The following is a 72,089-nucleotide window of genomic DNA, read 5'->3' on the forward strand; positions in this document are numbered from 1 at the left end:
TGAGAGGTAATGTCCTGTTACAGAAAAAATTCCAGCTCTGGAGTCTGGGACTTTGTTTCAAATGGCAACTCCATCATTTTAAATTATTAACCAAATTGGCTTCTGAGCCCCTTGGTCCTCATTTACACTACTTCTTTGAGAACTTTCGTGAGGATTAAATATTTACATATGTTAAACTTTTAGAATAAACTAGATGCTCAATTTAAAAATATACGTATTTGAATCTGCTGAATGCCTGCACTGGCTACTATGCTGTATGCATAAAAGGGATGAAACCTAGGGTTTGCTCTCAATCAGATTATAACTTAATCTTCTAGTCATTAGGAATAGCAGTGTTTTATGAGCTTTCTGCCTGATGGAATTTTGAACCTACGGTGAATGGGCTGACATCATAATCCATTTCTGTTCTCATAACACACGTTCAATAATTGACTTAATCTAAATCCTCTGGTATTTCTCCTCCTATAAAAGTTTCATGTTGTCAGATGTAGTTCCCGCAGCAGTCACTACCGTATAAAACTAGACCGCTTTTATAAATTACTTTTGTTATGCAGAAAAACAGATAGTAATATAAATATTTTATGGTAAGTATTTTACTTATTTCAAAAATCAGGAAACTGAAACAAATCATCAAAAAAAAAGTCCCATGATCAGCTTCATGTTTTCAGGCTTCAAGAGAAACACTTTTTTAAAGGGGACTCTGCAAAAACGCATTCATGGAGCAAAATGAGACAGACATCGCATTTTGCAAACAGGGCCAAAGAAAATTCCAAATTCATTCTGGAGACATATGTAAGATCACGCAGCACCCAGAGACTTCCATCTTTCTACCCACTGCTAACACCCACCTCTTCCACGAATTTGATTGCTAACTGCTCAAGAGCAGCAGGTGAAAGAGACGGCAGGCTTCAGCCTCAAGCGTTGCCAGTCTCCCTCAGCTTCCGCTCCAAGTCCAGCAGGCGTTTAACTTCACGGAAACGCCCCCCGACCCCCACGCACACCCACGCAACACTCCGCCCCCACAGGAAAGCGCCCCTACACTAGATTCCCACGATCCCCGGATCAGAGGCTTTGAGGATGCGACCGCGCAGGCGTCCCAGTTCTGCGCAGGCGCCGTAGTTCCGCGCATGCTCAGAGGCGGAGGTTGGAGGGGTCCTGGGAGGGTAGCGGAGGCCGGCCTGCCCCGCCCCCGCCGAGCTTCCCTTCCGCGCCCAGGCCGGCCGGCTTCCCTTTCCGGGAGCGCAGGCGGCGGCCGCCGGTGTCTCTTTCTCTCAGCTCCGCGGAGTCGGCTCTTGCAGTTCCCCTGCGGCGAGCATGGCAGCTCGGAGACGCGGGGCCGCCCTGCGGCTCTGTGCCACAGGTAAAGGCCGCGCGGGGCGATGCGGGGGGGCGTGGGGACCCTCCCCCGATGGGATCGGCTGCGGGGGCCTGGTAGGGCCTTGGCCCGGGGTGGGGAGAGGCCTGCGGGGCCACCGAGATGCCCTCCGGGTCCTGGGTCCCGAGACTGAGCGGACGCCTTAGGGTCCTTCCCCGGCGCAGCTTCGCTGGGCATCTGCGCCTTCCGTTTGCTTCCGTTCTCGGTGCGGCAGGAAGTTTCAGGAGCGCTGATTTCCGTCGATGGGTGTCAAGGATGCTGCCTTACCAGCTGGTGGCCAAACCTGCTTTGCCTTTAGGTTCTGAGTCTTGTCACATCTGAAGAATCTTTACCCACGCGGGGGCCAAGAGAGGGAGGTTCAAGGACGGGTCCTGGTCGGGCCTCTGGGGGCTGTGCGATGTGAGAAGTGACCTGCGGGCGTGTTGGCCTTTCTCATTCTCCGGCCGGCATCGGGTACCCTGGTTCTCACCTCAGTGTGTCCACTTACAGAGCAGCCGTTTAGTTCCCTCTACGTGCCAGGCACTGTTCTGTAATTAGTATTAGGAGCGTAGCTCAATTTTGTTTCTATCAATTTGGGGGCGGGGGGAACGGTATTTTGAATGGCGTTTGAACTTTATACTGAGAAGATAATTGCTACTAGAGAAAAAGAAATATAGAAGAACAATTTTCATCTCTACTCCAAAAAGATGGAATGGTAAAAAGGAAAAATAGGATGCAAATAAACATATATTTAAAGAGAAATTCAGTGTCTCAGATTTACTAGCCTACATAGAACTTGCTGTCACCATACGGTCGTAAATATTTATTAAACAGGTGAAATACAGTACTTATGCTTTTGCATCATTTGTGCCCTGGGATGGATGAATGATGAGTTTTTTGGTAGGCTGTAAAAAACCAAAAACATTTTATAGGTGCATAAGCATATAAGCCAAAAGATAAATCAGCATTTATTATACTGTATACATTTTGTCTTTCTTTTTTTTCAGTTTTTTTACTTGATATGGCTTTCTCTAAAGGATATGTAGAAGATTTAGATGAATCGTGAGTATATATTTTTTAAAATAGTATCTTCACTTCTTCCAACTGTTACGTTATCTGAATATTTGTATGAATCTAATATTTTTTTAAATAACACTTGTTTTATTGAGCACTTAATCTACACTACATAATCCGCTAATTCTGTATGGAGGTAGATTTTTTTTTTAAGTATAGTTGATTTACAATATTATATTAGTTTCGAATGTACTGTGAAGTGTGAATGTAATCTTTTAATAACAGAGACAGTAATGACCAATGCTGATGGAGCACCAGTTTTGTTCCAGGAGTTGCCCTAAGTGCTATATATGTATGAAATGGGATTGTGCTCAAGAGTTTTATGAACAGTTATAAGAATAAAAAATTGGCAAACTCTTTTATCTTACCATTTTACCTGTACATTTGTTAAGTCTTTTGGCCTTAGTCCCTACTGAGTGGGGGCTGGAATTTGGTAACCACACAGCATTGATCACAAGGCCTTGCTTATGGTAGGTGAGGAGTGCTGCTTCAGACCAAAATCCTGTGCGTGATTGATCTTTCAGGCCTGACCATAGGCGATTACAAGGCTTTTCCTGGCAGGCCTCCAGCGGGAAGCTGCCCTCCCCACACCAGATTTGGGGCACAGCCAATGCACTGCAGTCTCTGGTGGGAGTTGTAGTCATAGACTCAGGCCCCCAGGGCAGCCGTGCTCATGTGCGTGTCTTCATTCTTAGCCCAGTTGCCTCTTGTGAAGGCCTCCTTGTTGGGGGCCTCACCTAAGGCATTTCTTAGGAAAACCTCCTCTGGGAAACTCCTTATTGAGGGGTGTGGCTGAGGCACTTTCCTCCACTTGGACTCAGTACCCTTCCACTCCTGTCCTTTCCCTTCTCCCTCCCTCTGCCCATGGGTCCTGAGAGAGGCAGGAACCTTTGGTTCAGGGCTGCTCAGCAGTGAGGTGAATGTCTCCGACTGTGCTGCATTCGCCTGCCGCCTCGCCTCTTCCAGTTCCACTCAGAAAAATGGAACACTGAGGAGCTGGCACCTGTGTTCTCTGCCTCTTGGCTTGCACTGTCATAGTAAGTGAATAAAGTCTTGATTGTGACTTTCAGTTTGGCTTGTTGTCCTAATTAACCACCTGTACACGACAGAATTGGTACAGCAGCAGGGTGGTCAGTTGAGCACAGTCCTGCTCTGGAAGAGCGGAAAGCCCAGAGATCCCATGGGGCACTCAGCAGCCTTGCTAATGGGTATTGGGGCACCCTAGTGGATTGCTTATGGGCACTTTGATTCTCAGGGAAACCGTTGTTAACACAGAGGTGATTTTGTTAAACTTCATGGTGCCTGGAAGGGTGTGTCTCTAGACCTGATCCTTAAGAACGCCCCAGCAGCGTGACTTTGCTTAAGGAGGAGGAAGAAGCAGGGATAGGCAGGTGCGGATGCCCAAGACCCTAACCTTCCTCGGCTGGGTGCTACGTGGACTAACGGTTTTGGCCCATCTGTAGCGAATTTCCAGTGACTGAAGAACACATGTGACCCACCTTCACAGAGGCTCAAGTGGCCCTGGAGGCCTCCTGATGGTCTCCTGGGCCTGTGGGGAGGGATTAGGAACAGTGAGTAATGAGACTGTTAACCAGACTCAGAGTTCTAGGTTTGTCCTTTCTGTTCCTGTTTGTTACTGGACCCAGTTAAGCCTCCTCATGAAGTCAGGTCAGTCAGGCTGTGACACAATCCAAGCCTTAACTGACAAATTTCTGGACATGGAAAAAGCCACCATGAAGAGCACAAAGGTTGACCAGCACAGAGTAACAGTAAATGGGAACTGGGTGCCCTCTCTGGGATGACCCATGCAAGAGCCTTTCCAGAAGCTCTGAGTGAGGTTGCTCAGTGATGGGGTCTCAAAGGAGAAGACTGATAGGCTCCTTACCAAGGACCTCATGGCCAGGTACCAACCTGTGAGGGGTCTGATGGGCTTTTTCAAAGGTCAGCATGATGACAGCCCTGTGGCTATTAGAATTACACCCACCATCCTGCCTAGTAGGTCTGGAGACAAGTCAGAGAGTCCCAAAACCTTTACCCAGACCTTGACAGGGTGTTCGGTTGAGGCCTCTCTCTCCCCGGGGGCAGGGGCTGCCAAGGTCAGAGTTCATTGGGGAGGTGGAGGAGAACTGCACGTCTTGGGCCTTTTGGATATCGGTATACAGGTGAGTGTGATGCCTACAACCCCTGCTACCAGGAGGAGGAGGGTACGCATAATGCCCTCAGGTTTTGGGTCTGTGATGACCAGTGCCAGCACACTTGCCCAGGCCCGGTCCTGGCTGAGTGCTTTTGGGCCCCTACTCGTCAGCCTGCTACCTGGCACAGATGTGTTAGCTGTGTGCACTCCTGCTGGCCTTGGTCCCCAAGCCCCAGTGGGGATTGCTGCACTTCAGGCCATCTTCCTGCAGCACTGGAAGACTGAACCTACCCGACCTTCAGCTCTCAGTGCCATTGTCTCCCCAGAACGGTGTTGGCTGCCTGGTGAGTAAAAGAAATAACTGAGCTGAAGGAAGCCAGAGTGCTCTGTGAGCCTTTTTCTATTCAGGAGCCCCCCATCCCCACCCCCCGACCCCCTTCTGGCCTGTGCACAAGGCCTTGGGTACCTGGAGACTCCACATTGATGACAGGTGGCTCAGTACCATGGTGGTACCTGACATCAGGAAGATGCTACTAGAGGGAGCTTGGTCTGTGGCATTAATGATGTCACGTGCCAGCATGTGTCTTCACTGGGCTGACAAGGATCAATTTCCTTCATTTGGAATGGATTCAACACACCTTTAATATCCTATGCTTATCTAAATTCCCTGCCTGTCTGCTCTCAGTAGGTAGGCCATGACCTGGAAAAACTCCTAGAGGGAGCACAGACCTTCCACTATATTGATACCAGCTCCTAGATTGCCCAGACATGGTCACTGTCCAACAAGGACCTGACACCATGATGACTTACAGGTGGCAACATGGCTGGGCTGTTAATACCGACAAAGTGTAACAACTGAGATTCCTGGGGGGTGATCTGGGAAGCAGTACAACATCTCATTCTAGGAGATCATTACCAAACTCTTGGCCCTTTCTGACCCCCAAAATAAAAAAGGCTCAGGGATTGATGGGCTTATTGGGCTACTGATGTTGTCACATAACTCGTGCAGGGATCTGGCACCCATCTATCAGGTACTAGAAAGGCCACTGCCTTTTAGCTGGGCACCAACCAACAGGATACTCTAGAGGCCCTTAGGCTGGCCACCAGGCTTCCCTTCTCCTGGGTCTCACTGGTCCGCATCTGCCATTTGAGTTACACATCTCAGCAACCTCTCAGTTCACTGATGGGAGCCTGTGGCAGAAGGACGACATCACAAACCAGCACAGACCTGGTAAGCCCCCCAAGTTGGCTGAAAGATACATAGCTTTTGAGAGGCAGTTGCTGGCCTGTTGGCCCTTGGTGGACGAGTGTGGTAGTAGACACACGAGCAGATATTCTAAGCATGTTGCTGAAGAACGATAGCTTTGGAATCTCATGAACTAGGAACGGCACCTCCAGGAGCTCAGCTGGAGTCTCACAATTCAGTGAAAAGGTCTCCCGAGTGTCCCTCCACCTCCCAGGAGTAACACCCAAGGAGCCACTGCCTCCTCTGGCCCGGGGGGACCCAGACATAGAGACCTCCCGTGCCACCTGTGGGCCTGGTTCACTGATGGCTCCTCCTGGGACAGAACTGGGTGCAGCCCACTTCCAACCTGAAAGAGACCTGTCCTTCCCAAGCGTGGTAAAGGACCTCTGCACAAAGGGCAGCTTCATGCAGTGTGGAAGACAGATCTGTCCTGCTGTCCCCCCGCTCCTTGCTCCAGCCCTCGCACATAGGCCCTGCCGTGTGCTCACCCACTCGCTGGGCTCTGGCAAATGGCTCGGCCATTGGTTGTGTGGCATATAAAGCAGACCCCCTGTGAGGATGGGACACTGGGATGACGATTGGTTCTGCCCCTACTAAGTGTTTTGTTCCCTCCGTGGTTGCTCACCAGGAAGGGCCCTGTGCTGACAAAGGGAAACGACCAATGAGCATCCCGTGCTTGTCAGCCGAACACAGGAACTGAATTGCTCTCCACCCCAGAGCAAGCAGATGTGCAGCTAATTGCCTCCTCCTGGACCCACAAGAGGATGGCCCTTGGAAATTCAGACACCGTTGTAGGTTGAGCTGGCATGCACAGACTGCCACTGCTGTGGGAAGACTGAACCAGCATGAAAAAGCCGTCCCGCTTGTCAGACCCTGGTCAAGGCTAAACATAACTACCCAGGAACACATTACTTCACGTTGGGCCAGGGCGTTCTCAGCAGATAGAACACATTAGGCACCTCATCCCACCCATAGTATCCCCCGGATCCTGACTGCAGCTGACACGTCGTCTAGCCATCCCCACGCATTCCACTGACTCGGGCCACACTCTCAGGCCCTATAGGACGACATTTGTTTCCTATTCAGGTTCCCTGAGAGCACTGTATCTGGTAACAGCCCTGGATTTGCAGTCCAAGCTACACATCAGTGAGCTCAGTCATGGGGCATACAGTGGACTTTCCGTATCACCCCTAATCCATAGGGGTGTTGAGCATTTTAATGAACAGTTAAAGAACAGGTTTAATCAGCGGATGGGAGGGGACAAGATTACCACGGCCTGGATTACACAGCTCAGGCAAGCGGCCTGGGGGCTAAAGGCAGCAGTTCCCCAGTCCGGTACTTCTCATTAACCCTGCATGTGCGAACACGCTGTCTGCCCCTTCCTTTAATCGTATGCCCTTCTACAATTATGACACTTTCCACTCCATGTGGGGCCCTGTAAGGGACTTCTGTATCCTTCGACTCCTTCCCAAAGACTCAAATTGGTGGGAGAGGAGGATGGCTGTTAAACATCAAGGAGGGGGGGACGGCAGACTCCAACATTGGCCGCTGCGTGCAGAGCATGGGGTTTTGTCTACAAAGACCTCAAGAATAATGACCATCAATTAGAGGGCTCTGGTTCAACAGCTTGCTTAAGGTGGCCGTGACACTTTCCTGGGTAGCCCCACGAGATGAATATAAAATAGAATTTTTTACTATAAACCACAAGGGGAGCCAAGCCAAAATATTTGGGGGATTGATTAAGGGCGCTGTCCTTGTCCATGGTACACAGCAGACTGTGTTGCAGTTGTGTAGATGTGAACACCTTTGGACCTAACAGCTATGATATGGGGATATGTTCTCTTTGTCTTACCTATAGGGTTAAGAATCTTATTAAAATATCCCCACAGAGAACAACTGTCACTCATCTAGTACAAATTGAATATAGATCACTGTGCAAGGCACTAGGAGATGAAACAAATACACTCCTTCTCGCGTAGTGTATCTATGGTTGGATAATATGTAAGTAACTACAACGTGTGGAAATTGATGAAAATCATAAAGAGGGTAAAGATGATATGGAGAGATCGTTTCTAGCTCTGAGGAATTTAGGAAGGCATTACAGAGTTAGCAGTGCTTTTGGCTGGATAGGATTTGAATATGAAAGAATGTAGAAAGTCAAACATTGTGAATTTAGCTGTGGTAAGTACCATAGTCTGATTGGAAATCATACTCATATTTGAGTATGATTATATACTCAAATATATAATCATATATATTTGATTGGGTGCTTAAATATTTGAGTGGGAAGGTAAGTTGGAGCCAGAGTAGTGTAGCAATTTGTACTTTTTTTGTAGGTGGTGGGAAGGGACCTAGAAAATGTCAAATAAGAGTAACACGATCAGGACTGTGTTTTAGGACAATTCTTTGTAGAGTATTGTGTCAGGGCTCCCCAAAGGACCCCCAGCTTCACTGATTGACCAGGAACACTCAGAGGACTGAGCCTGTCGTGGAAGTCAGAGCCGTGATTTGTTACAGTGAGAGAACACAAAGCAAAATCAGCAAAGGGAAAGTGCGCGTGGGGCGAATTCCAGGGAAAACCAGGAACAAGTTCCCAAGAGTCCTCTCAGTAGAGTCACACAGCACATGCTTAATTTCTTCATCAGGAGTTGCAACCACAAGTGGGAAATGCTACCTACCAAGGAACCTCATTAGAGACTCTGCCCAGGAATTCTTATTGGGGATTGGCCATGCAAGCACCCCTCTGCCTAGCCATTACCAAAATTCCAGACTTCCTGAAGGAAAGTAGCTGTTCATCACAAAACCACATTGTACAGCGGGAGACCAGTGAACCACCCTTCCCAGATGCCACCCAGGGACCAGTCCTGCAAGCAGACCTTTCTAAGGCTAACCCCTCAGGCCTGCTCTGTAATGCACAGGTATAAGTGGAGTAGAGGGGCTACAAGCTAAAGCATTTTTCTGTCTGTGTTTCTACAAAGTCCCACTTTAATTTTTTTTTGACTCTTTACTCCTTATTATCATTTCTCTGCTTTTATTAAGATGTTTAATGGATAAGATCTAGAGGTCTCTCAGTAAAAATAAAAATTTTTTGAAAGAATTTGTTCTATGCTCCTATATTTATCAATTTATTATCTTTACCTGTACTATTCAGTTGTAAAGTGGAAACCTACAATCAAAGATTTGTTTTCTTGTTTTTGTTTTTTAGATTTAAAGAAAATCGAAAAGATGACATTTGGCTTGTAGATGTGAGTATGTAAACTTTTTGTACTAAGTAACCGCCCCTACCATTTTAAGTGTTATTTTGCATTCTCTTCACCCCAATATGTAATAGACAGTACTAATGTATATTACCCACTTTGTTTGCTCAGGTAGTACCATTTGGGTTTTTATATTTAAGTGAACCTCAAAGCCTTAGGATTCCTTGGCAGGGGAATGATGAAATTCAATGAGGTCCACTTGTGGATTATGTCTGAGGGAGATTATGGTATGATTTTATTACAGAATTCACTCTTTATTTTTTCATATTAACCAAGAGATTGAGTATATTAATATCACTTGGCAGTCAAAATCATATTTTCATCTTAGTAGTGAACAAAATCAGATTTTCATCTTCCTTTCCTCACTTGGATGCTTTGAATGTATTTAAACCTTATGATGTTTGGGATTCAATTTGACATGCCTCAGTGAAAAAGTAGAGTGGCAGCAAAAGAGATGGAATGAGAATGGCAGAGCTGACAGTTATTGAAGCCAGGCAATGAGGCGTGAAGGTCCCTTGTTTAATTCTGTCTGTTTTCCTTTTGTATATGTTTGAACATTTCCATAGTGTAATATTAAAAGAGAGAGAAATCTTGTTTCATAAAAGTACAACAAGCAGTTTGTTACACTATTTCACTGGAGGCCCAGCCATCTGGTGATTCTGAAGAAGAAAGAACTAGGGTTTTAGTTTCATCAGCCTGACTTGTGACTGTACCAAACCAGTCATCCTGATGATTCCCCACGTCTTACCAGTGGTTACGCTTAGAACAGCAGAGGCGCCTACTGTGTTGGAATTTTTGTAATAGAAATAAATTTTATCATTAACACTTAAGGGGTGTGCATATGATATATGAAGTGTATTTGGTGGTTTAATTTTATATATAACATGGACATACTTGGGAGCAAAGATGCTTTACTGTAAATCATCTACTTTAAATACGTATCAGTAGTCATTTAAACTTAAAGTAGGATCAGTGTTGAGGTATATCCTAGGAGATGACCTGTCTAGTTTGTGTATATGTGTGTTCTTTTATTTTGAAACCACTTTAAAAATTATATTTAGACTTTTTGTCTAAAATAGATTATTATCCAATCATTTAGTCAAAAAGATTCTTTTAAAATTAAGATTGATACCCAAAGTAGCACAGTATCTTAGTGGTTTTCTCTCTCTCTTTTTTTTTCAAACAAGTTTTATGCACCATGGTGTGGCCATTGTAAAAAACTGGAACCAATTTGGAATGAAGTTGGTCTAGAGATGAAAAGCATTGGTTCTCCAGTTAAAGTTGGAAAGATGGACGCTACTTCCTATTCCAGTAAGCATCTACTCAGTTTATCATTCTACTGTTCTCATAATGAAAGTGTTTTAATTACATGAAGCAGTATTCAAGGTAAGAGGAAGAAATATATATATATATTTTTGCTCATGTAAAATTAAAATTATCTTAGAGATTTCAGACTATATTTTATGAGTTAGATGAATTAACCATTGAATATGTAATATGCAGTCTCTGTTGATCTTATACCCAATATAGATGTATGAGCCATTTTCCTATTTTGAGCCCACTTGAGATAATCAGTTGCCTGAGACAGCCACAGAAATTTCAGTGTTGAACTCTTGATATTGCTGCATGGCTTAAGAGTGAGAGTTTGCTGTCTGAGTAGCCTGAATGGCATCGTAGAGGAGTAACGGGAACTCGAAGGACAAGCTGAGTTAGGATAAATACAAGTGAGGATTGGGAAAGTGTTCACATTAGAGAGAATATCAAACCAAAATCATAGAGGTGAAAAAGAGTTTAGTGAGTCTGTACCAGAGACTAGAATGTCTTCGAGCAGAAACTGGCAAACCACATCGCTGGACAGTCTGGCCTCCGCCTGCTTTGTACATACAGCTCGACTGGAACAAGTCACTCTCCTTTGTTTACCCTTATTCATGGCTGTTTTCATGTCCCAGAGGCAGATTCAAGTAGTTACAGCAGAGACTGTAGGCCCCACGAAGCCTAAAATATTTATTATCAGACCCTGTACAGATAAAGTTTACCAACACCTGTCTTAAAGGATTTGGGAAAAGGCAAAATTAAGTTTAGAGAAATATGAGGTATCACACAGATTTGGAAAGAGCATGGCTTCAGAAAGTAGATCAAATACAGCTCTGCCTACTACTTTTGCCCTGTAGCATGGGGAAAGTTTCTTAACGTCTCTAAACTTTGATTTCTACACAGGTAAATATTTAATTATAATGAATTTTTTATTGGTTGTTTTGAGATTAGAGTGAGGTAGCACATGTACAGTCCCTTGTAGTATGCAATAAATGTAGGTTCCCTTTTCCTTTAATTAATGAAGAAAGTGGAAGTATGAAATGCAAAATGCATATTTCATTTTAGGAAATCAGCATTGTACTCTGGATATAAGTTTGGAACAAGACAGACGTATGTTTTAAGCCCAAGTCTATCATCTCTTACTTTTGTGGCTTTGGGGAAGTGCTTAACCTCTCTTAATTTTAGTTTCCCTGTCTAAATGAGAGAGTGATAATTCTCAAGGTTGTGAGGGCTGTATTAATATTTCTTATTCAAAACCCCTAGCACAATGGCTAGTACTTACAAGGTGCTAAGGGATAATACCAGATTTTAAGAGCCTCTCAGGTGGGATAAAGTGTTTTGGATTTTATCAGTTGTCAATTGAGAGGTAATACACATTTTTGAGAAGGCATATGATTTGATAAAAATGTTTTTGAAAGAAGAACAGATGAAAAGAAGAACATTTAGAGACAAACAGATCATCTAAGTGGACTTTTGTATGCATCTTGGTATAGGGTGCTGGGAGGGCAGACTTGGGTGGTTGGCAGGGCAATAAAGAGGAAACAGTAATTCTTATAGACATTTGCAAGGGTTAAATCACGGATGTGCTAGATTGGCTCTGGTATAAAGAGAAACAATTGAAAATAGTGTAAGATTCCTAGCACAATTCACATTGAACTACATTACCACTGGTTAAATGGAAAAGAATAATACATTTAATTTTGTGTGTGTTTTCATGTTAGCAGCTGTTTTGAATTTGTGGTATTTTGCTTTATTGATGTTTGGGAATATGGGGAACTAGAGTGCAGGTGAGATGTTAGAACTGGAATTACTGAGTCACACAAGTGAACTGCTGCGACTTTGAGAGGGGATGAGATCTATGGCAGGAAGTTATCTTAGAAAGAGAAAGATAAGATAATATTCTTGAGTTGGTATTTCTTGAAATAAAGCTTTTACAGTGTTTAAGAAATTATTCCTTTTAACTGTTGTGAAAGTAAATTTTTGTGTCTAGGCATATATGTTGATTAGACATACATACACATACATTCGTCTATACAGTCATTCATTTATTTCAGTCAGTCAAAGGATAACTAATAAACATAAATAAATTGTCTGGTGTTTAGTGTTTGATGTCAGTGATGGATGAATTTTTTTTTTTTTTTTTTTGCGGTATGCGGGCCTCTCACTGTTGTGGCCTCTCCCGTTGCGGAGCACAGGCTCCGGACGCGCAGGCTCAGCGGCCATGGCTCACGGTCCCAGCCGCTCCACGGCATGTGGGATCTTCTGGGACTGGGGCACGAACCCGTGTCCCCTGCATCGGCAGGCGGACGATGGATGAATTTTTCATTCTGTTATAGAATCAAGAAGATGTTTTATGTGCTATGGAGAAAAGAAATATCATCTTCCTAAAAAATGTAGTTAAGTATTCAAAAACTACCGTCTAGAGATTACAAATAGATTTTTGGCATATAATTCTTAAAGTTTTCTTAAATATTTCAAGGCAGCTCAAATACAGGCATTTCAGTAGAACTTGGAATCAAATAGGTGAAGAAATTGAATTTCTTTTTTCAGGCTAGCTGTTGGCAGTATTCTGCATCTAACTATAGAGCACTAAAGGATTGGTTGTTTTGTACATGTTTCTTCCATCCCCGTAGGTTGCTTTTCAGACGGTATAGCATCGGTGTTTCCCAGGGTTTATTCTGCAGGCTGCCTGCATTAGGATTACCTGGGGTGCTCAGTATAAATTCAGATTTCAAAGGCCCACACCAACCCTACCAAATGAAAATCAGATTGAGTCATAAGAATCTGTATTTTTAACATGGACTTCAGGTGATTCTGTTGCACACTCAAGTTAGAGAATCACAGAGTAAAGTATTATTTTGATGGATAGTTATTTATAGGATCTCAGTTTAGGGTGGGATAGGATTATTCCGTGATTAAGTGTAGAAAATCTCTCAGACTGTTTGGTGGTAGCTTATTTCTCAATCATGTAATTGCAGTGATTGAAATAAATGCCATCACACTCAGTGCAACAAATCTCTGTGTATAGAAGTTTTGAACAGGAGGGATTTGAACTTTCATGATTTACCCTGCCCTGTGTGTATCAAAAATTTCTTGATACATGGTTTTAATTAATAATATATCAAATAACATTAAAAAGTTGTGTAATGTCCAGTGTAAATTCACATATTATTTTAGCCTTTCTTTTTTCTACATATTCCTTCAAAAATGAGCACAAAAATTGTTTCTCATTCACCAGTTAAAATGTTATGATGTTACCTGTAGTCATGTACTGATTTCTATTATGAAACCACTGAAATTCCATTTATTCCTCAACCTAAGTGTGACATCATTTTATAGTAAAGATCATATTTTACCCCCCTTTCATGTATATACTTTCAAGGGTATCTGGCCAATAACATTCTGATTCTGATTCTTAGATCTCAGATATATTTGTAGATCAGTCTTACCTTTCTAGATTATAAGCCCTTTTAGTCAGTGACTATATTTCAGGGTTGCTCAAACTTGGTACTGTTGACATTTTGGGCCAGATAATTCTTTGTTCTGGGGGGGAGAAGAGTTTTCCTATGCGTTGTAGGATATTTAGCAGCATTCTTGGCCTCTACCAACTAGATGCCAGTAGCTCCCTTCTCTCCCCACCCCCCTAAGTTGTGGCAACCAGAAATGTCTCCAGACATTGAGGGCAAAATCACCCCCAGTTGAGAACCTCTGCATTATTTTATTCCTTTCCCATTTTAGACACATAGTGACACTCAGTAAACACTAAGAAAAATAGTATTTTTGAGCTGAAAAGGATTTCAGGTTGAGTTCAACTCCTCACTTTTTCCCTCCTTTCATTGTGTAGATGAAGTAACAGAAGGTAATTAGCAGTGAACTGACTTTACTAATTTCGGACATCAAAGTTAGCAACAGAATTAGGCCCAGAATCCAAGATCACCATGATTCAAAATCAGGCCTATCTTAACCATCAAGTTGTTATCATTTCAAGGAGAAAACAAATGAAATAGGGAGCTTTATGCTTAACCTTATTTTCTGAACATTTAAAATTACAAAATTTCAGGGGAAGTTATTCACGTTGCAGATGGATTCTTCAGTTTGTAATGGAATTGATCTCAGGTTTCTATATAAACCATTGTTCTTTGACAGGAAAAAATAAAGAACAAAAGATTTAAACTCAGACTTGAGTTTCAGCATCGGCCCTGCTGCCTAATCAATGCTTGCTTTCTAACAGGTTAACAAGTCTTCCGAAGTATTAGCTTATCTGAAAGATAACATTAGCATCTGTCACCCCACCTCACAAAATTGTTTTGAGGGGTAGTTGAAGGCATATTAATGCCAATTATAAGATATCTACACATGCTAATTCTTATTAATATTTTTTGCACATTAGTGTGTCAACAGGTAATTACTTAACAGTGAGGTCAGGACCAAGAATAGAAGAAAATGGACTCAGCATTTGAGCATCTGTATGTGCTGAACTCTCTGTTAGATTCTTTTCCACACTTCCTTATTTTAAATACCACACATAGCCCTACAAGATGAGTGGTATCCCCAGAAGCGGAAACAGAATCCAAAGTGAAGGAGCTTACGCTGAGCTGCATGGACAATAAATGGAGACGTTGGAACCCTAACCTGGGTCATTATGTGCCTGTAACTCATGCCTTGCTGTGTGCCTCTTTAATTATACAATCATTTACATTTAGGAAAACCTACCTTTGAAGTTTTAGCAGTCATTGTCAGTTGAAATTCCATCAGAGATGAAAGTAATGTTCAAAGAACCAAAGGGCTAAAGGGTGGGTGGTATCATCTCCATCTTATAGGTAAGAAAACTGAGGTCAAGGAAATTAAGTGATGGGGTTACGTGTGGAGCTGGGATTTTCTCTCTGAAGCTTATCATGAGAACCATAACGTCAGCTATAAAATACCACCACTGTATTTTCTCATTGATTGCATATTTCATTTTTTAAATTTGATTTGTATACAAATAAATTTTACACTAAATTATGTAAGCAATTGCTACTGGGCTGCACCGCCCCCTCCAGTCAATTTTATTAGTCTGTATATTTTGGCAGTTTTTAATGAGGTTTAGTTGAAAGTAATAATGGCTTATATTTACCTGCCTTCTTAATTTGGGATGGGGAGCATTAAGAACATACATTACTGGGCTTCCCTGGTGGCACAGTGGTTGAGCGTCCTCCTGCCGATGCAGGGGACACGGGTTCGTGCCCCGGTCCGGGAAGAATCCCGCATGCCGTGGAGCGGCTGGGCCCATGAGCCATGGCCACTGAGCCTGCGCGTCTGGAGCCTGTGCTCCGCAACAGGAGAAGCCACAACAGTGAGAGGCCCGCGTACCGCAAAAAAAAAAAAGAACATACATTACACACATAATCTGTGTTTTTTCTTGGAAGAGGGCAATCTCAATAACAGCATTATTCAATTAGAATATGCTTGACCTGAAAATACTTGCAAATGATGTAACCAATAAGGGTTTAATACCAAAATATATAAACAGCTTATACAACTCAATATAAAAAAAAAAACTGGTTAAAAAATGGGCAGAAGACCTAAATAGACATTTCTCCAAAGGAGACATACAGATGGCTAACAGGCACATGAAAAGATGCTTAACGTCACTAATTATTAGAGAAATGCAAATCAAAACTACAGTGGGATATCACCTCTTACTTCTCAGAATGGCCATCATCAAAAAGTCTACAAATAACAAATGTTGGCGAGGATGTGGAGAAAACAGTTGTATACAGTTGGTGGGAATTAAATTGATGCAGCCACTACGGAAAACAATATGGAGGTTCCTTAAAAAACTAAAAGTAGAGCTACCATATGATCCAGCAATCCCACTCCTGGGTATATATCTGGAAAAAATGAAAACTCTAATTTGAAAAAATACATGCACTCCAGTGTTCACAGGAGCACTATTTATAATACCCAAGACATGGAAACAACCCAAGGGCCAACAGACGATTGGCTTAAGAATATGTGGTATATATATACAATGGAATATTACTCAGCCATAAAAAGAATGAAACTCTGACATCTGTAACGATGTGGATGGACCTAAAAAGTATGCTTAGTGAAATAAGTCAGACGGAGAAAGATAAATACTTTATGTTATCACTTATTTGTGGAATCTGAAAAATAAAACGAATGTGTATAACAGTACTGAAACGGACTCACAGATAATAGAAAACAAACTAGTGGATACCTGTAGGGAGAGGGAAGCAAGGAGGGGCAAGATAAGAATGTGGGATTAAGAGCTACCAACTAGTATATATAAAATAAATAAGCACCAAGGATATATTGTACAGCACAGGGAAATACAGCTATAATAACTGTAGATGAAGTATAATCTATAAAAATATTGTCACTATGCTGTATACCTGAAACTAATATAATATTGTAAATCAACTATACTTCAATAAAATATGTGTGTGTGTATGTATGTATGTGTGTGTGTGTGTGTATATGTGTGTGTATATATATATACTTGACAGAGTAAGTCCTAAATTAGAGATAGGCACAAATAAATTATGTAATTGGTCTAAGTTCACATGACTATTCAGAGGCAGAACCTGTATCTTCATATATATATATATATATATATATACACCAAGTTCCTGTTTTTGTTACCTCTGTTGTTTGTGTTGCCTCTAATAAAAACCATTGTTGATCACTGTCTGAAACCTTTTGGTCACCTCTCTCCATGCATTTAAGGGAGAAGCTCTAGAGTTGACAAGGGAAGGAGGAGAGATTTTCGATATTATTTGCCACTAATTCACTTTGTCTTTATTCTTGTGTATTGATGGGGAGTGATGAGAAACCAAAATTAATGATTACTAAAGTGATGAGTAAATCAGAACTCACATTATAGAGGTAGTTTCAGCTATCATAAGAATATATTCTGGAAATAAAAGGAGAGATCATGTGAGTAAATACAGTATACTTTGCATATACTAGTATAAGTATATTGTATTTTGTCTACTAACAATATTTTATTTCTTCTTTCCTGTCCTAATTGCCTTGAATCTGTAAAGTAGTATAGTATTAATTTCCCATATTGATTATTATACTTCCTAAAGTCCAAATTCTCTGTTGTTTGCTTGTTTTCATTACTATTCTCCTTTCCCTCAAAAAGATTCCACTGTAGTGTGTGTCTCATTTTAATTAACATGCGATTTCAGAATAATCTTTGAAATAACTGGAATTACTCTAGGTTATTACAGAAGCAGAAACTTTTAAAACAAGTAGATAAAATTGCTTTTAGATCATATATTAAATTAGTTTTGCAACTATGATTTATGTTTTTAACATTAAAATACAAAGCATTTCTTTTAAGACTCAGAAAACACTAAAGGAAGAGATGGGCCTTTTTTGAAGAAATATTTGTCCTGGAAATGAACTCAAATGAGGAGTGAGACTTTATTTATATATGTGTGTGTGTGTATATATATTATTTTTTAAAAACAAGAATATCTTTTAAAGTAAATACTTTAGAGATAAAAATTTACTCTTTTGGCATTTTTCTTTGTTATAGTATTTTTGTGCAGGTCATAAGTTGGATTATTAAGTAATTATTTTGTATGAGAATGTCATGTTTTTTCTTTTTTGTATGTGTTTATATTCTTTTATAAGAATTGAAAACAGCATATCTATATGGGTTTGTATAAATATATATTTTTTTAAGTAAAAGGCTCATTTATTACCTAGTTTCTCATTTAAAAAAAATTTAGAATTATTTATTCTTTTTCTTGTCAAGGCATTGCTTCAGAGTTTGGAGTTCGAGGTTATCCAACAATTAAGCTGTAAGTTGAGTGTTGTATGTTTATATGTGTATTTTTATTAGTTCACTCTACTTACATTTTATTACATTAATTTCTAGTAGCTTCCTTGGAGGACTGAAGATTTGGGTTCCGCAGTTCTTTCTAGGTGCAGTGTGTGATCCAGGGAGAGGGACTTCATCCGTGCTTTTCTTTGCACTTAAGTTAATGTGTGGTTTATGGCTAATTCACCAAATGTGTTTTGAGTTTACTGTGACAGGTGCTGAGCAGGACAAGGTATACAGTTGTAAATTAGGAAAGCTCTACCCCTGAGGAGCTCAAGGGTATATTCTGTTTAACTTGTGAATCCTGTCTCCTAACAAATTTTACTTTTCTATGATTGAAATAGACTTATTTCATTAGAGATGAAAGAAAAGAGAATCAAATTGATGGATGTTAATTCTCATCTGTAGATGTTGATCACGTCTAAGACAGAGCATATATGGTAGAAGAAATATTGTGATAATTCTAAAGGACTTGTGTTGTATAATCATAATGTTATTGAATTTTCTCATGAGTTTAATCCTGATCTCATCCTTATTTCAATAATGTGGAGAGTTGAGGAATTATTTTGAAACTTATTTTTATTTTAAAGTAAGTTATTTTAGTATTTTAAAATCTCAGATTTTAAAATTTGACTAATTTTAATTTTTTTATTTCTTGGATTTTGTGTTGGCCTCCCTTTCTTCCCCCACTGTTTAAAAATGTTTGCTAAGGGAATTCCCTGGCAGTCCAGTGGTTGGGACTCTTTGCTTTCACTGCTGAGGGCACAGGTTCAGTCCCTGGTCAGGGAACTAAGATCCCACAGGCCACACGGCATGGCCAAAAAAATAAATAATATAAAATAAAATAAAAAAAACACACGCACACATACAGAATACTTCCAGGGCAGAACCTTTAAAAAAAAAAAGTTTGTAAGCCTCTTTGACTTCCTTGTGTTCAGTAAATTATCTTTTCTATCCTTTCTGTTTAATTATAGATGTTCTACTGTGCTTCCACAATTTTTTTTTTTTTAAATTTCAGTTAGTTGGACACAATTCATTGGCAGGCTTTTGGAAAATTATCTAATTTTCTAGAAGAGGTATTTTTATGCATTGTTTTACTCTTTAATCTTGGAGCATCTGTCATGTTACTCTGATGTTGTATTGCTTAAAATGGGTTTTACCTTTACCAAAATACTTTTAATTCCCTGTCCTTTCACATACTTTTTAATAGAGAAGATAGTGAGAATTAAGCTTTGATGAGTTCTTGACTGTGAATGTATATATTTTTCATTTAACAGAAGGCATAGACACAAGGCAGTTATCAAATACAGAGTAAAATATTTTCATGTAATTTTAATAAAATACAGCCTTTTTCTTTGCATTTTGGTTGTTGGTTCCCTGAAGCCAGTTATTGGCTGTTTTTTACATGATTATGCTACTTCTAAAACACCACTGCATTTACTATTTTATATGCTGTAATTTGTGTTACAATAGAGAGTGATTATCATTAAATGTGAAAACAGTTGAAATAATCTAAACTTTTACCCTATTTTCTTTTTTTAAGATTAAAAGGGGACCTGGCGTATAATTACAGAGGACCACGAACTAAAGATGATATAATTGAGTTTGCTCACAGAGTGTCTGGGTAAGTTCATATTATGAAGGGCCTTTACTATATAATATTAGTATTTGCAAGTTAAATGTATTTGAGTAGACCATAGTGAACATACATATTTTTAGGTGTTTAGCCTAAATAAAATTTGTCTGTTTATTTATAAAGGAAAGCTAGGGTTGCGTAGCATATGCAAAGAGCTCCTCGAGAGGAATAAAAGGGTCCATGATGTTATGTACTTGTTAGCCTCACATTTAAATTCACTTTGTGTATAGAAGAATATTTTCCCCAATGGATTTTTAATACATTTTCAAAACTTGATTACTTCTAACAACTTTGTGAATCTTAATTTTTTAATTATAATTTTGCCTTTGTACTGCCTGGTTTACATTCATTTATTTTTCTTGTTATCGAATTTCAGTTTTAAGAGAAACCCCACAGCATTACATTCTAAATAAACTTGGGCTTTAATCCCTAGCCTTTAATACCAGAAAATGCTTTTTAGATGCAGCTAAAATACTTTCCCTCATCTTTCACATGCTGCTTTATGCCAACTGTGAGGTATTATTGCACATTTCGCTTAGAAGGTAATATAATTAGTACCCAGAGATCTTTTTGAGTTACAGATCTCTGAAGTTTTACTGCTAAGGAATCAGAAATTCTTCTGTGTTTCCTTTTGGTTTGAATGTGGTGTTTTTTTTTTTTTTACTCTACATCTTGCTGGTGTATAAAGAAAGTTGGTACATATAATTATTTAATGTGATTATGTGTAACTTCTGGAAGAGGACTTTTATCAAAATAGGTTAAGCTACTTTGACTTTGAAAGTATGGTTGCTTATGAGTTTGACAGGATATATTATATTGATAGCTTTAAATAATTTTAAGATAAATTAACATATTGGAATGGATTTGTTGGGTGGCATGATACTATCTAGCTTAAATTATTTGAGAAAATGCACAGAATTAGGAATGGTCTTTATATATTAAAGTTTGCAAAGCTTTAGTGAAGTATAATTTTCACTGTATTTTCTCGTTGATTGCATATTTCATTTTCTTTATTTGTGAGTAAATGAATTTTGAGATAACTTCATATTACATGAGGGGGTCGCCTGTAGGACTATTTTATTCCCCTATAGTTTAAATTAGTCTTTATGTTTTGGCAATTTTTAATGAGTTTTAGTTTAAGCTTAAGATGGCCTTCTGATGTAACTGGGAGTGACTCTACTGCAAAGGGAATTTCAAGAGTCAGTTCTGGAGTTGCATCACTTACTAGTTAATTACTAAAGTATTAAAATAGAGGCTGGAATATAGTGATGCAATGCATTTAAAGAATTGTGTGTTTCGAAAATGTTTGCCTTTGCAGAATACATTTTGTTCTGTTTTGCAAATGTGATGGAGTAAAAATCTAATAATATAGATCACACTAAAAAAAGACTGCCTCTTAGCTTTTAATAGTATTTCATAAGTGATATGTTTTATAATAATCTTTGGTATAATTCATTTCTCAGCCTATTTGGCTTTGAAAATGACTGTATAATAAAACTTTTTGTAGTTTTGTTTTCTCTTCCTGAGATTCTTATATGCTATTATGACTACCATTTTCCATTGTATTTTTCCTGAGAAGAATAACATACTTAGGAAACATTTTAGATTTTAACCTTTATAGTGTGTTTTGAAACTAGCATTTAAATGGTCAGAGTAAGACATAAGTATTCTAAACATAATATTATAAACTCCTGGAATAGTATTTCACAGTGTGTTTGTGTGAATGATCTTTCGAAAGGGAGAAAAAAAATAATTCTCATGTGGATTGTTTTGTTTTTAGCTGAGGATTCTAAATGGATTATAGTTCCATCTTTGCCTATCAAAACATTGGTTAAGATGATACTCTCTAAAGGGATGTATTTAAAGCTTATTTTTTAAACTGGTAGATTAAATTGTAGGTACTGTATTTTTATGATATGGGTATAATAGTGGTCATGGGCCATAGTTTATTAGATTTATGTAGATTGAGTGATATACTTAAAATGCAATTCGTACAATATTAAAGCTTTGTAACTTTAGATAGGATGACATATAAATAGGAGTAAATTATGTACTACCCTTAGTTCAAGTGCAAGTTTTTTTGTTTTGTTTTATTTTCAAACAGGGCTCTAATTCGGCCACTTCCAAGTCAGCAAATGTTTGAACATGTGCAGAAGAGGCATCGTGTATTTTTTGTTTATATAGGTGGAGAGTCACCTCTGAAGGTATCAAATGATTTTTTTCTTTAATCCACAAGCACAGATATATTGTAATTTAATTTTCTGTATAACGAGGGCTTCACCAAAAACTCAGGACTTATTTCACTCTTATTAGAAATACTTTAGTTGAATCTAAGTATTTTTATAATAAAACCCCTTCGTCATATACCCTCTATAGTATTTGCCTTCATGAAACAATTGAGTAAAAAGTGGGTGGGTGTTGCCTGTGTTAGTATATTTCTTCTGTTGACCTGGTTATTTAGATTTTGTATTGCTTTTTAGCATTTTGAGTCTTTGAAACTGCGACATGCAGTTTGAGTGTAAACCTCTTAAAAGCAAAAGCTCATTGTCTTAAGATTATTGTATGTATGTATGTTTGTGTTTGCATGTCAGACACACACATCTCTTCCTATAATCATCATCAAATTAAATTAATAAATATGAATTGAGCTTGTTATATTTAATGAACTGTATTTGAAGGCATATAAAAGCACTTAGTTACAATGGTCTTTTGCCTTAGAAACAGTTTATTTCATTTCCTTATATTTAATCTTTTCACATGAAAAGACTTAAGGTAGCTAATTGTGATGATACTACTTAGCAGTGATACTACTTGCTCTGAATGTTTAATGAGGAATGAATTTTGATCTTGATTAATATTTAAAAGTCACCTTTTTTCTGTTTGTATCTTCACAGGAGAAATACATCGATGCTGCTTCAGAATTAATTGTATATACATACTTTTTTTCTGCCTCAGAAGAAGTTGTCCCTGAGGTAATATTTAAAGTTGGATTTTAAGTAGTATATTAATTACTATATATATTAAACAACTGTTTGTTGTCCTTTAATTGTGTGCCATGCACAGTTTTAAGTCCTGGATTATTGATGGCAAGCAAAATCATCAGGACCCTGATAGGATGGAGTTTACGTTCTCATGGGTGGGGGAAGTGGACTGAGTTTTAGTATTGTAGATAAGAGCCTTCCCTTGGGTCCTCAGACTGAGATAGTGGTCCTCGGTAAACAAAGCTATAAACAGGATATCATAACTGCTCTAAAAAATAATAAAGAAGCAGTGTGATAGTAAGGACATTTAGAGGTGGGATGGCTACTCTTGTTTGATTGATCAAGAAATGTCTGTCTGAGGAGAAAATACATCTGAACTGGGACTTATGGGATGTGAAGGAGCCACGCACTGATCTGTGGCCATAGTAAACCAGAAACAAGGAACAGACATTACAGATGGCCAAGATGAGAACCTGCCTGGCATAGTGGAGTAACAGAGCCATAGCCAGTGTGGCTGAACTGCAGTGAGAAAGGAGATGGGAGGTAGGCAGAGGCCAGTGGAGGCCTTCTAGGTCAGGGCCACGCATGTGAGGATTTGGTCTCAAGTTCATTTTAAGGACATTACTCTGTGCTAAGTGCAGACACAATTGGATCAGGATGAGACTAGATCAGGAAGCTCAGTTGAACTCTTGAAGTAATCTAGGATTTAGGCTTGAAAGTTATTAAGAGAATTAGGAAGAAGTGAAAGAATTGTATTTGGAGATAGAATTTTTTGAGCTTGTTCTAGAGGAAAAGAGGTGCATCAAGGATGACTCTTAGGTTTTTGGCCTGAACAACTGGTTAGATGGTGGTGGTATTTATGAGCTGGGGAATATTGGGGAAGGAACAAGTTGGAGTATGGGAGGAGAGATGGTGTTTTGAAGGTTTATTTTACTTTAAGTTGACGAATTAGGCATCCAAGTACAAGCATCAGATAAGGGTTTGGAGATAAGTCACGGCTGCATAAATGAAATAAACTTCTTAGACATGGGATGCAAATCTGGGGGAAGATAAGAGGGTCCAGGTCCTAACAGCAAAGGACAATGAGAAGAGATTGCCAGTAAAGTAGGAAAACAAGGTGAATGGGAAGCCAAGATAAAAAGTGTTTAAGAAAGGAGTGGCCAATTGTGCAAGATGCTGTGAAGCAACCAAGGTGAGGAGAGGAAAGAACTGTGGTGTTTGTCCCCATAGAGGTTGTTGGTGGTTTTAAGAGAAACAGTTTCAGAGGAGTATTGGGGACAAGTGACTCACTGGTGTGATATCAGAGACTGGCTCACTAAGGGATACCCTTGAAAGGGAGAGATGCTGAATGCTGTGAAATATCCCAGGGTACCTGTGTGGATGAGTTGCCAACCATGGGTGAATAGAGGCATGCTGGATGGTAGAGCCTCACCTGAGAGCTTTACCACTGCCCTTACAATAGTTATTTTCATGGTGCTGTGATGTAACCAGATCATTCTAGATCACCTGTGACATACCTTCCTCCCTTTTTAACCTTTCCAGGATAGCTGTCCTTATTTTAATTTTATTATTACTTTTACTTTATTAGTTATCTACTGATTTATTTGTTGTTATGCTCAGTATTACCACACTCATGTAGTAATTCTGTGTGGCTTACCTAAATTATATCTTTTCTGCTCTGATACTGATTTCTCTACTGTAATTTTTTATTTTGAAATAAGTACAACACAGGTATAAGAAGCAGGTACCCACTGAATGGATTACTTATTATTAATGGCCATTGTAAGTTCCCATTCATAAAGCAGTTTATTGTTTAAGCCTGCTCTCACCTCTCAACGTGTGTTAGCAGATCTCACTCTCCTAACTCCCCAGTGAGGTGGGTGCTCTGAAACCTGGATTCACGGGAAGCCGACTCCCCAGGTGAAGTGATGGACTCGTTTCACAGCCTGGGAGTGCTGGGGAGAACTTACCTGTGCTGATTGCTACCTTAGCCCCTGCTCTTCCGCCGTTTCAGAGTGCCTCCAGGCCTTCACTTCCTGTGATATCTTTGAGTCTGTTAATAACTCTAAGAATATTTCGTGGTTTCACCAGGGCAAACAGGGCACCGTGCCAGGGGGTGTATAAAGAGGTATCAAGCCCAGTCCTTGGATGAGCTAGGGATTGACTGTGTTCTTTTTAACTGTTGGTAACTTTTTTGTGGTTGTCATCATTGTGGTTCCCACCCCACCCCGGTAACTTTCAATGCTTTTGAACTCATGGCTACCAACTGAAATTTTTTTTCTGATTTTCGCAGTATGTGACCCTGAAAGAGATGCCCGCTGTGCTTGTTTTCAAAGATGAAACTTACTTTGTTTATGATGGTAAGTTCCAAAGTTTTAACTCATGTAAACACTTTATAATTACAATGTTGTATCTATTATAGGGCTTAGGTGTTGATGAAAGATTTAGTAAATGCAGCTACTGCTTACATTCCCCGTTAGTTGAATGACTGTTAGGTTTTTCTTACCCTTCAACTTTAGTTTTTCCACTCAGTGTTCTTTCATCCTGAGTTTGGCTACAGTAAATTTCTCTTTTTGTCAGATCATTTGCCTTTTTTAGAAATGAGCCCTAGGCAATTTCTGTACATTACTTTAAAATATTCAAAGTTAATTTTAAAAAGGTCTAATATTTGAGACACACAAAGATGTGAAAGAAATAAACCATCTTCAATAGTGGTGAAGCCCTGGGGTATTCTTCTGTAGCCTTTTCTCTCCCACCCTGACAGAAGTAACCACCCACCTGCTATTCAGCATTTCTCTGTTGAAGCAAATACTTGGTCTATTTTTTAAATATTTTTATTATATCAAACACACATTATAGTAAAGAGAATGCTAAAATAGTAAGACTCTACATACATACCTGTCACCCAGGTGAGACAGTTACTAAGATCTTACCACGTTTGCTTCAACAATGTTTTTTCTTTGTTGAAGCATTGTAGCAAATCCCAGTGGCATTTCATCGCTATGTGCTTCATTATGCGTCCCTGACTACACGTTTATTATGCATTTCTTTAAAAATGTGGGCTTTTGGGAGTTTCTTTTTTTAAGATAACCACATGCTATTGTAACACTTAACAAAATTAACAGTAATTCCTTGGTATTATCAAATACTTACTACCAGAGTTTGCAAACTGGGCTTTGAGGTAGCTTAGGGCAGTGCAGCAGACTCACAGGGGCATGCGGAGATAGTTCGGATTTCAGGAAGCATTGAAACTCGACATCTGTTGGACAGTACACAGCCACTGAAAAGCAAAAGCAGATGCAAAATCTCACCTACTAGCAATGTTAGTAACATTGTAAACTACATACAGTTAATGAAATAAAAAATCCAGTTTCTCATTCTTGCTAGCTACTTTTCATATACTCAGTGGCCTTGTGTGGCTTTTGTTGGAGAGCAGATAGGGACCATTTTATTCATATCAGAAACATTCTAGAGAGTTATTTTTACTGAACCAAACTTGGGTCCACTCTCCTGTGGGCAGTAAAGCCAATCTGCTGACGCCGGGTTGTAGTGAAGGAAAGGGCAGCTTCAGTGCAGGGCGCCAGGCAGGGAGTCCAGGGCAGCTAGTGCTCAAAGGCCAGGTGAGGGAGGGGAGTCACAGGGTGTGTGATCAGCTGGTGCACGGTCCTCTGATTGGTTGATGGTGAGGTAACAGCAAGGGCCATGTCAGTTAACATCATCAATCCTTAGGCTGCAGTAGGCCTGGGGGATAAGTGCTCCTGGTCATCAAAACAACTCAGGAAAGTGCATCAGATACAGTTACATAAGCAGAGAGTATGGGGGAAGGGTTGCCCAGGACTGCCCCTTAGGGGTTCTGCTCAGTCACATTATCTTATGATGGAGAAGAAACCAGAAGTGTTTGAGAGCTGTAAGCTTTGAGTTGCTTAAATGACTCAGATGAATAGAAGAATATCTAATAAAAGGAATATTTTGATTGTCCTGTTTTAGTCAAAGGAGCATTTTAATTGTTTTGACAGTAACATGAAGACAAAGCAGTTCTGAAATCTTATATCTTCACTATCTTTAGATAAATGTGAGGACTGTGTTTTATTTCTTAATGTAGTTTAATAACCACCATTTACCTGTTATGTTTTGTACAGCAGGTACTATCTATTTGCTTAACTCGATATTTTCATTTTATTCTCACCTTAATCTGGTAGTAAGGCAGATAGATAAATATCCTGAGATTACAGAGAGGGTAACTAAGAATGTTAGATAAAGGAGAGAGATATGTAGTTAAATTACAGGTTCATTCCTTTGCTCATTCATCGGATATTTGTTGAATGGCTGCATGAGACATGGGGCTTAAAAAGGAAATTAAGAGGAACTTGCATATGTGAAAATGTGTTAAGGAAAATTCATATTCCATCCACTTATTCTTTATCTACACTCCTTGTATGATAAGCACTTAGTATATTTAATATATTGTCTTATTTGATCATTACAACAGTCTTTTGAGATCAGCAGTCTTACTGTTTTATAAACAAACAGGATTAAAGAGATTGTTTTTGTTTTTTCCAAGTTAAAATAGTACATGGTATAATCAAGATTCAGCCTTCAAATCTCTTGTTCTAGTTGCATTATGAGTTTCTTAACTCAGAGAGCCACTTCACTTTTTTTGGAAAAAGCCCTGATTTTCTTTATTAAAGAATACATTTAAGTCTAAATAATGGCTAAGAAGTGCCCTTCCCAATCCATGTTTCAGATGTGGCCTCCAATGCATAAGAAAGAGAGGGGTAATGTGTTCAGTATCTACAGATGTTTTGAAGGCCAACATTTTCTAACTCAGTAGTCAGTACTTAGAAGTCTTCAGATAAAAGGTTACTTTGAATGCTTATCCTACTATTACACTGTTAATAATTTCAGGAACAGTGGGATGGGGCTTAGGAGGATAGTTTATTTCCTAATGAGTTTTAGATTTATCACTTTTGTGAATAATCTTTAGAAAATTTGCTTTTGACCTGGAGTGGAGATTATGGCCCAATAATCAACTTCTAGTTTTATGTTTGTTTTCCTAATTCATATATCCAAATCCATAAATGCTTTCAGATTTGCATTATATTACTTATTTTATAGGTTTGATAACTTGAAAATGTTTTGTTTAGCAATGCAAGTGACAGAAAAAGCACATCTTTCAAGAAATCAGTAAAATCCAGTCTTCATCCATATTGGTAGGCTTTTACATCAACTTCTTTTTCATGCAGTTGTAATAATTTTTCAGAATTACTTCAGAATTATATTTCTAATCAGGATATAATTCTCTTGGATATTGTAAATGTTTCCTGTCTGCTCATCAGAGGAAGTATTTGACGTTGAAAAGGGCTGAAATAGTATGTGTGACTTTATATGTGAGTTTGTTTTACATATGAAGGAGGGTTGTAAACTGAGGTCAAAATGTCATAAAATAGAGAAGAACAAAGAAATTATAATAAAAATTGCCCATAATGCTATCATCCAAGACTAACCATCAACTCAGGAAAACTATTTATAGGAGTATATATATGCCTTCATTTTATCACTCTATCAGTTTTTTTCATACTTTATTTTTTACAGAGTTACAGTCATGTTGTAATATTGTTTTGTTACCTGCTTTACCACTTAATTACTATAATTTTTTAAAATCTATAAATGGTCTCTCTCAACATGTACCATAATGTTTTAAATTATTTCCTGTTTAGGATGTTTCAGTATTTCCTTTATTTTTATCTATCTTTGTTATTTTCAGTGGTGTTATAATGATGAATTGTTTTGTGCATTAATCCTTTTTTTACATTTGATTGCTTCAAATAGCTTTCTAAAAATGAAATTTATGAATTTAAGATTATGATCCTATGTCAGGCATTTTATACATGCTGCTAGATTAAACATTATAAACATTTTAACATCATATTTACACTATAATTTATCAACTTTGTTTTGTTTTTTTAAGAGTACGAAGATGGTGATCTATCATCTTGGATCAACAGGGAGAGGTTTCAAAATTATCTTACAATGGATGGCTTCCTCTTGTATGAACTTGGAGATACCGGTAACAAGCATATATACAACTCTCCATCACACTACAAAACTTTTCCTTAACTGATTACTTCAATCTGTAGAAAATGAATTTTTTAAGTTCTATTTCATAATATCATTCCTTCTTTCAGACCTGAATGCCACTTCAACTTTATGAGACTACAGATTAATATTAACCAAAGAACATACCTTTGCATGTGGAATAAAGATTAGCTAGAAAGGGTTTACTAATAGAAGTGATAGTGACAGGGAAAACAGAGCCTGGAGAAAAAGGAAATGAGAAAAAATAACCAACCAGAAAGCTGTCCACAGGACGCTGATTTTGTAATAGGAGTTGGAATACAAATTAGCACAACCTTTGAAAGCCTGCTTTTACCTGTGAAGAAAATATGGGCATCAGATTGGCATGGTTTCTCGAATTTATGTAATTGAAAGTGATAAGCAAAGCAAATATAAATATAGATGCAAAAAAGAAAGCTGTAAGGAACTACAGCTGTAAGGACTGGTCTAAAATAGATGTGAACTACAAAAATTGTAAGAAGCTAACCATGTAAATTTTAGGAGGAAGTGTTTTGTAAATTTATAATGAATTACAAATAAGAAATAAGTCATGGTTATTGTTGCCACATTTGTTTCCATTCACAACTTTATGATAGTTGGATGAACGTATAGTTTTAGATTAAAAGAATGGGAAAATGTTACTCAAGGCTTAACTTTTTAATCTGAGAAATAATAGGTATCGAGTTTCTTCTTCATGATTTCCTGCTCTTGGATCTGGTTAAGAATACAAATTAGAAGCGCTCCAACACATTTTTCTGTTACTTGTAACTTTCACAGGATGGTATTTGTTCTGGTTCCTGAGCCTTCTTTTAATGTTGTGTCTGGTGATGCTTCTGTCTTTGCTTTCCTTGCAGAGGGAGGTGTGTGTTAGCTCAGTGTTGGAAGTTGACGCGGATACTGTCAGAGACTGTGGGTTTACCTGCTGATTCATGCAGGCCCGCGTGAAGGGAAAAGGGGGAGAATGTAGGAATACGGTAGTTCTGCTCTCAGTACAGCATCGAAGGAGGCGGCAATTAAAATAGGCAGCTTTGCCAAAGCTCTTCAGTGTCTTCTCCCAGATTGATTTGGAAAGAAGTTGGCTATGGCAGTGTTTCTTTGTGTTCCCAGTGTAATTGCCCTGGTTGGGTGTCAGCTTCGGCTGTGCCCCGCTTGTGGTCCTCCTTGGACACTTGTCATATAAGCCCCGCAACAGACTCCTGGCCCTCGGTGGCTTCAGACACCTAGTGTATTTTCAGGACTTCTGACTGCAGGTCCCTGCATCTTCTGACTCCTGCTTACTTTCCCGTTTTGTCTCACTCTCTCCCGTCCCCGGCCACGCTGACTGTTCAGTTTCCTGAAAAGGCTGTGTACCTTGCACCAGAGCACCTTTAAACATTCTGTTTTCTTTGCCTGGAAAAGTGTAGTGAATTTATATTCATCTGTCAAACTCAGACCAAATACTGCTTTCTTAGTAAAGTCTTTCACTAACCCCCTGGAACTACATTAGTTTACTCTTATAAAATGTTCTTTTATAAACCCCATGTCCCTGTCCTCCCCAAGTCTTCTGATTGTTAACCACACGTCTGTGTGTGTGTGATTGTCTTCCCCAAGTGCAGAGCTGTGTCGGTGTGCTCCTCACTGTGGCCTCGGGAACTAGCCCTGTGCCGGGTCCACTGCTCGGCGCCCAGTGACTGTGAACTTAATACACGAGAAACCCCCCCCTGTGTCGGCCTGTGGGAAGATGCTGGACATGTTGTAGGCATTTTGAAAACACTCATGAAGCACTTTAAATTAAAGGCATAACAGTAAAAACCAAACACTGAACAGTAAATGCAGTAATATTTCAAGAGGGGAAATAAACATTATGAACTAATGATTTTAGCTGAAGGTTAAAAGAAGCGTCAAGATTGTTAGAATTTAAAGTTTGTATAGAATTTAAGTATGAAATTAGAGAAGATATGGGGATGAGATTGAAAGATTGTCGATTTAATCCTACGTTTATGTACCTACTCTGAGCCGGAAACTATCCCAGCATTTTTGTACATGTAATCTCATTCAACTCTCCAGATGACTTTGAAGTAGATAATAGTTTCTAAAATAAGTTGGCGTCCTCTGAGGTTAAGGCACGTGGCTAATGGATGCTGTGCTTCACTGTTGTCCTCCCAGGCCTGGAACATGATAGACCATGCTGGATTGCAGGGTCTGGTCTTCTGACTTCCGTACCAGTGCTCTGGTTGTTACGTCACGCTGCCGTCCTGGAGGATGTCAGAGATGAATATGATTTATGTTCTATTGAGGGTTAAATAAATTTGAGTCAGTTGTATTTTGTGCATTAATTACTAGCAAACAGTGGCCCGTGGTACCAAAGGGAATAACATTGTAAAAATCATTTTCTTGTTCTATACCATTTTTTCAGAGCTGTAGTCATTCTTAGTATATTTCTTTTATCAACTGGTTCCTTATAGTTTTAGTTTTCAACAAAATACTTACTTTAGTGTGTGGGTTGTGTGAAAAAAATAACAATGTGAGTATATGAATTGTTAAATATTTACTGTTATTGATATTTACATTTCAGGGATGGGAGGTAGATGGGAGTTTATCACTTGGAGTCAACAGTTCACTGTTTCACTCTGCTAAGCATAACATGTTTAAGATAATTGGAATTGAATTCTGGAAACTATATACTATTTTCCTATTCATTGCTACAGTAATAATTGAAAAGTTTAATGAGGATTATTGAATTTAGATATGTCATTCTTAATTTCAGGAAAGCTTGTGGCTATCGCAGTAATTGATGAGAAAAATACATCAGTTGAACATACCAGGTATGGTGCCTTGAAATAGTTTTAAGCTTCAAATATCATCCAATTCAGACTTTACATGGCTTCAGATAAACTTGACATAGTATCTTTACTTTTCCTGCAGTGTTAGATATTAGATAAGGCAGCATATATGATAATTGAGTAATTATATTTTTCAAGTTGATGAAATGCAATATTCATGTATTTTTTGTTTTCTCACAGATTAAAGTCAATTATTCAGGAAGTTGCTAGAGATTATAGAGACCAGTTCCACAGGTAGGTGTTTGCATTCTGGAAGGCTCCATTATCTTTGTCTAATTAGGTTTTGTAATACAGTAAAGCAAACACAGGAGTATTTCATACTTTCAAAGATGAATCAAGGAGCTGAAGTGAATTACAGCATGTAGCATTTCAGTATGAATTGTTTGAAGTTTATTGATATGTCTTACAGGTTTAAAAAAAAACTTGTAATTTGTATCATACCTGAGTCTTGATAGGATTGGGGATAAGTTGGTGGTAAGAAAATATGCACATACAGGCATATACCTCAGAGGTATGGTGGGCTTGGCTCCAGCCCAGCGCAGTACAGCAAGTCGCATGAAATTTTTGGTTTTATTTAACATATAAAAGTTACGTTTTTGTATATTAAGTGTGCGGTAGCATTGTGTCTAAAAACTGTACGCACTTTAAAAATGCTGACCATCATCTGAGGCTTCAGTGAGTTGTAATCTTTTGGCTGGTGGAGGGTCTTGCCCCAATGTTGATGGCTGCTGACTGGCCAGGGTGGTGGTCACCACAGGTCAGGGTGGCTGTGGCTTTTTCTTAAAATGGGACAGCGGTGAAGTTTGCCTCATCCATTGACTCTTCCTTTCATGAACGATTTCTCCGTAGCGTTGGTAGCATTTTACCCATAGTCGAACATCTTTCAAAATTTGAAGCAGTCCTCTCAAACCTTGCTCCTTTGTCAACTCAGTTTATGTAATATTCTGAATCCTCTAAATGTTGTCATTTCAACAGTCCTCACAGCCCCCTCACCAGGAGTAGATTCCTGGAACCACTTTTAAGGAACCTCTTCGTTTGCTCATCCGGAGGAAGCAGCTCCTCATCCATTCAGGTTTTATCACAAAATTATACCAGTTCATTCACATCTTCAGGCTCCTCTTCTAAGTCTAGTTTTCTTACTGTATTCACCACATCTGCAATTACTTCCTCTCCTGAAATCTTGAACCCCTCAAAATCATCCATGAGGGTTGGAATCAGCTTCTTCCAAACTCCTGTTAATGGTGATATTTGACCTCTTCCTGTGAATCATGAATGTTCTTAATGGCATCTAGAATGGTGAATCCTTGCCAGAGGTTTTCAGTTTACTTTGCCCAGATTCATCAGAGGAATCACTATCTATGGCAGCTGTGGCCTTAGGATACGCGTTTCTTCAATAAGAAGACTTGAAAGTCAAAATGACTCCTTGATCCATGAGCTGCAGAATGGGTGTTGTGTTAGCAGGAGTGAAGACAACATTAATCTTATTGTGCATCTCCATTAGAGCTCTTGGGTGACCCAAGTGCATTGTCAATGAGTAGTAATATTTTGAAAAGAATCTCTTTTTTTCTGAGCAGTAGGTCTCAACAGTGAGGCTTAAAATATTCAGTAAACCATGTTGTATATAGATGTGCTGCATCCAGGCTTTGTTGTTCATTTGTAGGGCAAAAGGCAGGATAGATTTAGCATAAATCTTAAGGACCCTAGTATTTTCAGAATGGTAAATGAGCATTGGCTTCAACTTAAAGTCACCAACTATGTTTGCCCCTAACAAGATAGTCAGCCTGTCCTTTGAAGTTTTGAAGCCAGGCATTGTTGACTTCTCTCTAGCTAGAAATCCTAGATGGTGGCTTCTTCCAGTATAAGGCTGTTTCATCTACACTGAAAATCTGTTGTTTAGTGTAGCCACCTTCATGACTTATCTTAGCTAGACCTTTTGGATACCTTGCTGCAGCTTCTACATCAGCACTTGCTGATTCACCTTGCACTTCATGTTACGAAGATGGCTTCTTTGCCTAAACCTCATGAACCCACCTCTGCTAGCTTCAGATTTTTCTTCTACAGCTTCTTCTCCTCTCTTAGCCTTCATAGAATTGAAGAGAGTTTGGGCCTTGCTTTGGATTAGGCTTCGCCTTAAGGAAATATTGTGGCTGGTTTGATGATCTACCCAGACCACAAAAACTTTTCTGCATATCAGTAATAAGGTTGTTTTACTTTCTTACCATTCGTGTATTCGCTGGAGTAGCACTTTTAATTTCCTTCAAGAAGTTTTCCTTTGCATTCACAACTTGGCTAATTGTTTGCTGGAAGAGGCCTAGCTTTCAGCCTATCTGAGCTTCCAACTTCCCTTCCTTACTAAGCTTGATCTTTTATAGCTTTTGATTTACAGTGAAAGACGTGGGGACTCTTACACTTGAACATTTAGAGGCCATTGTAGTGTTATTAACTGGTCTAATTTCAATATTTTTGGGTCTTAAGGAATAGGGAGGCCCAGGGAGAGGGGGAGGGAGAGAGATGGGGGAACGGCTGGTTGCTGGAGCAGTCAGAACACACAAAACATTTATTGCTTAAATTCGAAGTCTTGTATGGGCACAGTTCGTGGCACCCCAAACATCACAATGGTAACATCAAAAATCACTGCTCACAGATCGCCAGAGCAGATATAATAATAATGAAAAAAGTTCGAAATATTGTGAGAATTACCAAAAATGTGACACAGAGACATGAAGTGAGCAAATGCTGTTGGAAAAATAGCACAGATAGACTCACTCAAAGCAGGGTTGCCAGAAACCTTCAGATTGTAAAAAACATAGTATCTGGGAACTGCAGTAAAGCAAAGCCCAATAAAAGGAGGTTGCCTGTATACTCATACATTTGACATAAAATTAAATGAGCAATCACAGGTCAGATACAGATGACGATTTTAATAGGAACTCAAAATGTTCCTATTTTAATAGGAACGTAAAAAATAGGTGATATTTTTTCCTGTATGCTAAATCAGTTTGTTACTGTTATAAAAGACAGTCAATATAAATTTGTTGCATTACTTAATTATTATGCCCTTTTTATTCTAAGTCTTCTAATCAAATATATCAATGATATTTGTATTTCTTGTGTTACATAGTATGAAACAAAATAGAAATGTCTTAAAATTTGCTTAATTTGTTACGTGTTTGTATCTCAAAAGCCAGTAGGATTCATACTTTTTTATATTTATTGTATGTGATTGATATGTTAAATGTTTACAGTGTTTGCATGCTTACCAAACCCTAAATTCAGTGCTTTGTATTTATCTTTTTTTTGTATTTAATATTGTCCTCTCTTTCTCTGTTCTTTTTGGTTGTTGTTGATTAGGGATTTTCAGTTTGGCCATATGGATGGAAATGACTATATAAATACCTTGCTGATGGAGTAAGTAAAATGCTAAATGACGAAATGATTTTGCTATCAACTCTATCAATTTTTTTTTTTTTTTTTTTTTTTTTGGCCACACTGTGTGGCTTGTGGGATTTTAGTTCCCTGACAAGGGATTGAACCTGTGCCCACTGCAGTGGAAGCACGGAGTCCTAACCACTGGACCTCCAGGGAAGTCCCGACTCTATCAATTTTTAAATTTCTGTTTTTCAGAGACAGGCAGGACTAATAGCTGAAAAAAGCAAACCTTTGTATATGCTAATGCAGATATTCTCCCATTAAATATTTACTTTAGTTTTTAAATCTGTATTTGAAACTTATTAAACTTTAAAGTTCTCTATACTAAAAAAAAACCTCCCAATTTAATGTTGACAATTTATAGTATTTTGGAAGGAAAACATCATTCAAAAACTTGTAAACTTTGTAGTTTCTGTTTAATATGAACCCTAAGTTCAGTTTTAATGAATAAATGTAGCTTAAGTAGAAAATTTTTAGCATTTAAGAATTCATTGCTATTCTAGAAGAATTTAACAGACTAAAGTAAGTTCATAGGAAAACTTTGCAGCTCTAATATAATATTGATTATGCTTATGATGTAAAGATCTGATTTGTCACTTCAGAAAGTTGATATTAGAAAACATTTACCAGACCTATACTGAATTAATAAGTTTCAAATAAAAGCCTACTCTGTTCAGCGGACGTTTAGTGAATATTTGCTGTAAGTCACACACTGTGTTTGGCATTGCACTGTTGATGCAAAAAAATGAGTAAATTATAGAGGCCCTGTCTTCAGATGCTCACGGTCTGCTGGGTGAAACAGCACGGTGACTCCAGCACTGTGTGGGAAGGCCTGTGTGGTACGGAGCTCTGGAAGCACGGAGAGACCCAGCCACACCAAAATGCACAGCAAGGCGCAGGGGCTCAGGAAACGCTTGCCACAAGAGCTGGTAATTAAGGGAGAGTCTAAAGAATGAGAAGTAGCTGAATGAAGAATGCAGCGAGGTTATTTCAGGCAGAGTGTAATAGCAAACACAAGAGTGTTTGGAAAATGGGTCTTAAAATAGCCTGGACGTGAAGATGGCGGAAGCCCTCCAGAGCTTTACCAACTCATAAACCCAGAATAACATTCATAATTTTCAGGTAAGAGCCTAAAATTACGAAGTAAAGTACCTTTATTCATTTATAATCAATTCATTATCCTTATTCCAATAAGAATTTGAGAGGGTTTACCGAAGACATACAGTACCAGATGTAATATATAATGAAGAAATCAAGACAAAGGGAAATAAAATAAAGGATCTATACAATTACTAAAGGTACTTAAACAATTTGAATTTTTAATACTCAAGACAAAGTAGAAAAACATTGTTTATACATTTCCCGTCCCCTGTAGAATAACTGTTGCTTATAGGAGTATGGCTGACCTTGTAGAAACCTAAGAGAAATTGCTATGCTATATAATCTCATAAAGGGGGGGCACATTATAATAGAAATTTATTTTTAATAGAACCTTTACAGTATATATAGTAGGGACTTCGATACAACCATTTATAATGTCCTTGGAGGCAAGCCAATAAAGTGATGCAGTAAAACATTTTGGGCAAGAGGCCAAAGCAGTTTGCATCTGATAAATAACTCCTTGATTCAGGATAATATTCAGAATTTCTAGAGATGGATGGACATTCCTTCATGAGTATTATTTCTAATGTGAGTTGTGAGATAGAAGTTTTGCTGCAGTTATGGTCAGAGAACAATAATCTCTACCACCAACCTCTTATTGTTTGTTTTTTTTTAAAATTCATACTTGGCTTTTTTTTTGAGAGAAGACAGAAGGCATATAATGATGGCTATATAATAATCGAAAGTCCTTAACGAGCACTTACCCTGTGACCAACACTGTACTGAGTTGTCAATGTATGTTTTCTGACTTTTACACTAACTCAGTAAGGTATAAGTACTGTTATTTCCATTTTATATAGATGAGGAAATTGAAATTTCTTAGAAGAAACTCAAGGAAGTTAAATAATAAGCCAAAGGATGCTCAGCAAGTAAGTCAAAGAGATCCAGTCCTCAAATGCAGATCTCTCTTACTGCAAAATCTCCTAACTACTGTAAGATCAGTATTGACACATAAATTAGTAGAATTTAATAAGTATTGACGCCTAAAAGTTTTTAACTTAGGGCAAATACGTGATATTATATAAGATAGTTAACACTGTAGTGTTGACGATGTTTTTTACTTTTTCTCAAAGTAAACAGGGTACTCTCAGACCTTTGGTCTATTAAATTACTTTGTGTTTGATTTTTGTGAGTATAGTTAAGAGGGAATAGGATGAGGTGCTATTTTTCATCGTTATTCAGATGGAATTATTTCAGAACAAATTGTTTCTAGTTCAGCTGTGTATTTAACTTTTTCATAAGATTTTTTATAGGAAGACCAGGTTCTACTTCATTCCATAAAAATAGAATTTTGCTACTGATGCAATATGATAACTAAACTACTATAAGTTAAAAAGTTGTCTCATGTTTTTATAAACAAGAATGAAGCTAAGATTGTTTTTTAGTTACAGTTAATTATTGCCTAACAATAATACTGGATAACAAAACACCCTGATACCCAGTGGCATAAAACAGCAATCCTTTATTCTCTCTCACTCGTCTGGGCTTGGCTAACCTTAGCCGGGTACAGCCAGACGTGGCTCCAAGCTGCCAGTTAGGTCCAGGTCTACCCTACGTGTCTTCCATGTCCTTGACCCTGGAGGGATATTTTCCTGGGGGATGTTCTTCTCATGGCAATAGCAGAAACACAAGAAGGCAAGCACATTTCAAGCCTCTGCTTCAGTCATTTCTGTGCCTTCCCATTGGCCAAACCACACGGCTGAGCCCAACATCAGGGATCATGTTTTGCCTCAATGAGAGAAGGACGTGGTGTGGGGAGGGATAGAGAATTATAAACAAGAAAGCAACCTCCTGGACCCAGTTACTTATGTGGTGATAATACAGTGCTGTAAATTGTTTCTACTGTAGAGTTTTGTGCTTTTGCATAATACATTCATATAGATATGAATAACCATAAATTGATAATGTAGGTGGCATACAGAATTAAGCACCTTTTTATGATTACGCAAAACCCTATTCTTGAAGGGATAAAAAATTATTTGAAGTAAATGACACATTAGTAATATTATGGTTTTTGTCTGCAAACTGAATTGACGTCTAGTATATCACTGAAGCACCCAAGAGGATGGGGTGATTATACCATAGGGTAGTGGGCGTTCAGAGGATTTGGAATAGTATTTATTGAATGTATATGATGTATTGATACAAGGAATGTGCTGGATATTTAACTTGAATTTTCTCATTTAACTTCTGTAGCAAGATAGGTACCCTGCCCCCCCACACCTTTATTCATTTATAAATGAAAAGTATTAGACTTAAACAAAGTTTTGGGAAAGCATCAGATCCGAACACAGGCAGTGTAACTCTGGAGACCATGCTGTTCCTTCTCTAGCTGCCTGAATGCCCTTTAACTGAGGTGGGCTGTATATAATTAAAGTGATGGTATTTAAGATAAACTTGTGGCCAGGAATTATATTGCCCAGAAATTGATACTTCTTACATAATAATTTTTATCCTTAGGATTGATCGTGAATACTCTTTTGTCTGATGTTGTATACTAATAGTTTTCATAAATGTTAATTTAGCTATTTTTTAAATTGATGCACAATTTGAATTTTTCTTTATGTAAACAAAGGAAGGCAAAGCTATTATAGCTCCCTCCTTTTGCACGTCTAGTTATTTAGATATAATTCAAATAAGTATCAGAATATTTGTTGTCTCTGTGTTTAACATGTATCTTGATTTCTTTGTTTTTCTATTTTCAGTGAATTAAAAGTCCCAACTGTGGTTGTACTGAATACTTCAAACCAACAGTACTTTTTACTAGATAGACAGATTAAGAAGGCAGAAGACATGGTCCAGTTCATTAATAATGTTTTGGATGGCACAGTAGATGTGAGTTTTTGCTTTAATTGCAATGGGGTGATGGGAGGAGGTGGAGGAGAAATGAGTTATTTTCTTCTGATTCTGAAAGAAAGAGTCGGCCATCACCCGGGGTGAGGGGCAGGCCTCCATCCTTGCTTCTCTCACATGATACGCAGAGTCACCTTCCCCAGGACCTAAGTGGCAGAGGCTGCTAATGGGTGGAATGTTATTTGGAGGACATAGGTTGTCATAGTGATGCGGGGAGGTGTTACTGGCATTTAGAGTCGGGCTAGGGATGCTAAGAGGTCTGCAGGGTACAGAGCTATCCGATAGTGAACTTCCTGACTCTTAGTACCTCTCTGGATTCAAGAATACAATTGCATTAAGTTACTTGGATTGGTTTTCTAAAAAAACCTGTGAATAGCACCACAGTTTCTTAAAAGATCAGGAAATGTATTTAAAACCAGCCCCAGTGGAGTGTTCCAAATATAATCCTACAAAATATTTCTCAGAAATGATGAATGGAGAATCTTAACTGTTTTTTTCTGTAAACCATATTGCAGTGTTTTTCAAACTGGGTTGTAGCCCGTATTAGAGGGTCATGAAATCACTTCAGCAGGTTGTGGCCAACATGCATCTTAATTCAATATACTAGAATAAGATAAGAGAAGAGACTTCAGTGCTTTTGTGAAGTGTAATTATTACTTTGCGAGACTTGTTTCAGCTTTACACAAACTATTTGAAAGTTGCCTCACAGAGTAACAAGTATTTCTTCTTTGGAAACACTCTTAATCACATAGTAGGAATTTTATATTTATGAAAATAACACTTGTTGAAATGATGCTCACCTGTATGAGTGAGAACCCTTCTATTTGTAAGTTAGTGAAATTCCAGGAATGAGCCAGACTTCAGGCATGGCCGAATGCAGGGATCTGATGGATTTTCATCAGGAATTTTTCTCCCTCTGCCTTCCAGCACTTTTTTCTCTTTGGGTTTCATCATCGGAGAGACTTTCCCTGCAGGACAGTGAGGATATCCTGCAGCAACTGTAACACTCTCAGCTAAACTGAAAAGCTGGGCAGGCCGGCACTTGGGTGGGTCTGCTTGGACTGTGACCAGGGAGGATGCATTTTCAGAGGAGAGTCAGACTGTGTTCATACAAGAGCAGAAGGAGGGTGGGACAGAGAAACCAGTAAATATTTACTCCGTGGCTCTTTCAGGTGCTCGGTGTAATCTTTTGTAGTCAACTCTTGACCTGCAATTGTAAGATTATCTAACAGAAAAATGAAATAATAGTACTGAAATAACAGTTGTTTTTTTCTTGTTAAATTTAAGGCCCAAGGAGGGGATAGCATTTTGCAGAGATTGAAAAGAATAGTATTTGATGCCAAATCTACTATTGTGGTAAGTTGTGACAGTGTGTTTAGTGTCACTAATAATTGAGACTATATCGGTATATAGGTTATGTCTAACTAAGGTAAAACCTGGAATTTCAAAGGATTCGGTAAAAGTACATATTCTTAACTTGCAAGATAAGAACTAGTACATATTTACGTTAAGAAAAGGTACTAATCAGGTGGATATTAAGTTTCTCCAATTATTCATTTCTGTATGATTGGTGAGTTAACTGGAATTCAGAATCACTGAACCTGATAGCATGACTTAAAGTGTTTTTCAGAGTTTCTTTCCTCCTCCTGCCCTTTTCAGCCCTTGGATCTGAAGCCTTCTTGCTGAGAACTCTAAGAAATCTCTCTTACGATCCCAGCTTCCACTGTCAGTCAGCCTGACTGCAGGGCAGCCCTAAATTTGTTGGAGCCTTACACTTAGTTCTGGTTGTCTATCTTGAGCTCCTCCACGGGTATTTTCGTTCATTACGGCAAAAGCAAAACAGAGCCAACCTTCTTCTGTTGGTGGGAAGTAAAGTCACGCTAATAACTCATCAGTTACTCCGTGCATCCTTCAGTATGTCAGTGACCTTCTTTCTGTGGATTGGGCCCTTATCCCATTATGTGTGGCTGCTGCCCTAGCCTCCACTTGGTCTTCACACTTCCTCTTGCCCCGCCTCCAGTCCTCTGCCTAATTAGTACCACTAAAATAATCAGTTCTGATCACTTTCCTTCCCTTTTCCTGTGATGCCCCTCACAATTCTCTGTCCGTCTCACATATTCTCCTCCTCAGTCTTTGAGCTCACACTGTACCCTGGCCTGCCTTGTTCTTACGCTTACATTTCTGCCTCAAAACACCTTTATTCTGTGATGCCTTTTTCCATTATCTCAATCCAAAGTGACCCTGCTCTCCTCTGAACTTGTCTATTTAGTTCTCAAGAGTTATAGTCACAATCCATAGAATATATTATAGTTGCAAAACCTATTCAGTTAAATTGCTTTTACTTTTCTGGGAGCCGAGGAGACAGTATATAAACTGAGGGAAATTATTAAGTTAATGTTGGTTTACTACTAACCAGACAAGTAAAAAATTGTTAAAAATGTTATGTGAAGAGAATATTATATGGTCAATAACCACCCTTCTCCATAGCAGATTCCTATAGCCAGGATATAACTGTACAGCTCTTGGCACATAATTGCCATCTCAAAAGAGACCTTTGTGATTAATGTGAGAAAAATAAACATCTTTTGAAAAGTAGTGGACAACTTGGTGCCTTTTTCTGCTGCCAATAGCTGGTTATACATACACACATACATGGGTATAAACTTTCTAAAGGGCCTTTCACGTGATAGTCACAACGGAAATATTGACATTGATTCACTGGAACTAAAAGCAAGTTGGATGGCAGCAAGAGGAAGAAATCTGTAGTGGTTTTAAATTCATTTGTGCTTTTTATATCAGAATACAAATGAGGGATGTAACTATCTTTCCACAGTCTATATTCAAGAGCTCTCCACTTATGGGCTGCTTTCTCTTTGGCCTGCCACTGGGTGTCATCAGCATCATGTGCTACGGCATCTACACGGCTGACACAGACGGAGGTTACATAGAAGAACGGTATGAAGTGTCCAGAAGTGAGACGGAAAGCCCAGAACCGGTAGAAGAGAGCAAAGAAAAACAGGAGCCCAGGAGTGGGGACTCTCTGGCGCCTGCAGTGCAAGAACCCAAAGATGTGTTAGAAAAGAAGAAAGACTGAGACTTTACCAAGATAAAATATTTCATAGGATTTCAAATTATTAAAGAGTCTATTCATTGAATTTAGACATTTAATCATGACCTTTACAGAAGAGAACACGGTGTTTGTATTTTGCTGACATCAACTGCATGGGTTATAAAATAGTCCTTCCGTAAATGGGGAGATGTTTGGAGCAAAGAGATGAAACGTTTGTCTAAAACAAACAAAATCAAAACACTCCATCAAAGTTTACCTTATAGATGTTGTTCTACCAGATCAGTTCTATTTGCATGTTTCTCTATCTGAATATTCTGTGACAAAATTAAGATTCTTGGGCAGAATATTTAAATTGGCCAGGCAGGTAGAAGATACGTGTGTGATAGAGAAAAATAACACCTCCACCTCCTACCATCCATTCTCCTCATGTTTTGGATAAGATTTATATGGACAAAATTAAGTCTTTAAAATTTAGGCACTTTAAGGAGAACTAATAACTTTTTCCAAGGATCAAATTAAGATTATGAGATAAAATAATTTGGTTTTATACAGCATAGTGATTTTATTTTGTTATTTTTAAAGGAGAGGAAATGTTACTTTTTACCTTTATACTCAGTTACATTATAAAACTTTCATACGGGCCTATATCGTGGGAAAAAAAAATAGTCTTATGTTTAATCTTTGCAGCAGAAACAGGATTTACTTGGATCAGTGATTTCAAATGATGCCCTGGACACTGAGAAGGTGTCTCAGCCAACACTGCAGGAAGGGAGGGGGGTCTCTGTCACCCCTACACTGCTTTAGCCAGAACAGCATACTTTTATTTCTCTGTTTTATATATTGGGATTTCGTCTAAAATTTTTTCTTTGGTAAAAAGCTCCTGCTGCTTTTTAAAAAGTAATATATATCATGTTTTTATTTTATGGTATGGTAACTTTATAGTAATTTATAATCTAGTGTGTGTGTATGTATATCTATATATACACATACACACATACATATACACATATGAAATTTATTGACATACATCTGTTATGTAATATTATGGGCGTGTCTGTGTTCATAATGAGTAATGAGTGGCATAATCAGCCTGTTAAAGAAACTTCATGTCCAGTGATTAAAGACATCTGCCAGTTACCTTCTCCGTCCTCCCCGTTGTTATCCATTTCAGCTAATGACCTCTCATCTTCTCTCCATAACGGAATAACATAGGCATTCTATCCCAAGTTATGTACAAAAACTGGTATCTTTTAAATAACATGTGGTATGTTTATGGTAGATTAGTTTATGTTTGAGACCTTCATTTTAGCTAAGTTTAGGATTTTTATTAAGTGACTATAATCTGGGTGGTTATTCATTGAGTTATGAAACATTTTTAAATGTTTCATCACTTTAAAACTATGTAATTCATGGTCCTGATAGTGAGGCTGTTTAGGGCTGTGGTCCCCAGGGCAGCCTGGGGCTATTTCTGATGCCAAGCTGATCACTACTAACCTGAGGCTCTTGTGCCTTTGTCCTAAGGAGTTACGAGGAATTGCTCTCTCGTACCTTTTAGTATGTAGTCATTACTTGTTCTTGATGTTGGGCGCCCCATTATTATCATTTTTATAAATGAAGCACGTATGCAGTCCCAGGAAATTTCACGAAATACTAGAATGAAATGTTATTCTTAAATGGAAACTGGAGATAAATGCTGTTAATTTAACAAGGAAATTTCTCTCTAAAGAGTAATGAGACAGTCTTTTGGAAAATAGATATTAATGTTGGCAGCAGTCAAGCTTATTTTGCAGCTGTGAAAAGCTTAGCTAAATACAGATGCCGCACGTTAGTCTCGGCCTGGTAGGGAAGTTACAGCTTAGCCACTACCAGTGGCAGGAGGAAGCTGTAAAAATGTCATGGCTTCTTTCTTCATGTTTATCACTAACAGATGTCTGTTATCTGCATGGTTTTGTCTTTTGTCAAGCACACCTATAAATTAAAGACCAAAACAGGGAAAAGAAAAAAAAAGGAGCAAAGCTTAATATGTATCAACAAAGTCCAGTGTTCTTTGTATTTCGAGATTTTCTTGTCTATAAATTAATGCCTTAGTTCTCTGTTATCTTTTTTCACAACACTATACTGTTGCCCCATATTCTTATTTGTGTTTTCAAAATGTGTCTATTTGGGAAACAAAAAATGTAGATGGTTTGTAAGTGAATAATTTTTTTTTTATTAAAATTTTGCTTTTTACTTGTCTCTACTTTAGGATATTGTCACAATATCCTCACAAAACCAGTTGAAAGTTTTTGCTCAGTAGTATGGTTTTCCCCTCAATGTGATATCAGCGTTTACTAGAAATGCTGTTTTCGTTTTAGGAAAAATTACTTCAAAATAAAGGAAGGTTTCTTAATGAATCTTGTAGAAGAACATAGATATCATCCTAATTCAGTGATGAATCTCACTGTGATTACATATCAATAGGGGGAATACCCTTCAGTAAGTTGGAGTTTTGCCTTCTCTTTCAGTGGCAATAAAGTTCTGTTTCTGACTTCTAATATTCAAGATGCTAGATGCTTGCTGTTGCTGAATCTGGTGCTCAGACAGTTTTTAAAGATATTTCAAAGAGAGAAAGTGCATGTTTTCATGGAGCAGCGCACCTCATTATAGCTTGCCGTCCTTTTTGTTTCATTGTATACGTTAATATTTCTCTATATCTGAAACTTAGGTGGATTAGACCTGGAGTTTTCACTTGCTTCTTTATACATAGTGCTCCCTGGTATCTGAGTTAGAAATAACGTGAAGAGCCAAATGTCTAGCGGCTGAAGGATGGGTCTATATGAATAGTAAAACAATTAGCTATATTGTTTTCATTCAGTGGATATTTGTTCTTGTTGATATTTCTTGTGTTTTGTTTCAGGGGCTTTGGGGTTTTGATTTTGCAGAAAGTAATTTAAATATTTTCATCTTTGCTTCACATGATATGGAAGTAGGACAGGGAAAATCACTCAGCTATTCTTTTTATATAGAGAGTGTTCAAATAAACAAGTGTAGGATGTTAAGACTATCAATTAATTGGTGGGATTAGGTTTGCCATTTTATTTTTATAAATATATATTTTTTCTGAATGTGTCTGAGTCCAAGAGTGGGCAAAAAATAATTTTCTACTTTGGACTAATCTATAAAGGGTTTTGAAAGTTTGTGTTACTAACTCGTTGAATTCATGATATCCTGCCTTAAGGCACCAATTGTAAATCTTCATTTTTCTAAAATAAATTAATTGAAAACATGTAACCGTTTGTTATTTTTACCATTTATCTTTTGGTTGTCTGGGATGTAAATAATTCTCTATGCAAAGCAAAAAGGACAGTTGAGACTTCATCTTCCACGGTGGTTTTTTTTTTCCTTTTATTAATTGTAAGTTATTTGTAATTATAGAAACATAGTTTTAAAATTTAAACAGACTTGATAGAGATAAGATTGTAATCTAATTCTTTCATATTGAAGGTTCATAGGTTTGATATATTTTGTATTTGTAAAACCTGACCATTTTAAATATTAATTACAGAGTTTAGAGCTAGAATAATTGGATTTGAGTCCTTGATCCAACTGCCAGAGTGTCATCTTGGACACAACACAACCACCCCTCACTTTCACTGTCACTAAAATGGGAATCTAAAGCCTCAAGGTTTTCTTTTTTAAAATAGCAAACAAATGGGGAAAGTATATTATGAAAAAACAAAACTTTATGCAGATTAATGTTTTGTAATTTGTTTTTCCCATTTTATGCCATGAGCATATCTTTTAGTGAGAATCACTCTGGCAGAGGAATAACAGCCACAAAATTGGTTCCACACAGCCTGTGGATGTGTGCAGACTGACTGATTAGGACGGGCCTCTTCTGATAAGAGCCCTCAACTTTTTTCTAAGTCCATTCCTATAAACAGAAAAGATGTTTTAAACAGGTAGTAAAAAAAGGGGCTATTATTTTGTTGCAGTTTATTCTTTCAGCAAATGTTTATTACATGTCTTCTACGTACTCCTGAGGATACAGCCGTAAAAGGCAGTCACAGCCTCAGTCCTCATGGAGTTTTTAGCTGCAATAACTGGTACTTGGGCTTACGTCAAGCGCTCATTTGTAAGTTTTCTACTTTTCTGTTTCTCTTAGTTTCCCTTCTCATATAATTTGTTGTTCAGCATCTAATTGTTGCTATTAGATCTTTGGGACTCCGAGGGTAGGAGACCAGGACAATACAGCTGGCATCAGTATGAAGGGTTGGGATTTACTCAGCATGTCTGTGACTGTCCGTGGGTGGATGACACGGAGGGGGAGCAGTTCAACGTGAGGGAGCTCTGGGCGAAAGCAATCTCCAGGGACACAGCCGGCTTCCTGGGGGGGTCAGAATCCCCACATGGAAAATATGTAAACATAAGCCGGCATAAGGCCATAAATGCGAGCACTAAAGCCACCCTCTACACCGACATTCACAACCGTCCCTTCCCTTTCCAGCAAAAGTCCCAAAAGAGTGTCGGCCAGCTTTTATATGGTAAATTTTAGTTGGGTGGATGAAGCAGTCGAGTGAAACTGATGAATATGTAATAGGAACTGAGGATATTTTTCCTCTCATTCAGAGTTTTCACATCGATTTGACATCCCTGTCTTCATCACTAGGGTCACTTAAAGATTTATGGAACAGTGGTTTTCTTCCTTCGAAGTTGTTTGATACTCTGCAGCTTCTGAACATATGTTTGATGTTAGTAGAAATTCTATATCAAACCATAAGAATCCAGTCACAACTACAGTAAATGATCAGATTTTAATGACTCATACAATGACATTTAGTATTTTGATGTTGTACACTCAAAACTAATCTGTGTAACTAATAAATCTGTGTTAAATTCCTTTGTCTCCTTTTTATTCTTAAACTGACTGTTAAACTGTAAGATTCTGAATTGGCATTATTGAGACTTCTGGACTGTGTGACTTTTCCAAACAATACTTTATTGTTCTAAACCAAATAATTGATACAAGGACTTAATATTAAAGATTTTTGTAAAGTAAAAGATTACTCCCTTTTTGTACAACAGGTGATTCTGAAAGGAGTAAAAGAATTTACAAAATTCACCCTATTTTTGGACATAGGTTAATTTCACATTTTTAATAAAAACTAGGTAGTTTAGTTTTCAGGATTATCATATAAACCTCTTTTGCCCAAATTATTACCCTTACTACAGTCTATTCCTCTCAGTTGACAGTATGATCTCAAATTGTGAATTGCTGGCCTTCAAAATAATGAGTTCTTCTCTATGGTCCTTGTAAATACATAGAGTGATTTAAATATTAACTGTGAAGCATAACGGTAATTTCCACAGGTGCCTAAGGACCTCTAGGAAGATACACCGGGAATATTTTTTTCTAGAAAGATCCAGTTATTTATTAAATTATGAGGTACTCCTCAGATATTATGGAGGAAAGTCGTTGATGATTAATCTTTTTTTTAAATTTTTTTTTACATCTTTATTGGAGTATAATTGCTTTACAATGGTGTGTTAGTTTCTGATTAATCTTTTTAAATGTATAGTATGAAGTATAGTTTAAAGAGCCTTTGGAGATAAACTGCGGTTGATATGAGTAGAATCGCTCAATAATTGTTTAAATCTGAACAAGGCACTTAACCTCCCTTGCTCATTATCTCTGATGGGGGGGGCAGTGGCTTGTCCCCCCCATTCCCTTCTCAGGAGTGAAGTTGGGAACCTTAAACTCGGTGGTGTTATCATGTATGTGCATAAAGAGGCTGAAGTTTTATGGGACTCGGTAGAAAAATGTCAAGACGTTAGGGTGTGTTGGCCACTGCCTGTGATCTTCGGGAAGGTCCTTATAGGAAAGAGACAGCATGGGAAAACAGGAAGGGAGCATACAGCTCTGCAGAGAGCCTTCTCCCTGAAGCCAACAGTATGTGACTGAGGTAACCATTTTCCTTTTTTACTTGCAAAAGCCAAGTTCCTTGCTTCAGGATTAATTTAAGAATCACTCACATATGGCCACAGGGAACGATAGTTTAAGAGTCTCCTGACCACGTTGCTCACTCTACTGCCAAATGATGATCTCCTAGCTCTCTATCTGGAAAAACACGGTATTTCCAGGAAGTAGTAAGTGCTGTACGTTGTTTTCTTATCTAAATTTCTGTGGGGAAAAGGATTTCAGTAAATGATGCTAAATCAGTTGGCTATCCCATGGGGAAAAAGAGTGACCACTGATTGATCCCACCTAACACCATACACAGAAATTAATTCAAAATGGATCATAGACCTAAATATGAAAAATTTTCTTAGAGAAAATCTTCCTGACCTTTGGTGTAGAACAATTGCTTAAAGAGGACACAAGACGACTAACATGAAAAAAAGTATCAATTGAATCTCATTAGAATTAAGAATTTCTTTTTATCAAAAGACACCATTAGACAGTGAAAAGAAAGATGTTCACAATTTTTACATCTACCAAAGGACTTCTGTCCAGAATATACAAAGAACATTTGTAAATCAATAAGGAAAAGACAACCCAATGTAAATAATGCACAAAGGATGGGAATAGGAACTTTACAAAAAAGAATTTCCAAGTGGTCAATGAGACTACTAGCAGGTACTCAACATCACTCCTCGTTCAGTCTCTTGATTTTAAAAATCTCACAAATCTGTATCTCCAGCTTGTATATCTGACTTGACATCTCTACTTGGGTGTTTAATAGGCAGTTCAAACACCATGTCCTAAACACTGATTTTCCACCAAATGCCTGCTTTTACTCAGTCTTTCTCATCTCAGTAAATGGTAACTTCGTTTTTCTAATTACTCAGGTCAGAAACCCTGGATCTATCCATAGCTTCTTTCCTTCAACACCTGATATCTAATCTGTGAGAAACTGTTAGCTGTATCTCTTTTTTAAAATTATTTATTTTTGGCTGCATTGGGTATTCGTTGCTGCGCGCGGGCTTTCTCTAGCTGCGGCAAGCAGGTGCTACTCTTTGTTGCGGTGCGCGGGCTTCTCATTGCAGTGGCTTCTCTTGTTGCGAAGCACGGGCTCTAGGCACGTGGACTCAGTAGTTGTGGCTCACGGGCTCTAGAGCGCAGGCTCAGTAGTTGTGGCACACGGGCTTAGTTGCCCTGCAGCATGTGGGATTTTCCTGGACCAGGGCTCGAACCCGTATCCCCTGCATTGGCAGGCGGATTCTTAACCACTGGGCCACCAGGGAAGCCTTAGCTGTATCTTTAAAGAAGTCAGGCTTCACACCATTTTCCAGGTTCCCATCTCTATTCAGGCTGCTGTATCCGTTACCAGGCTTTGCTGTTCCACCCTTGCCTGACTGCAGTCCACCATCAAAAGAGCAGCTAAAGGGATCCTCTTAATACAAGGAGGATCGTGGCATTTGTCTGCTCAGAACATTCCAGTGGCTTCTTATCTTACTCAGCATAATACCCATGTTTTTGGTTATGTTATTGGTTGAAATATGTCCCCCAAACTTCATACATTGAAGTTCTAACCCCTAGTGCCTCAGAATGTGACCTTATTTGGAAATAGGTTTGTTACAGATATAATTAGTTAGCATAAAGTCATACTGAAGTAGGGTGAATCCTAATTCAGTATGACTGGTGTCCTCACAAAAAGGGAAATTTGGGGACAGACACACATGCAGGGAGAATGCCATACAAAGATTAAGGCACAGATTGGAGTGATGCTTTTACAAGCCAAGGAACACCAAAGATTGCCAACAAACCACCAGAAGCTGGGAAAGAGACATGGAATGGATGCTCTCTCGCAGCCTCAAGAACTAACCCTGACAACGTCTTGACCTTTGACTTCTGGCCTCCAGAAGAACAGTGAGGCAGTAAAATTCTGTTATTTAAGCCACCCAGTTTGTGGTACTCTGTTACGGCAGCCCTAGCCAACTGATACGGCCTATAATGCTTTTTCTCAATCCCCACTCGTTACCACTTTTCTCTCCTCCCTACCTCCCCCCTCCTCTTGTTCATTCCATTACAGCCTTCTGCCCCTCGCTGTTCCCCAAACCCACCAAGCATGCTTCTTTGTCCTTGCTGTTCCCTTGGCCTGGAATAATGTTCTCCTGGATGTCGTCACAGCTCACTCTCTCCTTATTTTAGGTCACCTACCCATTAACACCTTTATTAACCAGTCTGTATGGATTACACCTCATGGCCTCCCACTTTCCCTAACCCCTTTATTCTGCAGCTTTGTTTTGTATAAGCTCTTCTTTATAATATTATCCATTGTTTGTTGCCTGCTTCCCCTCTCAAATACACAATAAATGTAAGCTCTGAATGGTCAGACTTTATTTTTTTTCAAGGCTATACTCCCAGTTGCTAAAACATGCTTGGCATGAACTATGCATTCAGTAAAGACTTGTAGAATGAATGACTGAGTAACTGAATATAGTGTATTTATATAATGATGTATTTATCACTAGGGTGTTAGAGTTGAAAGTTTCTGATTTTTTTAAAAATCAAAAGCACACATTTTTAGTTGAAGATATTAAATGCATGTTCCAAAAGTATCTAAATGCTTAATGACTTAAGCAATAAAAAAAGATAATTAACATAAAAGAATCATAAGCTTTGGCAATATTTTTGTATTTATAAAACATGTAAAATATGTATTAATATGGAAGATTGTTATATTATTTAGCTTAGGATCTAAAATCTTAAAATCTATATGGTCACTGAAAATAAGAATAGATTAGAGGCAAGAACATGGAAACTTTTAGGTAATCAGACATTCTCCGCCCCTCAAATAAAATGGAAAAATAAATATCTCTTTTGCAAATGTCCATCTAAAATTGTTAAGACTTTGTAATAATTACTATATTTTAAGTCAAGGATTCTTAACGAGTAGGGCTTATCAGGGATTCTTAACCAGCAGGGCTTATCAGAATTACAAGAGCATCGATTGCCTCAGCTGAAATATACATAAATCCTAGAAAATCTATTTGGTTGGTCTTAGATGAACTTCTGCTTGAAGTCAGAACAAAGAGAAAAAAACCTTCCCCGGTTGATTTCGACGTGTACTCTACGTGGTGAACCAATGGCTTAACTGATTAGTAGGAGGGGTCAGAGCATCAGTGCCTTTGAGAGAAGTTGTATTTTTTGTGATTTCCTTGTGAGCCTTCAGAAGTCAAAGACGGTGCAAGAGCATGACATGCTTCAATAGCCCCATTGTGACCCCTCGGCCTTGGCCGACTGCGAGTCAACTCACTGGCATAGCAGTAGCAGCTTCAGGAAAGTGATATTTATTCTTGAACACAAGAAAGTAGGTTATGTGCAGCTGGGATGATTTACTTCTCATTTCCCCTCAAGATGAGCCATGGCTCAGGGGACTGAAATCAACCCCTTCTGTAAGGGGGCGTGTGAGACAGGGGAGGTCTAAGGAGATATGACCCTCAAGGTTTCAAACTTTCACTTCATCCTCATGAGTCATTTGTGTGGAAAATGAAATTTAAAATGCAAAAGTATATGCACAGTTGTGCTTCTTGCTTCTACACAATTTAATGTAAAACAAGATTTTATGTGACCAGTAGCTGTTCCCAAATATAAATTGTGTGCCAAGACGTCCACTTAGTAATGTTAAGACCAAAGCCAGAAACAGCCAAAGCACAGCTCTGCAGGAGGGCATTTCTGCTGGACCACCCTACAGTGCAGTGCAGTTCTAGATAATGGGACTCCTGTGCTCAAGAATAGTTTCTTCACTAGGAAATTGGATTATTTGACTTCAGACTGTAGAATAATAAGAAAACACGAGGAACTAAAATTTCCAGTGCCCATGCAGTGAGGCCCGTTAGAAAGAGAAGAAATGGTACCATGGCTTTGCCCCAATAACTCTGCTTTTCATCAGTTTTGGGTGTTCTAGTTTTTTTTAAAAAACACATTGTAAAGACTTCTTATTGTATATATTAGAAAGAAAAATAAGTAAGGCAAATGTGGCTCAATGTTTACAATTGATAATTCTAAGTAAAGGACATGTGGGTATTATGTACCCTTCACCTAGAATCACCAGTTGTACTATTCTGGCAACTTTTATGTAGGTTTAAAATTTTTCAAAATGAATGTTGGGGAAAAAAGTAGAGTAGGCCTTATAGTAAATTCTTGTTTCCTTGTGATAATCTTGGCAATACATTGAGATTTTTTTTTTTTTGAACACTCATAAATTACTTTCCAACACTTGCTTTCAGCTCAGATCCCAAGTTTGAGTAAAATTTGCTCTGAAAGTCCTCAAAACGCAGAAACATAAAAATATTTTCTTTAAAGCCCCACAGGGGGTCAGCAAACCTTTTTTTTCTGTAGACGGCCAGATAATAATTTAGGCTTTGAGGACCACTTATGGACTCTGTCACATATTCTTTACTTTTTTTAAACTCTTAAAAAATGTAAAAATATTTTTTAGCTAAAGGCCTCTTCAAAAACAGGCTACATGCTGGATTTGGCCAGCACACCATAGCTTGCCTGGTACAGAGTATTTACCAGATTAATAGCTACCTACCAGATACAAGGGGATGTGTTCTGTGCTCCAGCAAAGAAATCACATCCGGAACAGCAGCTGCAGTTGGAGTCACCACCTGATTAAATTTTCAATAATCTACTTTCATTCTTCAATACCCATCTGTTTTCTATACAGGCACAACAGGCGACTTGAATGGAACCACCATTTTTTTAAGTCCTTGATGACAGCAGTAAATTCTGCAGTCCCTCCAGGAATGTGGTATTGCCTTTGGTTTACTATTTTCAAAGGCAGAGCCTTGAAAGGGGGAGGGGGAGAGGGAATGAGTGGGAGTTTGGGATTAGCAGATGCAAACTATTATATATAGAATGGATAAACAACAAAGTCCTATTGTATAGCCCAGAGAGCTATATTCACTATCCTGTGATAAACCATAATGGAAAAGAATATGAAAAAGAATATATATGTATAACTGTTCATTTTGTTGTACAGCAGAAATTAACACACATTGTAGATCAACTAAACTTCAGTAAAATGTAAAAAAAAAAAGTAAAAACAAAACCAGAAGACAAAGGCAGAGCCAGTTTGAATGGCTTCCATTTAACTCTCCCTGTCACAGTCTTCGCTCCATGGTCAGATAACATGTGGAGATCCTGTGAGCTGCTATACATTATTTTTTTCTTTTTTTTTTTCTTTCTTTCTTTTTTTTTTTTTTTTGTGGTATGCGGGCCTCTCACTGTTGTGGTCTCTCCCGTTGCGAAGCACAGGCTCCGGACGCGCAGGCTCAGCGGCCATGGCTCACGGGCCCAGCCGCTCCGCGGCATGTGGGATCTTCCCGGACCGGGGCACGAACCCTTGTCCCCTGCATTGGCAGGCGGACTCTCAACCACTGCGCCACCAGGGAAGCCCTCATAAAAAGTTTTAATGAAGTATAATCTATAAAAATACTGAATCACTATGCTGTACACCTGAAACTAATATAATATTGTAAATCAACTATCCTTCAATTAAAAAAATTCTCTTGTGGCCCATCCTAATGAGAGGCATACAGGAAAGGGAATTCTGGAAAATGCTTTTCAGCCTAGCCAAGCAGATGCATAAAAAAACCATCTCATGTGGTTATATAAATCTTGTTCTTTGTGACAGTTTTATTGATACAAAAACTGCACATATTTAATGTTACAATTTGATAAATCTGGACATATGCATGTACCCATGAAACCATCACCACAATCAAATAATAGACACAGCTGTCATCTCTGAAAGTTTCCACATGCCCTTTTGTTTTATTTTGATTTTTATACTAAGAACATTTAAGATGAGATCTATCTACTCTCTTAACAAACTTTTTAAGTACCCAATACAGTATCGTTAATTATAGGCATGATGTTACACAGTAGGTCTCTAGAAGTCGTTCATCTTGCTTAACTGAAACTTTATACCCATTGAACAACTCCCTATACTTCTTTCAGTTCTATTGTACATTAAGACTTTCAAACCATTGTATCATTCATATTTCATTTGATATTAGCAAAGTGAAAGGTGCAGAATTATTTTCACATTTTTAAAACGAGAGTAGTAAAGCTCTAGAAGGTTTAATGATGTGGGTAGTGAAATTAAACAAGAAAATTTTTGACTTGTCAACTTGTAAAGTTCACCTTATATAAAAACTCCAATCTTCCAACGTATAGAGAGCACTCAGAACACCTATAACTCTGAACATTTCATTATTATCTTCCATATTATTACATCATCAGATGTGAAGAAGACAGCCTTAAATGGAACTATTATTACAGAGATTATTTTTTAGTTGTCTAATAATGTATGTTTTAGATGCTACAAAATCATCCATTATTATTAACTTTATGATTAGATTTACCTTTATGTTTACTAATCTCTTTGCTCACAAGCATCCCATGTCTTGTGCCTTTATTGTACATTAATTTTGTACTACTATATTACATTTTTAAAGTAGCACCTTTAGTGGCATTCTGGGAGTAGTAAATATATAGTATTACTAGACAGTAAATATATATAGTTTTAGCTACTGCTAAATTACATATGTCTACTACTATATGACATATAGAATATGGGTTTGAACAAACGTATAATGACGTGTATCCCACCTCATTGTATCCCACAGAGTATTTTTTTTGAACATCTTTATTGGGGTATAATTGCTTTACAATGGTGTGTTAGTTTCTGCTTTATAACAAAGTGAATCAGTTATACATATACATATGTTCCCATATCTCTTCCCTCTTGCGCCCACAGAGTATTTTAACTGCTCTAAAAATCCTCTGTGCTCCATCTAGTCATTTCCTCTCCGCCCCCACCAACCCGTAACCCAACCTCTGGTCTTTTACTGTCTCCTTAGTTTTGATGTTTCCAGAATGTCATATAGTTGGAATCATATAGGGTGTAGCCTTCTCAGATTGGCTTCTTTCACTCAGTAATGTGCACTTAAGGTTCCTCCAGGTCTTTTCATGGCTGGATGCCTCATTTCTTTTTGGCCCTTGAATAATAAGTAGCTCATTGTCTGGATATACCACAGTTGATTTATCCATTCACCTACCAAACAACATCTTGGTTGCCTCCAAGTTTCAGGAATTGTGAATGAAGCTGCTGTAAACATCCACGTGCAGGGTTTTTGTATGGACATGAGCTTTTAGCTCCTTTGGGTAAACACCAAGGAGCATGATTGCTGGTTCATATGGTAGGAGTATGTTTAGTTTTATAAGAAACTATTAAACTGTCCTCCAAAGTGGCTGCACCAGTTACATTTCCACCGGCAATGAACGAGAGTTCTTGTTGCTCTACATCCTCGTCAGTATTAGACGTTGTCAGTGTTGTAGATTTTGGCCATTCTCATAGATGCATCATGCTATCTCATTGTTTTTTGTGTTTTTTTTTGTTTGTTTTTGCGGTACGCGGGCCTCTCACTGTTGCCGCCTCTCCCGTTGTGGAGCACAGGCTCCAGACGCGCAGGCTCAGCGGCCATGGCTCACGGGTCCAGCCGCTCCATGGCACGCGGGATCCTCCGGGACCGGGGCACGAACTCACGCTCCCCGCATCGGCAGGCGGACCCCCAACCACTGTGCCACCAGGGAAGCCCTATCTCATTGTTTTAATTTGCATTTCTCTGATGACATATGATGGGGAGCATCTTTTTATATGTTTCTTTGCTGATGATCATGTTTTGATTTTTGTACAGTAAGTACAGCTTCAATCCTCTAGGTACCCTTTTTGGGATTAAACCCCCAATCTGTGTGTGCATGTGTTATAAATGTATTTTTCATGATAATCTCTATGGGGTTAATACCTTCTTTGTGTGTTTTGGAGTACAATAGTCCTATTCAGTATAGCAATTCAGTTCTTATATGTATTACACATCTAGCAAATGAAGAAGTCTATAATTTTCTAACGTAATTATTAAATTGCTTCTCTGTTAAAAATTGGGAAAGATCCAGTTATTACAGGGATTGAAACAGTACATTTTAGAAAGGCTCTAGCACTTAAAGCTCCAACACAAGAATTATATCTATGGATTCCTACTGGAAAGTCATATTTCATGGGACTGAATCCTTATTCAATTACTCCCTAGTTTTGTTACCTTGAGAGGGTTACTTATCTGTAAATGGAAGCAATTAATATTATGGACTTGAGTAATAAATGATAATATAATGTATCATTCAGCATTTACTATGCACAAATTAAAACACTTAATACATCTTAGCTGCTAGTATCATTATCATCAAATTTACCACAACTACCATCCCCTCTACTTAGTCAGTTGCAACTTAAACAAATAATATATTCTTTCTGTTCTCCTAGAGAATTAAGGGGAAGATATAAAAATGGTAATTTAACTTGCTATATTTTTGCATTGCCTGTCTTCAATAGTTAATGTGAAAATTAATGTGATTAAAGAGTTTTTAGTATAATTCACTCTTTTTTCTTTTTGTTAGGCTTAGCTTCCTTCTATCCTTTAGCCAGCTTATCTCATTTTATTTGACTTGTTTTATAATAAGTTGTGCCTGAAAATAGAATCAACACACTGGAATAAAAACTACTTTTATTGCATGTCAACTTCTAGTATTTATTTTCATTACACATTGTCAAGGAGGAGCTAGTAATTAAAAATTTAATACTCTACTTTTCCTAAATGACATGAAATTGCAATATGGTAAGTAATATTGTGTATACTTTTCAGTTCGATGGATTTCATTTCTAAAACCAGTATTTTGATAGTTTCATCTTAGGGAATTTTCTTTGATCACATGTACTACACCCCTAGGAAGTAGATGACAGCTGCTATGTATATATGTGTGTGAAGAAACTGAATTTAATTAAAGTTCATTTCTCTGATGCTTAGTACAGTTATTATATTTGAAAAGGCTAAAAAATGCCCTGTAAATTGAAAGACATATGAGAAAAGGACACTCAGAGGCAAGGATCAAGTTACTCTAAAATCAAAGTAACTTATTATTCAATTAATGCCTATATCTTTTTTTTTTTTTTTTTTTTGCGGTACGTGGGCCTCTCACTGTTGTGGTCTCTCCCGTTGCGGAGCAGAGGCTCCGGACGCGCAGGCTCAGCGGCCATGGCTCACGGGCCCAGCCGCTCCACGGCACGTGGGATCTTCCCGGACCGGGGCACGAAGCCGTGTCCCCTGCATCGGCAGGCGGACTCGCAACCACTGCGCTACCAGGGAAGCCATAATGCCTATATCTTAATCGACTCTCACTTGTTCAAACATGGGAGACATAAAAGGAAGTAAATGTCTAACTAACTTCTCACTCATAACAACTGTGTTAGGATCCCATGAATGCTGATGTTGCAGGCTCATTGGTAGGACTATCAGATTTGGGAAAAAAACAAAATAGAATGCTCACTTAAATTTGAATTTCAGATAATCCACAAATGTTTTAGTATAAGTATATCCCATGCAATATTTGAATACATTAAGAACATAAAAAAAAAAAGCTATATACCCACTGGGCTAAAAGACATAAATAAAACAGATATCACCAGGCTAAAGTGAGACATAGTTATACTAGGAACATAATTATACTAAAATATTATGTGTTGCTTACCTGAAATTGAAATGTAACTGGGCATTCTGTGTTTTTTCCTGACAAACCTTGTCAGGTGAGCCATTCTGTGTGCTCTTGATCTCTCTCTCCTTGGACAGCATCCATTTAGAAACACTAAGTTGCAGCCCAGCTGTCCCTAAATCCTCCACTGAGATTCAAGGATTTAAGGTGACACCTACTTTATCTCTTTTAGACCATAGAGATTTTTTTTTAATGTTCTTTACTCAATGTATTCATTTTAATATTATGCATTATTACATTCATCTGAATAAATGTGCGCTCATCCACTTGTAACGTATAAATCATAATAACAAACATACACAATATACTCTCTACCTGCAAAAGAGCCAGGACACTCCCAGTAACACTGAAGCCCCCTGTCCTCCCAGACGATGCCTTCACCTGCTTTTCCACAAAGCAGCACTGTCCTGAATTATGTGTGTTTCATTCCTTCACACTTTTAAAAAAATGATTTATCACATACGTATATATCCCTAGACAATATGTTATTTAGTTCTGCACGTCTCTAAACTTTATGTAATATGATGCGCAGTGAATTCTTCTGCAACTTTTTTTTTTCACTCAAAATTGTTTTTGAGATTAATTATCCTAGTTTTTGATTCTCTCAGAAGCAGACCGTGAAACAGGGTTTGAGTGAAAGCAGCTTTTGTGGAAATTTCTGGGAACGCAAGTGGATAAAGGTGGGACTGATACGGAGGGCAGAGGAGGCAATAAGACTGCATGTTAAAGCATCAAGCACAGTGGGTGACTGAGGCTTCAATATGTAAGAGAACAGACACTTCCTGCAGCAGGCAGACAGTGGCCAAAGCAAAGCACATCATTCCCCTCTCTGAATGACTGAGAGAACCTTAAGAGTACAAATAACTGAAGTTTATTTCCCCTCAGAGATCCAAATGTACCATAAAAGGATAACACCTGGAAATTACAACTCCAGGCATCACTACTTACTGGAAAGAAAAATGGATTAATCTGTTTGAATGTGTCTGTTTTCTCATATGCAATACGGGAGTATTAATCACATCTTTATCACGGGGTAATTATGAAAATTAAACATGGTCATCAGTGTATAACATGCTACTCGTGTGTCAAAGAGTTCATCTCTATCTATGTTGTCCTCTTGCCAGAACAGAACTGGGCTCCCTTCCCAGCTACACCCCATGGCTGTGACACTGTGACTGAGGTCTAGCCAATGGGACATGAGTGAAAAATGACTTGTAACATTTCTAAGCCTGGTTCATAAGAAGAACATGGCTTGCCCCATGCTCTGTGCCCATTTCAGCAGGCTGGCAAAGAGATAATCCCTCGGGAAAACTTGTAAATTAAAGATAGCGGAAGCTTTCTTATCCTGGGTCCAGAAATGACTGCATGAAAGTGAGCCGCATTACTGCTGTTACCTGACAAGTACCTTTGGGCAGGCAAGAAACAAACTGTTATTTGTTTCTTTAGCTTTACATATTTAGGGACTAATTACAATTATAGTAGCTTGCATTAACCTAAATAAGACACTATTTATTATTTTGAAATTCATGCCTGGAGGCAAGTTTCTTATGCCAAACCCTAGAGACAGTATTTTATTTATGACTTGTTGAGTTACAATATAATGAATTACAAAAAAAAAAAAATGTTCATTGCATATCTATTTTGTGTATACTGAAAATACACAAAGGTGTAAGTTGATTATCTTCAAAATAAAGGATTTTGAAATTTAGTATGTGAAAGCAAACATAAAAAAAGAGTACAGAGATACGGGAACATATGTATATGTATAACTGATCCACTTTTTTTATAAAGCAGAAACTAACACACCGCTGTAAAGCAATTATACTCCAATAAAGATGTTCAAAAAATAAAAGAGTACAGGGCTTCCCTGGTGGCGAAGTGGTTGAGAGTCTGCCTGCCGATGCAGGGGACCCGGGTTCGTGTCCCGGTCCGGGAGGATCCCACATGCCGCGGAGCGGCTGGGCCCGTGAGCCTTGGCCGCTGAGCCTGCACATCCGGAGCCTGTGCCCCGCAAAAGGAGAGGCCACAGCAGTTGGAGGCCCGCGTAACACACACAGAAAAAAAAAAAAAAAAAAAAGTACAGAAAATAAATGGCACATGGTAAAGAATAATTAAGCAATGTCTCAATTGTTTATTATAATTTGCTTCTCAGAGTCCATAATGTTCACTATTATGCCATGAACTGTCCAAAGGATTCTGGCTGTTTGGAGATGCCAGGGAGTGAACCCAGGACAAATACTGTGTTATCTCATTTATATGTGGAATCTAAAAAAGTGGAACTGACAAAAGCAGAGAGTAAATGGTGGTTTCCAGGTGCTGGGGAGTGGAGGAAATGGGGAGATGGTGGTCGAAGGGTACAAAGTTTCAGTTATGAAGGACGAATAAGTTCTGGGGAGCTAATGTACTGCATGGTGACTATAATTAATAATACAAATTATATACTTGAAATTTGCCAAAAGAGTAGATCTTAAGTGTTCTCACCACACACAAAAGGAAACTATACAAAGTGATGGATGTGTCAACTAGTTGATTGTGATTTCACAACGCACACATATATCAAAATATCACCTTGTTTACCTTACATAAATACAATGTTTATTTGTCAATTATACCTCAGTAAAGCTGGGGAAAGTTTTTGCTTCTCAGTTGCAGAACAGCCAGTGATGGTGCTGCAGGATTTATTCTTAGGAAAAGACGTTGATTCATTCCTACGTCATGGTAATCCAATTTTCCTTGCCAGTGATGGACTTTAAAATGGGCTTGGAGCATATTTTCTGTCAACCCTCCCCTCAGAACACTTACCCTCAGAACAAAAGACACACAGGAAGATATTCATTCTATTTTTGCTAACTGTTGTGGAGTCAGCATGAGACTACTGGAACTCTGGCATCCATCCTGTGACTGTGAGACATTACGCTGAGAGCCATGCAGGCAGTGTGAAAGGATGAAGAGAACCCTGGGCTTAAGCTATTCCTTCACCGAGCCCTGGAACTGCTCTCCTCAGGACTTCTTGCTTTGTGAGATAATGCATTTTTCTCATTGTTTAAACTGGCTTGGGATGTGATTTTCTGTTATTGTCAGCTGTATGCATCTTAAATCTTCCCCTATCTTCAAAAGGTTTATGAAGAATATGTAGGAGCAAATAAAACCCAAACACTTGTTTTTGAAATTTTCCAAATCTGGTCTCATTTAACCTCTATTTTCTAGCATTAAATAAAGAGGAGAAAAAAAAGCCTTGAAACATGTCATGGTTAAGAAAACAACATTTTTATACTCTTATTCCTAATTTAGTGTGATAAGGATGAGTAGTACAGGAATTGCTTCCCAGGATGAAGGTATAAGCGATCACTGTCATATTGATCAACGGAGATACCAACTACGTATTCACGGATATGTTTCTGCTTTATGATCCTCCAAGATGAACTAGCAAGCTTAGGATTACTGACAACTGAGTCAAAGCTGAGCAATCCTCTTAATATGCATATGAATAAAACAAGCCACTTTTCAGAAAAAAAAAAAACCCAATGCCAAATAGACTTACTAAATGTCTAACATTTTTTTCCAGCAGATCTTTTCAAAGTTAGCTTTTAAACAAATCAGCTCTTGCCCTGACCTCAATGGAAGTCAGAAACTAAAACCCTATTGCCTGTGTGTGTGAAGGATGTGTGTTTTTCATTGCTGCTCGTGTAGTTTCTATTGGTTGGTCATAGTTATTTTGGATACGTATAGATATGTAATGTAAATTATATAGTAACTATTTCCAAACAGTTCTGCAGCCTATTTTATCAGGTTAAAAAGTCTTTTTATTTTAATACATCACAAGAGTGTTATTTTTGAGAACAAAACTTAACCTGGAAGTATATAGAAGTGGCTTAAATTTACCGTTTTTGAGAAAATAGGTGAGCACTACCTAAATACATGTTTGCCGTATGCTGGTTAATGCCAAGAAAAGGGGCCAGGATTTTTATTGCTGTGTTCTTTGGAGTTAAACAGAGACAAGATACAGCCAGGAATCAAAACCAGAGCAATAAGAAAGAGTTACATGAATTGAAATCAGGTTAGGATAGGTATGGAAATAAGGCATTTGAAAACCAATTTTTAATAATCCTTCAAATAGGAACAAGGTCAGGTATAAAGAAGGTTGGACACAGGAGGGTTAAGGAAGTAAATGCTTCATGTTCACAGTTTGAAACTGGATGGGCCATGTGGAACTTTCATGACCTCCTGCACCTGGTATTATCTCCTTCATCCAACTCAAGCTCAGATGTTAACTTTTTTTTTTTTTTTGCGGTACATGGGCCTCTCACTGTCGCGGCCCCTCCCGCTGCGGAGCAGAGGCTCCGGAAGCGCAGGCTCAGCGGCCATGGCTCATGGGCCCAGCCGCTCTGCGGCATGTGGGATCCTCCCGGACCGGGGCACGAATCCGTGTCCCCTGCATCGGCAGGCGGACTCTCAACCACTGCGCCACCAGGGAAGCCCTCAGATGTTAACTTTTAACATAACTAGCTTGGCAATCATCTTGAAGTCATCAATGATTTATACTTACTTGTTCCTCTCCAGATGCCTTAATAGAGTTTTGTTTTTTTTTTTAAATAAACTACTTTTTTAGACCAGCTTTAGGTTCATAGCAAAATTGAGTGGTAAATACAGAGATTTCCCATATACCCCCTGCCCACACACATGCATAGTCTCCACAATTATCCACTTTCCAAACCAGAGTGGTACATTTGTTACTAAGGATGAACCTACATTGACACATCATAATCACCCAAAGTCTATAGTTTACCTTAGGGTTAATTCTTCATCTGTACATTCTATGGGTTTGGGCAAATATATACTATATATAGATTATATATATTATAGTATACATTATATACTATAATGGCATATTTCCATCATGATGGTATCATGCAGAGTATTTTCACTGCCAAAATCCTCTGTGCTGTGCCTATTCATTTCTCTCTCCCCCGTTACTCCTAGCAGCCACTGACCTTTTTACTGTCTCCACAGTTTTGCCTTTTCCAGAATGTCTTATAGTTGGGATCATATAGTATGCAGCATTTTCAAACTGGGTCCTTTCACTTGATAATATGCATTTAAGGTTGTTCCAGGTCTTTTCATGTCTTGATGGCTCATTTCTTTTTAGCCCTGAATAATATTCCATTGTCTGCATGTGCCACAGTTGATTTATCCATTCACCTTCTGAAGGACATCTTGGTTGCCTCCAAGTTTTGGCAATTATGAATAAAGCTGCTGTAAACATCCATGTGCGTGTTTTTGTATGGACATAAGCTTTCAACTCCTTTAGGTAAACACCAAGGAACACAACTGCCGGATCATATGGTAGGAGTATGTTTTGTAAGAAACTGTCAAACTGTCTTCCAAAGTGGCTGCACCATTACATTCCCAACAGCAATGAATGAGAGTTCCTATTGCTCTACATCCTTACCAGCATTTGGTGCTGTCAGTGTTTTGGATTCCACATTCTAATACGTGTGTAGTTTTAAGTTTTAATTGTTTTAATTTGCATTTCCCTGATGATATATCATGTTGAGTAACTTTTAAATGCTTATTTGCTATCTGTATATCTTCTTTGGTGAGGCGTCTATTCAGATCTTTTGCCCATTTTCAAAATGGGTTGTTTGTTTTCCTACTGTTGAGTTTTAAGTTTTTTGTATATTTTGGAATCCATTCCTTTATCAGATATGTCTTTTGCAAATATTTTCTCCCAATCTGTAGCTTGCCTTTTCATTCTACTGACAGTATCTTTAATGAAGCAGAAGTCTTTAATTTTAATTAAGTCTAACTTATCAATTTTTTAAAATTAATTATGCCTTGGTTTTGTATCCAAAAAGTCATTGTCATTCGCAAGGTCATCTAGATTTTCTCTTATGATATCTTTTAGGAATTTTATAGTTTTGCATTTATGTCTGTGATATATTTTGAGTTAATTGTTGTGAATGCTGTAACCTAATAAATTTTTAATACATATTTTTGTATTTTATTACATGGAATCATTACAATCACTGCATAGTTCACTTGGTATTAGGAAACTGTTTTTTAGAAAACATGCTACATAAGTAAGAGATAAAGGTTTAGTTTTCAGTTAATCATGAAGAAAAGTCATGGTATCTGCTTAATTATGTTAGTTAATTATCTACTCAGATTTGATAATTCTAGTTCACTCCTCCTAAGACTAATGTTTTAGAGGAAATTTCCAAAGTTAGGGAACAAATCAGAGAACTTGCTTTTTGATCAAATTAACAGTTGCTAAAAAATATTCCCTACTGTTATGAACCAGGTGTTATTATGCCTCATCTTATAGATGAGAAAACTTGAGTAATCAGAATTTAACCTATTTGTGCAAGGTCCCAAAGCTAGAGTGTGGTGGTCACCAAAATTCAGTTTTCCCACAGCTTCCCAATTGCTCTCCGTGTAGCAGGAACTTGGAGCTGTCTTGGGCAAACCATCTTCAAATTCTTCTATTTCCTTCCTTTGCTAATTCCTACTCAGTTTTAGTCTTCTCAGTGTATGTGACCTTCTCTTCAGTGATTTTTATTACTGCTTTATCCTAAAACAAGGTTTCATTTCCATCACAAAAGGGTATGCCTGCTTTGTTTATTTACTCCTCCAATATTTTGTTCCAGAGAGAAACTCTCTTAAACAAATCACTCAGATGCCTTAATCACTTCTGAAGAAAAGAGGTAATGAAATGTCAAATGAGATCCATCAAGTTAAACTCATTTGTTAATCGAACTATTTAGTCCTCTAGTTGAAAGAATAAAAAAAAGAACCCATCCACCTCTAATCAAATTTTACCGAATCAGGTGTTTGTCTAGTACTGTACTTACTACATGTTTTGCAGAACACCATAAAATTTCTGTACAAATTTTTTAGCAACCTCACTAAGGTTGCAATCTATTCTGGAGGGTAAGACAAACAGAACACACTGTGCTATTCAACTGCTAGGTCGTATGCATAGACTCCAAGTGTAATAGTAGCATATGGACATTTAAAAACGATTTATACGTTATAACTTTTGATGATTACCTGTTTTGAATTATTTCATTTTAGAACAACTGTATACTTGAGAAATAGGTATAATTACCATCTAGTTTTACAAATGAGGAATCTGAGGCTAAGTGAAATAAACTATGTGCCCAGTGTTATAGGAACAAACACTTACTTAAGACAGGACTCAAATGCAACTCACTGTGCTTCCCTGGTGGCGCAGTGGTTGAGAGTCCGCCTGCCGATGCAGGAGATCATGGGTTCGTGCCCCGGTTCCGGGAAGATCCCACATGCCGCGGAGCGCCTGGGCCCGTGAGCCACGGCCGCTGAGCCTGCGCGTCCGGAGCCTGTGCTCCGCAACGGGAGAGGCCACAACAGTGAGAGGCCCGCGTACTGCAAAAAAAAAAAAAAAAAAAATGCAACTCATTATGTTTTTATTACACACTTCCTAAGAAATCTATGGATTACAATAGTTGCGGCAGGTTCTTGAGGAAGTGAATATTGGATATGAAAAGATTGTTGGTATTTAAATGAGCCTTGGTAATAAGGAAAGAAATCCAAGGTTATAGAATAAAGTTAAGGCAGGTCCTGGATCAATGTGTTGCTAGTAATAAGTGAATTAGTCTGCACAGTCTTAAGGGTTTATGACTGAGAGTAATGGTGAATAATACTGTGTTGTACAAATAGCAGGCAACACTGGTTGTTGATTTGCAGTTTCAGTTTGTAATATTGTATCATTCACTGCTTTCGAATTCATGAGATATATTGATATATAATCTGAGTATATATAAGCAAATGATGCTGAAAATTGCCAAATGCAGCATGATTCATAGATGATGTATTTCTGAAACACTGTAATTATTGAAAGCCCCCCAAAATCTAAATGTATATTTTATAAATACAGATTTTTATTCTCTCTTCAGTTGAAGGTAAAATGTGACTATCTCAAGGGACCCAGAGTGATGTGATATAAACAAAGAAAAAAAAATGTCATAGAACCTGAAAAATCATCAGCGGATCAGTGATTTACTGACAAGTCTGATATGGCAGAAAATCGGTTTTAGAAAGTTAGGTAGCCAGCAGTTTCACATGAATAATAATAAATCTAAATTATAGGAGAGTAATGATGACTTAATTCACATTATACTATTTATTCCAAAGTTTTCCACTTGGTTGAAATATTAATATTCTGAATAAAAACTCTCAAACTAATATTGTTCAAGGACATCTCACGTGATCCCTATTTCTCCTCCTTATCAATGTATAGAATCAATTAGAAGGTAATAAGTACATTTGAAATATGATTACTCCTCAGAAGTATGATAGCCAAGAAAATAAAAATTATTATAAAGCCCTCAGCAAAGAGGGAAGAGATATGGGAACATATGTATATGTATAACTGATTCACTTTGTTATAAAGCAGAAACTAACACACCATTGTAAAGCAATTATACCCCAATAAAGATGTTAAAAAAAAAAAAAAGCCCTCAGCAAATCCAAAGCGCTATAGGAATGCCAAATGATTGGGCAAAGCTTGCCGGCAGGGGGTGTGACTACAATTTGTTAAGCAATTCAGAATGTATTTCATTCTTTAAGAGAGAACCAAATGGGCATAAGTAGTTGAATTCAAAGTATATCAGAGGGCTGTAAAGAGCAGAGGTGTGGTGTGTGTTTGTGTGTGTTTGGGGCCGTGTAGATGAAAATGCACAGAAAACAAATCATTTCAGTTATTTTATTTTAAAAGCCTGTATTGTGAGTAAAGTGGGTAGTGGTTTGAACTGACTTGAATTCAGGAAGACTTTATTCATCACCCTCTATACATCAAATGCTATGTTTGGTAACTAGAATTAAAAAAAAAAAGATCTGGACATTAGGGGCCTCCCTCAGTCTTGAGGGGAGAGACATACATGGGAAAATTGTAATCAAGTGTCATTAAGAAATCAGTACGGCTACCCTGACCTACACCCGTGCCCCCCCTCAGGAGCATGAATGAGGGCTGAAAAGTGTTTTGCGGTTTGCTGCTGTTGCTGCGGTACCATTGCCATGAGCTCTTTCAACCATCTTTAGTTGAAACGGTACATTAGTGGTAATTTTGGGGGTAAGAAAACACTTGCCACAAATATTAGAACAAACTGTGAGAAGCTTACATTTACAAATAGATCCAGCGCCGAGAAAATCTAGAACTATAAATTGTTACTATTCTGTTGCTTCTGTGACTTAGAGGAAACATTATCAAAACCAAGCATTTTTCAAGAAGCAGAAAGGACCCCCTAGTCCTCCTTTTGTATTCAGCCCAGAGGCTACTTTTTGCTCTATGATGTAATAGTGTTTTTTTTCCTAGTTACACCTTCTGCAGATTGGTACACTGCAGAAGGTGTACACTGTACACTGTATTGGTTACATAGCTTATTATTAATCTGGCTATTGGAATAAGATAAATAGAATTCTTTCAGCCTTCTGAAGAGGAAAAGGAAACACTTCAAGGTAATTCTTTAATATTTAACTAAAAATCTCCTAGTTGCTAATAAATGATAAGTAATTTTTATAGCTTGCCATATTTCATATTTTTCTCTCCACATCCAGGAGCCTGACCTTATAACAAAACAGACTGCTATCTTATAGTCTAATTAATTAATGTATCATTTAATTTTAGTCTTTTGTCAGTAAAAATGATCAAAATTTGATTACTCTGTCATTAGCCTTAAATCACAAAAAAATTCATCCTAAGAACTTCCATTCCTTACTCTATGCAATTATTTCAGTCTTACTGAAATATTATTATTTGCCACTCATTTTGATCCTACTTGAAATTTTAGGATCTACTCTTGGCATATGATTAATTAAAAATGAGAGATGCAGCTTATGTTCTTTTTAAGGGGAAAGGAACTCTCTGGTGTGCTAAAAATTTCCTCCTGTTTATACTTATTTTTAAAAATGATATCCTGGCAGCAAATAATACCACAATCTGTACGTAATAACCTGTTGGGATGGCTGGAGGGGCAGCAAATTGGCAATTATCATCAACAGTGTGGGAGGCAGTAGCGTGACATGAGTTATTTAGGTTTATATTTCCTCCTTAGGAAAAAGTCCAGGGGTTGAGCAAACAAATGTTCTCGTTACATCCTGTCACTCATCTCTAACCACACATTATTGGGTGGTTATTTAGAGAAAGATTATATCTGGAGGAGCAAGTACCAACTCTGAGACTTTCCAATAAAACACAGCCAGACTTTGAAAGAGCAGGTTTCCAGGGACAGATCACCCACCTTGGCTCCCCAGTAAAGTTTATTATCTCTAAGCCATGCTGAGCAATTGTTCTTAAATAAAAGGTAGCTCTTCACAAATCCTCTTAAAAGAGTCGGCAGAATCAGTGGAATGATATCAAGCCAGTGTGCTGACCTATGGTGACCAGCTCTCCTTAAGATTACGAATTTGATGATGAGTGAGCAAACCCGAGGTGGGTTCAACTACCTTTCTATTCCTCCCCAGCTGTCCAGCCAGCTCAACGGCGTTCTACTGAGAACCAAAAGGAAACATAAACAATTAAGAAAGACAACTCCTTAAAAGGGGCAACGGATCTCTCTGGAGCCCATTCATGAGGACTCTACTCTCAAGACCATGACACCTCCCAATGGTCCCACCTCCTAATATCCATCAACTCTAGCTTTAGGATTGCAACATTTGAATCGGGGGTGGGAGTGGGGCACAAACATTCAGACCATAGACCAAGCATCCAAAGGAAGGTAAAGGACAACCCCAGCCCACTGGGTCAGTCAGTCATCTCTGTCTGTGGAATGGTGAGGCATTGATAAGGTTTAGGGAAAGGGACTAGGTGTAGTCCCTTTTCTGCACTTGGGTTTCTGCATTTGGATGAGATCAGCTCTCTGGAATAGTAAATTTTACAGATTACCATATTTCTGCAGATGCGATCAAAATGACATTTTTGTTAGGCATGGAATGGCCTTTCCCAATTCACTTCCTGCTGACATACCTTGTAACAGCATATTTACTCTGTGATCAAATTAGTAAATAATTCTGCTTGTTTCACCTAAAAACCAGTCTCTGCTATTAAACACAAATTCTTAGTTAAAAATCACGACATTTTTATATTCCGATGTAATATGGTTGATAGCACACGAATAGGCTATTTTTCCATGACAGTTGGTAGAGACAACTTAGCCTTAACTAAAATGCTCAGAAAAATACTTCCAGTAATTTTCTGTAAAAATAGCAAATATCAAGGCCTATCTTAAAAGGTAACCAGGTAAATCATTTTCATATTTGGAAAGTAAGCAACAATGGTTTTAAGAGAAACCGAAAATTGAATGTGAATTAATTCTAATCTATTTAGTCTCTGTGATAGCATTTCTTAATTCAAATGTAGTTGAAAATGGTAAGTTCTGAGTTTTGATACACTGGGATGGGAGTTGGGGGAACAGTGGGGGAGGGGAGATAGCTGAAAGATATGCTCTAGGAGCTGTGAGTCTTCATATAAAAAGCTTTCCCTTTCTTTCAAATGACTTGGTTGTATTTATTATTCCTTTTTTAGTGGTCACTTGTTCTGGGGTAGGAAGACCTATGTACCTACATTTTTTTTTTTTTCTTTCACTAATCCACTGACTAAGGCAGCCTGGATTTAATTGTTTTACAGGATGTTAATATATCTGGCTTAGCAAAGGGGCCTGTGGTCAAAAATGTTTGGTAAAGAAGTTAAATATATCACAAAAGGTTTTTTTTTTTTAACTGCAAATTTCATAGAGACTATTACATGCTAATGTGAATTATAAATCCATAAAATATATACACATACTCTTTTGATTTTATTTCATAACAGTTTATTAAAGAGCTAAGTTCCCACACTTTTATAAAAAATAGACACTATTTTTAAAACAGTATAATCTAATATGAGAAAAGTAAATCTTGTTTGATTTTGCAGGTGAGGGTAAATATTACTTATATTATTCTTATTAGCCATTCATTCTTTTTTCTTCATTGGTAAACTGTTCATTTTTCTATTGGCTTGTTTCTGTTTCAGTTCCATTATTTTCAGCCTTTTAATACCTTTCTGATTTGATGCATCACTTGTAAAGGGAATGTAACTGAATATTTTAACCCTGTTTGATAATCTATATTATTTAATATGGTGATTTGATAGTTTTACATTTATTAGATTAGTGATAATTCTCTATTTGTTATTCTCTATTTGTGACATTTGTTATTCTTTGTTACACTTTATTATTTAATATTTTTCTTTTTATTTCAGCTTTTTGATCAATTGTTAGAATTTCCTCTGTTCTTTTTGATTCCCCTAGTGATCTTTATACTCTTCATCTTATTTTAATTACTTTAGAAGATGATCTAAAATTTTTAAAAGGCTGATTTAAACATACTTATCTATCAAATAAAGAACAATCTGGGATTTTAATCTAATGCCTTTATTTTTAAGGAATACTTTCCTAACATTTGCAATAATGATTCCAGTTATAATTGCTATTGTGATATATTACTTAAGTAATTTGTCTAATCTCATGCTTTCCTCTCTTGGAGTCCTTTATGATTTTGCTAAACTAGATCTTCAAATTATTGTTGTCTTTTGTGTTAGAGAATAGGTCAAAATATGATAATCTTTCTTAGTCTTTTATATCTGAGAAGATCATCAGATTTCAATGAGAATTTAAACATAAAATTCTAGATTCAAGATTATTTTCCTTTAAAATCTTAAAAATATTGCTTCTTTTTTCTTAACTTTCTATATTAGCAATAGGAATATCATTCTTGTGCTTTGGGTTAACATCTTTTAATTAAACTTTTAATTTTAAGATCACTGTAGAGTTGCATGCAATTGTCAGAAATAATAGAGAGGTCATGAACTTTAACTGTTTCGGCTAAAGATTACATCTTGCAAAACTGTAATAAACTATCACAACCAAGATATTGATGTATATACAATCCACTAATCTTCTTCAGAGACCCTGTTTTGCTTGTTCTCACTTGTCGTGTATGCATGTGTATATATAGTTCTACGCCATTTTATTACATGTGTAGTTTTCTGTATAAACCACCACAGTCAAGGTATGAACTAGTATTATAGTTCCAACACCAAAAGGAACTCTCTTATTGCTCTTTTATAACATACATCCTTACCACACCCTCTACCTCATTCTTCACCACTAACAACCACTAATCTGTTCTTTCTTAATTTTGTCATTAAAAGAATGTTATACCAAGAATAATACACTGTATAACCTTTGGGGATTGGCTTTTTTTACTCAGCATAGTTCTCAAGAGATTCATCCAGGTTGTCACCTGTATCAACTTAGCATTGAGTTATATGCTACAATATGGATGTATCACAGTTTATTTAACTATTTACCAATTGAAGGTCATCTGAATTGTTTCTAACTTTTGGCTGTCATGAATAAAGCTGCTATGGATGTTGGTGTAAGGCTTTTTTTGTGGTTTTATTTCTCTGGGATACATGCGAAAGAGTACAATCTGTGAGTCTTATGGTAGTTGCATGTTAGTTTTATAAGAAACTGCCACCCTGCTTTCCAGAGTTGTTGTGCCTTTTTGCATTCATACCAGTGACACATGGAGGATCCAGTTTCTCTGCATCCTCATTAGCATTTGGTGCTGACATTATTTTTAAAGGTTTCTAGGATATCTTGTAACTTTAATTTGCATTTCTCTAATGGCTAATGAAATTGAACATCTTTTCATATGTTTGTCTTCTCTATATTTTTTGGTGAAATGTCTGTTCATGTCTTTTGCCCATTTTCTAATTGTATTTGTAGCTATTTCCACTGTTGAGTTTTGAGAGTACTTTATATATTCTAGATACTAGTCTTTTGTCAGATATGTGGTTTGCAAATACTTCCTCCAGTCTGTAACTGGTCTTTTCATCCTCTTAACAGGGGCTTTCACAGAGCAAATATTTCAGATTTTGATTAGATTCAACTTTACAATTTTCCTTGTTATTGTACTTTGGGTGTCAAGTCTAAGATCTTTTTTGCCTAGTCCTAAATCATAAAGTTTTCTCCTATGTTTTTTCTGAAAGTCTTATAATTTTACATTTGTCCAGAATTTATTTTAAATTAGGTTTAAAATAAAATGTGAGGTGTAGGTCTAGGTAATTTTTTTTTTTTTTTTGGTCTATGGATGTCTGATTGTAGCAGCACCATTTATTAAAAAGATTATT

The 72,089-nt window shown here is 37.9% G+C and overlaps 1 protein-coding gene across 2 annotated transcripts; it reads left to right on the forward strand.

Annotated features, from left to right (window-relative positions):
• Positions 1-1,250: 1,250 nt before the first annotated feature.
• TMX3 (thioredoxin related transmembrane protein 3) lies at positions 1,251-45,550 on the forward strand. 2 transcript variants are annotated; one of them, XM_082853579.1, is made up of 16 exons: positions 1,251-1,360; positions 2,362-2,416; positions 9,014-9,053; positions 10,253-10,376; positions 18,154-18,199; positions 19,763-19,843; positions 21,960-22,059; positions 22,750-22,827; positions 25,130-25,196; positions 28,805-28,903; positions 31,697-31,754; positions 31,953-32,006; positions 35,124-35,180; positions 39,068-39,197; positions 40,503-40,571; positions 42,049-45,550. In XM_082853579.1, the coding sequence occupies exons 1-16, from the start codon at positions 1,315-1,317 to the stop codon at positions 42,307-42,309; spliced, it is 1,365 nt and encodes a 454-aa protein (XP_082709705.1). In that variant the 5' UTR covers positions 1,251-1,314; the 3' UTR covers positions 42,310-45,550. The 2 variants fall into 2 exon arrangements, with proteins under 2 accessions (XP_082709705.1, XP_082709706.1); XM_082853580.1 differs by lacking the exons at positions 1,251-1,360; positions 2,362-2,416; positions 9,014-9,053; positions 18,154-18,199 and having other exon boundaries at positions 10,299-10,376.
• The last annotated feature ends 26,539 nt before the right edge of the window (positions 45,551-72,089 follow it).

This window comes from Leucopleurus acutus, assembly GCF_964270905.1.
Source record: "Leucopleurus acutus genome assembly, chromosome: 13".
Taxonomy (NCBI): Eukaryota; Metazoa; Chordata; class Mammalia; order Artiodactyla; family Delphinidae; genus Leucopleurus; species Leucopleurus acutus.

Coding starts and splice junctions, on each gene's coding strand:
- TMX3 (XM_082853579.1), top strand. CDS start 1,315: ATGGCAGCTCGGAGACGCGGGGCCGCCCTGCGGCTCTGTGCCACAG. Junction 35,181..39,067: donor ATAAATACCTTGCTGATGGA/GTAAGTAAAATG, acceptor TTCTATTTTCAG/TGAATTAAAAGTCCCAACTG. Junction 39,198..40,502: donor TTTTGGATGGCACAGTAGAT/GTGAGTTTTTGC, acceptor GTTAAATTTAAG/GCCCAAGGAGGGGATAGCAT.